This window comes from Pongo pygmaeus, chromosome 13 (genome assembly GCF_028885625.2).
Source record: "Pongo pygmaeus isolate AG05252 chromosome 13, NHGRI_mPonPyg2-v2.0_pri, whole genome shotgun sequence".
In the NCBI taxonomy this organism is placed as follows: domain Eukaryota; kingdom Metazoa; phylum Chordata; class Mammalia; order Primates; family Hominidae; genus Pongo; species Pongo pygmaeus.
In genome coordinates this window covers 106,425,348-106,497,436 of record NC_072386.2, presented here as the reverse complement: position 1 = coordinate 106,497,436, position 72,089 = coordinate 106,425,348, and the positions used below count along the sequence as shown (strand labels likewise).

General features: G+C 37.4%; 1 long non-coding RNA gene across 1 annotated transcript; it reads left to right on the top strand.

Annotated features, from left to right (window-relative positions):
- The first annotated feature begins 22,017 nt into the window (after window positions 1–22,017).
- Window positions 22,018–56,218, top strand: LOC129044739 (uncharacterized). Its single transcript, XR_008504753.1, has 3 exons — window positions 22,018–22,202; window positions 39,709–39,980; window positions 55,900–56,218. It is a non-coding gene; the product is annotated as an uncharacterized LOC129044739 (long non-coding RNA).
- The last annotated feature ends 15,871 nt before the right edge of the window (window positions 56,219–72,089 follow it).

Below are 72,089 nucleotides of genomic sequence, written 5' to 3'. Positions count from 1 at the left end.
ACTTTCATGAATGAAGGGAGGCTGCTTCAAAGCTTAGCCGAATGGTAGAAATTAGGGGACATGAACCATTTTACCCTTAATCCACAGTGCTTTCCCCTAAGTCCTTCTCATCATAGATGCATTGTATTACTAGCAAATGTGAATGTTTTGATGAATTAGGCAAAACACTCCAACTGCCTGTACATTGCAACATCTTCCCTTCAAAGGCCAGGGAATGTAGACTGTACGTTCTTTGTCCAGCTTGTCTGAATGCGTCAACGCTGTCTGGGAGGCACAGAGGTGGATGCTTTCCTAGCAGGGGTGAGGCCCCTCCTGAATGTCCAGCTCCCGTATTTGTAACATTGCCATGTGCTGCCCCTGGGCCAAGGAATGAAGGGGCCTATGGTCCCAGTCTCCTCAGATTACGCAAGCCAAGAAAAATGTGCAAATCGCATGAGAAAAGCAGGCAGTCCCCAAACATCTTTATTTGTTCATTTCTGTGCCTTGATGCTTTGATTGCAGCCCTGCACTTAGAAATTTCAAGATAAGTATCAGCAGCTGGACACCGGGTAAATCAGAGGCACAGATTCCGTGTAAATACTGAAATTTCGAAAGCACAAACTTATGTCCAACAGCTTGGAGCACAGGACCCAGTGGAAAGGGGGGAGTGGTGTTCTGGCTTTGGCAGAGTCAACCTTCTGAGAAACTCATGGACATGTCTGTACATGCCTGAACTTGTCTGACAAAGCCAAGCAGAGATTTCAGGATCGGCCAGATTCAGACACAAGCGGCCTGCTTGCTCGGAACCAAAATGGAACAGTCAGAGGAAGTGCAGGATTAGAAAGGAGAAACAAAAGATTACAGTCTGAAATCTGTTAACAGCAGAGGTTGCATGGTGAATGACCATGCTGGTGACAATAAACTAAGCTGTCATCTGTTGAATGGCTATCACTGACAAGATCCCATATTAGGCTTTTTGTGTCCATTCACATAGTTAATTCTCCTAACAATCCTCAAGTTTTGATGGACTTTACCAGATTTTATAAATTAAAGAAAAAAGAATAAAAAAGGAAAGAAAGAAAGTGAGATGGAATGGTAAAACCACTATCTCAAAGTCAGGAACTAGCCAGTAAGAGGAAACAGGTTAGCAACACATGCTTGTCAGAGCCAAGGACCAATTTGTATCTTAAACTGCCCCCATGATCAATGAACATGAATTTAGACAAATGATAATCCCAGAACCTAAATCTACCTCCCTGCAGTTAGAATAAATAATAACCAATGTGTGCCATTTTACAGTTCTCAAAGGGGTTATGTAATCTACATATACTGGATACAGAAAAGAGAAAAGTGTCCAACTGGGTTTTGCTCCTAGGACAATAACAGTTCATATACTAGTTGTAAATAGTAAACACACCATTTTTTTTTCTTCCTGACAGAAGGGGGATTTTGTCTGAGAAAAAAAAATGAGAGAGAGACAGCAACTTTCTATTCGGAGACTAAATTAATGGGTAGGGCTGATCTCTTGGCATAATATGAGCTGTGAGGAGAGAGTTTGCTGATGAGATCTGTCAAGAACATAACAAGAAGATAGGCTAGAAAAGTCTGGACCACCCTGGGTGTGACAGCAGCCTCATCAGCTCAGCTAAGAGTAGATATATTGGTGAGAAAAATTAGAACAATTGGTAAAGCAAGATAACTAATGCTGTAGTTATGCTGTGAAGCTTATTTTGTTATTTAGGATTGATTCTTTGGTTGCAAGCAACAGAATCCAAGTCAAGGCAGCATAAGCAAAAATATGTGAGATCTAATATAAGCACATAGAGATTTCTATCAGGACAGCAAATACTAAAGATAAGGTAAATATGAAAATGAAAATTCAAGGTGGCTGGCAGAGTACAAAAACATGATCCTGGAGAGCATGACAGAATCCAAATATTGAAGTTCTTTGTAGATTTCATGAAAGCACTTTAATTCCCTTGTAAATGTAGCAAGTGGCCAAGAAATGGGAAGTAATGTCATCAAAATGCAGGAAAATGGGATTATCAGATACAATACCACTTGAGCTGCTGTGTGGGATAGAGAAAGGAAGTATGAAGGGTTGCTGTTGGTTGATTTTTTTGACTATGTATATAGTAGTGCCATTAATTGTGATAAGGAACATCAAAATGCAGATATGGGGTCAGAGGAAAAAGTTTGTGATGCATTTAGTTTTGAACAGATTGGATTTAAGATGCCTGTGAGTCTTTCAAGAGATATCTACAGATACTTAGATAAAAGAGTGTGGAGTTCAGAAGAAGCACATGTGCTGCAATTACAAATGAGAAGTCACCTTCACAAAGATGCTACCAGAAGCCATAGCAGTGGATCAGGATATCCAAGGACTTGATTAAAGGTGAGAGAGCAGGGGAGAGCCTCGAACATAGAACTCTAACAACAACAACAAAAACCAGTTATGGGCCATAAACATTAAGAAGAAAAGCCTTTAAACCTTCCAAGAGTAGCCAGAGAGAGATAATTAGGAGAAGGAACACTTTCTGAAAGCTGGAATAAAGACTTCTGAAAATCTACTTCATAACAGCAAAAAGAACACTAAAAACATTGACAAAATAAACTTTTACAGAGCTGTAAAACTTAATCAAAAGCTTGTCACAATCTGAAGAATGTTTGTTGAAGAAAAATAGCTGAATTTCTGTAAGAATAGCAAAGAGCTTTGTAGCATTTTAACACACGCTATTCCTATTTCTGTTTTCCTGCACAGTAGCAGTGAAAACCAACAGCCTCACAAGCATGGTAATTGTGAAAACCAGCAATCTTACAGCTACTGGATGGGATAGAAAGTGTTTAGAGATCTCCCAAAAGTCCATTCCTAGAGAACTATCACTATTTGACCTGCCTGACAACTCCCTGGAAAGCCCCATTCATGGAGACTGGCTTTATTTTAACTGACTCAGAGCTCATTCACTGGGGAAATGCTGTATCCCCAGGGCGTTTGTGAAAAATGAACAGTGTCCATCATTTAAATTGAAGCTGCCTGAGGTAGTGATACCAGTTGTATCAATTAGGGCAAATAAGAGGCTAGCTAAGACTCTTAAAGGAAAAAGCTGAAAAATGAAACATTTACAGGGGGCTTTAAAAGACTCCAACATATTCAAGGGCATCTAGAAAATGATGTACATGTGCAGGGCTGTGAGAATGCACGGGAAAGACTTGAGAAGATCCCAATATCTTATGCTGGCTGACACTGAGGATCTGCATAAGCAGGAACTGGAAGCTAAGGCAGAGTTGAAAACCGGCAGAGTGTTGAAATGGTGCCCCAACATATCCACTCAGGGCTCCATGGTAAAGTGCGAGAGACCTATGGGTTCAAGTCATTCACGGAAATTTTTATCCAATCATTCCCTGACCACTAAGCTAACTCAGCAGAGACTTCAGTGGCCACACACAACACAGTGCAGACTTTAAATAATAAGTAGAGAAAAGTCACCAAACAAACTTCAAACAGCAGGAACAACAAACAGTAACAATAGAAAACCCTGGGAAGTGAGGAATCTTATTTCCAGAGTTGCCATATTAGATTATGAAAGATGTCCAGTTTTCAACACGAAGCTGTGAAACACACTAAGAAACAGGAAGGTATGGCCCAAACACATAATTATAAACTAAATAATATCGTACATGGATTAAAAGAATTTCCTATGTTAAAGAAATAAAATAAAAACATAGAAAGATTCTTCATTGGGAGTATATTCAGGTAACTTATTATAATTATTAGGTAGTTTAAATTCTGCTGTACCAAAGTTTATTAATTAATTTTTTAAAAATACATAGTCCACGAGGCTTAGAAATGCAAGATGTGTACACTGAAACTACAAGACATTGCTGAAGGAAATTAAAGAAGACCTAAATAAATTGAAATTTAACCACATTTACAGATTGAAAAATGTAATATTGTTAAGATAGCAGTACTTCCCAAATTGAACTATAAATTCAATGCAGTCCCTATCAAAATCCTAGTGCCACTTTCTGCAGAAATTGACAAACTGATTTTAAAACTTATAGGAAAACGTAAGGGACCAAGAAGGACCAAAATGATTTTTAAAAAGGAAAATAAAGTTAAAAATTCACACTTTTTAATTTCATAACTTAAACAAAAGTATGGTATTTAAGAAAATGTTGTACTTGCATAAAGATAGGCTACAAACTAATGCAGCGGAAATGAAAATTCAGAAATAAATCCTTACAATATAGTTGATTGACTTTTGACAAGGTTGCCTAGACAAATCGATATGAAAAGAATAGTCTTTTCAGCAAGTGGTGCTGAAACAACTGGCTATCTACCTGGAAAAAAATGAAGGTGGACCCTTCCTTACACTGTACAGAAAAGCTAACATAAAATGGATCATAGATCTAAATATCAGACATAAAAGTACGAAACTCTTGTAAGTAAATATAGTAGTATATATTCATGACTTTGGGTTAGGCAAAAGTTTCTTAGATATGATACTGGAAGCATAAATGAAGACAGAATAAGTAGGCAAACTTGATAAGATCAAGTTTAAAAAGTTTTGCTTCAAAGGTCACTACCAAGAAAGTGAAAAGGCAACCCAGATAATGAGAGAAAATGTTTGCAAGCCATATATTTCATAAGAGTCTCTGTAAGAGTTTCGTACTTTTATCTCTGTGATCATTCCTTATATATTCTAAATGCTAAATATATAAGGAATGATCACAACTCAACAATAAAGAGAAATAATGCAATTAAAAATGAGCACATATCTGAGTAGACATTCCTCTTCAAACAAAGATATAGAAATGGCCAATAAACCCATGAAAAGATGTTCAAGATAATATGACATGAGGAAAATTCAAAACAGAACTACAGTGAGACACTACTTCGCACTGACTAGGATGGCTAAAATTTTAAAAGATAGTAAAAAGTTTGACAAGGATGAAAATGGTGGAGAAAATGATACCCTCACATATTGCTGGCAGAAATGTTAAATGGTGCACCTCCTTTGGAAATAAACTTGACTGTTCTTCAAAATGTTAAACATAGAGTTACCATGTGACCTAGCAATTCCAGTCCTAGGTATATAACTAAGAAAAATAAAAATGCACTTTCATACAAAAACTTGTACACACATTTCCGTAACAGCATTATTCATAGTAACAAATTAGAAGCAACCCAATTGTTCATCAACAGGTGAATGGATAAACAAAATGTGATATATATATGCAATGGAATATTACTCAGCCATTTAAAAATGACATACTGATACATGCTACAACATGAATAAATCTTGAAAATATTATGCTAAGTGAAGTAAGCCAATCACAAAAGACCACACTTTAAATGACTTCACTTACATAAAATGTCCTGAGTAGTTAAATCCAAAGAGACGGAAAGTAGATTAGTGGTTGCCAGGGAATGGGTGGAAGAAGAGAATTGGGAGTGACTGCTATAGAGTATGGGGTTTCTTTGGAGTGATGTAAATGTTCTGGAATTAGATAGTGGTTAAGACTGCGCAACTCTGTGAATATACTACAAATCACTCAATTCTACATTTCAAAAAAGGTGAATTTTAAGGCATGTGAATTATAGCTTGATAGAGCTGTTATAGGAAAAAAAAGAGGAATCCAGGAGACGTGATGACAGCAGTGTCATATGCTGTGAATAAGCCCATTTGATAAGAAATGAGCAACATTTATTGGATATAGCAACAGTAAGGTCTTTGATAAACTTGGCTAAAGATAGTGGAGAGGTGGGGCAAAACAAGTTTGATTCATTCACCAAATATTTATGAATTACATATTGCACAATGGCATGTGCCATTGGGATGAGATATGAATGAAGGGAAGAAAGCCAGATGATAATGGGTTGATTTGAAAACAGGGGATGAGAAATGAGAGACTAGGAGTATGCACAATTCTTATAGAAGTTAGGTCACAAAGGGCTGAAAACAAAAATGTTAGTAACTGGAAGAGGACACATACTCAGCTTGTTTTGTGGTTTGTTATCTGGGAGAAACTTCAGCATCTTAACATGGGTGAACATATTCTCTGTGTAGTGCTGATGGAAAGGATTCATAGGAGAAAGAAGGATGAGGTTGATGACACACAATGGCATGGGGATAGCTCAAAGGGACAAGTTCTGGAGAAGTTCACCAGAGCACAGATGGAGGGATTGTCCTTAGATAGCAAGGGACACAGCCATATATTGTGATAGAAGGAAGAGAGGAAAATGGATGGAAATGAAGCTTATCTTGAAGACCTGTGGGAGAACACTGAAGAAATTTCCTGTCCTGGATTCTATTACTAATAAAGGGAGGTTTTATCTGTGGAGAGCCAAGAATTGGTAGAGCTTCCAGACCCACTTGGGATCAGTGAAATAGTGGCCAGGGAGGAAGCTTGAGAGGAATGTGTAGGAGAAGCATGAATGATTGCTCTGTGTTGAATAGACAAATCCATAGAGTGTTGAGAGCTCAAGTAAGGTCTGAGACTATCAATTTGTTGTAGCCCCAATTCACAGGGTTGGACTTTTTTTAAATTCTCCCAGTTTTCAGCAGCAGTGTTCAGATTGTAACATTAATAAAGCAAATCAGTGAATATTGAATAGTAGAGGAAGTAAAAATACTTTATTGATAAAGGAATTCTTTAAAGTGGGCACTGGAAGTTCTGGCCAGGGCAATTAGGCAGGAGAAGGAAATAAAGGGTATTCAATTAGGAAAAGAGGAAGTCAAATTGTCCCTGTTTGCAGATGACATGATTGTATATCTAGAAAACCCCACTGTCTCAGCCCAAAATCTCCTTAAGCTGATAAGCAACTTCAGCAAAGTCTCAGGATACAAAATCAACGTACAAAAATCACAAGCATTCTTATACATCAATAACAGACAAACAGAGAGCCAAATCATGAGTGAACTCCCATTCACAATTGCTTCAAAGAGAATAAAATACCTAGGAATCCAACTTACAAGGGATGTGAAGGACCTCTTCAAGGAGAACTACAAACCACTGCTCAAGGAAATAAAAGAGGATACAAACAAATGGAAGAACATTCCATGCTCATGGGTAGGAAGAATCAATATCGTGAAAATGGCCATCCTTCCCAAGGTAATTTACAGATTCAATGCCATCCCCATCAAGCTACCAATGACTTTCTTCACAGAATTGGAAAAAAACTACTTTAAAGTTCATATGGAACCAAAAAAGAGCCCGCATTGCCAAGTCAATCCTAAGCCAAAAGAACAAAGCTGGAGGCATCACACTACCTGACTTCAAACTACTACAAGGCTACAGTAACCAAAACAGCATGGTACTGGTACCAAAACAGAGATATAGATCAATGGAACAGAACAGAGCCATCAGAAATAATGCCACATATCTACAACTATCTGATCTTTGACAAACCTGAGAAAAACAAGAAACGGGGAAAGGATTCCCTATTTAATAAATGGTGCTGGGAAAACTGGCTAGCCATATGTAGAAAGCTGAAACTGGATCCCTTCCTTACACCTTATACAAAAATCAATTCAAGATGGATTAAAGACTTAAACGTTAGACCTAAAACTATAAAAACCCTAGAAGAAAACCTAGGCATTACCATTCAGGACATAGGCATGGGCAAGGACTTCATGTCTAAAACACCAAAAGCAATGGCAACAAAAGCCAAAATTGACAAATGGGATCTCATTAAACTAAAGAGCTTCTGCACAGCAAAAGAAACTACCATCAGAGTGAACAGGCAACCTACAAAATGGGAGAAAATTTTCGCAACCTACTCATCTGACAAAGGGCTAATATCCAGAATCTACAATGAACTCCAACAAATTTACAAGAAGAAAACAAACAACCCCATCAAAAAGTGGGTGATGAACATGAACAGACACTTCTCAAAAGAAGACATTTATGCAGCCAAAAAACACATGAAAACATGCTCACCATCACTGGCCGTCAGAGAAATGCAAATCAAAACCACAATGAGATACCATCTCACACCAGTTAGAATGGCAATCATTAAAAAGTCAGGAAACAACAGGTGCTGGAGAGGATGTGGAGAAATAGGAACACTTTTACACTGTTGGTGGGACTGTAAACTAGTTCAACCCTTGTGGAAGTCAGTGTGGTGATTCCTCAGGGATCTAGAACTAGAAATTCCATTCAACCCAGCCATCCCATTACTGGGTATATACCCAAAGGACTATAAATCATGCTGTTATAAAGACACATGCACATGTATATTTATTGTGGCATTATTCACAATAGCAAAGACTTGGAACCAACCCAAATGTCCAACAATGATAGACTGGATTAAGAAAATGTGGCACATATACACCATGGAATACTATGCAGCCATAAAAAATGATGAGTTCATGTCCTATGTAGAGACATGGATGAAATTGGAAATCATCATTCTCGGTAAACTATCACAAGAACAAAAAACCAAACACCGCATATTCTCACTCATAGGTGGGAATTGAACAATGAGAACACATGGACACAGGAAGGGGAACATCACACTTCGGGGACTGATGTGGGGTGGGGGGAGGGGGGAGGGATAGCATTGGGAGATATACCTAATGCTAGATGACGAGTTGGTGGGTGCAGTTCACCAGCATGGCACATGTACACATATGTAACTTACCTGCACATTGTGCACATGTACCATAAAACTTAAAGTATAATAATAATAATAATTTAAAAAAAAAAGAAAACAACAACAACAAAAAAAATAAAATAAAGTGGGCACCCAGGATCTAAGCTGTGGAAAGAAAGGGAAGTCTAGGCATGACTGGTAGGGAGAAATTAGAGGGGTCAAATGATTGAAGGTATTTTTTCTCTTCTCTCTAATCTGTTTTGGATATCCCTTCCTCCTTTCCATCATCTTTCTTCTTCTATTTCTTCTCCTTTTTAAAGAAGCTGCTCATTTAAGATTACTTTTCTGCCTAGTTGGTATGTTCTTGATGATGAGCTCATCAGTTCTTGGAGAACTGTTGACTGGCAGGTGCCTGTGTGAAGGTTAGGCAGGTTTAGGATGCTAGTTACCCCATGGTTCAGTTTTCACAGAGGGGTTTTTATTTGAATTTCACAGCAATCCTGCCCTCTAAGTGAAGTGAAGAAACAGAATCCACTTCAATGGGCTAGGGGCTATTTGAATAATGTTCCAAGAGGTTTAGGGACAACTCTATGAAGTCCAGTACAGGGTTGAAATTCAGATTTGTTTCACTTTTTTCCATTCCATGCTGACAGATCATTTAATTTACATATGGAAATGCATGCATTTCATTCAGTGAAGGGAGTCCTATTTATTTGGAGGGATGTTATTAATAACAGAGAACCCTTTAAAAATAATAATCCACCACACATTTTAAATATAATTATTACTCCATCAATGTAATCCTTCCTTGGTTTTCTAGATGATCTTTTCAATATATTTATGCTTTGCCCTCCTCCCCTCCCCAAACATTTTCTTTAAATTAGGAACCAAATATGAGCCAAGCACCATCTTAATCATGGTATGAGAAAGAGTCACTATTTACAAGGGACTTAAAATCCATTTGGGAATATAACACATATTTGTATATATGTATGTTGGAGTACATAACATATGTTATGTTGGAAAGAGTTCATTATTTATGTTAACTTTTTAATTAAATTTCATGTGATTACTCAGTTTTCCTAGAACATTTATTTGAACACCTGTTCACCCTAGTAATTTAGAAATCAACTTTTCCTTAACATCATTATATTCATGCAATATTCAGATTAGAAATTTATCCTAGTCTCTGAAAATTTGATGGCAGGAATTGTGTCATTAGGTATGACAAACTTAGTGTTAATACCTAACTAATTCTTGCGGATTTTAACTGAAATGTTGAATCAAAACAAATACTAAATCTCAGCATCAATGCCCATTTGCATCAGCTTCTATATAGCTATTAAATTCTGATGTCCAGACACATACAAAAAATCCTTCACTACTTAATAGCTTTGTGACTTCAGTCAAGTCATGCGGCCTCTGGACATTGATTTTCTTACTTGTTAAATGGGGGTAATACTTTCTGCTCTATTTACCTTACAGGGGTGCTCTGTTTCATAGGTAAAAGCAGAAAGCACTCAAAGAACATGTTGAACACACATACACATGTATGTGTTCACACAGAAACACATTCTTTTGAAAGGCCATTAGATCAAAGAATCATAATATCTTCTCCCATGATATGGGTGAATCTGAAAAAACCAGGATTATCCATTCTGTCATAAATGGCAGGATTTCTTTTTAAAAGGCCGAATGATATTCTATTGTGTATACATACCACATTTTCTTTATCTATTCATTCATACATGGATATTTTGGTAGAAAATATCTTGTCAATTGCAAATAATGCTGTAATGAACATAGGACTGTTGATACTTCAACATATTTATTTTGTTTCTTCTAGATATATACCCAGGAGTAGGATTGCTGGATTGTATGGGAATTTTAGTTTTAATGTTTTGAGGAACGTACATACTGTTTTCCATAATGGTTATACCAATTTACCTTCCCACCAACAATGTGCAGAGGACCTCTCTTCTAGATATTGTCACCAACACTTAGGTTTTTTGTTTTTTTTTTAAATAATAGCATTCTAACAGGTATGAAGTAATATCTCATTGTAGTTTCAATTTGCATTTCTCTGATGATTAGTGATGTATACAATTCTTTTATATTCCTGTTGACCATTTGTATGTCCTCTTTGGTAAGTGTCTAGTCAGGTCCTTTGCCCATTTTTAAATTGGGTTATTTGTTTTCTTCCTATTGAGTTATTTGGGTTCCTTATGCATTTTGGATATTAACACCTTACATGATGTACAGTTTGGAAATACTTTCTCTCATTCCATAGGCTGTATTTTCACTCTATTGATTATTTCCTTTGCTGTGCAGAAGCTTTTTAGTTTCTTGCAATACCATTTGTCTGTTTTGCTTTTGTTGCCTGTTTTTTGGGGTGTTATCATTGCCCTGGCTAATATGAAAACAATTTTTCCTATGTTTTTCTGCAGTGATTTTTACAGTTTCAAATCTTATGTTTAAGTCTAATCCCTTTTGTGTTAATTTTTGTATATGATGTGAGATAAAAATCTAATTTCTTTCAACATGTGGATATCCAGTTTTCCCATTACTATTTAATAGAGAGACTATAATTTCATTGTTGTGTGTTTTTTAACCTAAAAATATCAAATTCAGAGAAGCAAAGAGTAGAATGGTGGTTGCCAGGAGCTGTGTGGGGGTGGGGAAAATGGGAAGATGTTGATCAAAGAGTACAAACTTCCAGTTACTCAGGATGAAATATGTTCTAGAGATCTAGTGTACAGTATGGTGACTATAGTTAAAATACTGTATTGAATACTGGAAATTTGCTGAGAGTAGATCTTAAATGTTCTCAACACACACACAAGGTAACTATGTGAGTTGATGGATATTTTAATTAGTTTGATGATTGTATTAGTCCGTTCTCACACTGCTAATAAAGACATACCTAAGACGGGTAATTTATAAAGAAAAGAGGTTTAATTGACTCATAGCTCAGCATGGCTGGGAGGCATCAGGAAATGTACAATCATGGCAGAAGGGGAAGCAGACATGTCCTTCTTCACATGGCAGCAGGAAAGAGAAGTGCAGAGTGAAGAGTGAAGTGCAGAGTGAAGAATGAAGTGCAGAGTGAAGCGCAGCAGCAAGAAGTGCCAAGCAAAAAGGGGAAAAGTCCCTTATAAAACGATTAGATCTCGTGAAAACTCACTATTATGAGAATAGCATGAGGGTAACTTCCTCCACGATTAAATTACCTCCTCCCCACTGGGTTCTACCCATGACATATGGGGAATTATGGGAACTACAATTCAAGATGAGATTTGGGTGGGAGCACAGCCAAATCATATGAATGATGTTAATCATTTCACAATATATGAGTATATCAAAACAATGTTGAACACCTAACATACATATTACTTGTATTTGTCTATGATACTCCAATAAAGCTGGAGAAGAAAAAATACACCATGAGATGCTGATCATGCTGGCTCTCATTAATTGGTCATTTAAGAAATAAACAAATGTTCTTGAATGTTGTTATTAAGAGATCACCTTTAAATTTTCACTATATCAACATTTAAATCAGGGTTTCTCAACTCCATACTACTGAAATTTGGGGCCAGATTATTCTTTGCTGAGGAGTGAAAAGAGACTGCCCTGTGCATTGCAGGATGTTGAGCAGCATCCCTGGCCTCTACCTGCTAAGTGCCAGTAGCACTCCCCTTTCCTACAGTGTAAAAACATGCCCCCTAGACATTGCCAAATATCCCTAGGGGGTGTTTGTGTAAAATTGCCCCCAGTTGAGAACCCCTGCTTTAAATAATATGAACCAAGGCTTTCATGCAGTATTTTGCAAAACCCACTGAAATACATTATATATTAAATTCCCATAACACTAAGGCTTTGAGAAAGTGGATGATTTGCCTGAGGTTACACAGAAGGGAATTCAGGGAAACCAGGATTGAAGTTCAGTCTTCTGGTGTCTCAAATCCATGCTAATTCCCCTCCTCATCCTGCCTCCTGCCTCCATGTACTATGTAATCTCAGGCAGGGAATATATATATAATATATATTATATATTATATATTATATATATTATATATAATTATATAATTATAATTAATTATAAATAATATATATCATATATATATAGAGAGAGAGACAGAGAGAGAGAGAGAAAATGAGTGAGAGAAAGAGAGAATGAGTGAGAGTGAGAGAGAGAGTAGTGAGTTTACCACACCACTCGTAAGGCAATTCTGGAGACTAATAAGTCCAAATACATTGACATGGCAATATATTGCATGACTTGTATGGATTGATAAGCAATTTCTTTAATATATATTCTAATTTAGAGTTAAAACACACATATGTTTTACTCTCACAATAAACTTAAAATCTCCAAAAAACAAGTATCAATATTTCCAGTTTAAAGACAAGCAAACCGAGGCTCATTTGAGTAAGCTGTCTGAGGATGCACAGCTATGTAATGGTACGGTTGGGATTTGAACTGACCTCTGTTTAATTGTAATCTGTCTTTCTCCTCTCACCTCTTTCCCCTTCTCTCCATGGCTGATGCCTAGAAATTTCCATTATCTTAGGGCAATAAGCAGGTGTTACAGCTCCTTAAATTTTTCTGAGGATAAAATTGAGTCATTCATAGGTGTTCTGCTTAATTCAATTCACATTCAATTCAATTAATATTTATTGAGAGTCTTCAGAGGACTTGAAACTGTACAGTATTTTTAATGAGGTAGAGTTTGCGAATTTCAATCTCTTTGTTATAAGAAACTTTGAGGATTATTTTTCCCCTTGCTTTTGAGAGATTCTTACCACCTCAGTGAACATCAAAGTGCATTCAAGGGCGAAAAGCCTTCTTTTCTGTTATCTAAACTACTTATGGTATTTTACAGAGGGGCTATTGATGAAGCATTAATTCATCCGGCTTCACTGTCTTTGGGAAGCAAATGTCCAATAAGGAAAAGTACTAATAATATTAGTGACTTCAACACAAGTTGTAATCCCCTCTGTGTGTTTGCCGCTTTTATATTTTGAATTGTCAAGAACCTTTGGAGCACAAAGGAAACAATGGTACGGGGTTTTAATTTTCATGATTTCCAACTTAAATTTCTCTCATCTATTCCTTTGTTTATTACTTTACTTATTCATCAAATGCAATGAAGGCAGGGACAGGGGACACGGTGATAAAAAAGAGACAGTCCTTCCTGTAATGGAGCAGACAAGTGGGTGAAGCACACAAAGGGATGTAAATATGGATGCAGGAGAGATGGTATGACAAAGGCCTGTGTGGTACGAAGTGGAAGCACATGGAAAGGGCATCTAACCTGGATATGGAGCACACAGGGATGCCCTCCATGAACACCAATTCACAGCTGAAGGATAAGAAAGAATTATCAGAGGTGGGTGGAATTGGGACCAGCATATGCTCAATTAAAGAGTCAAGAAAAAATTATGACACTTAATGGAGGCAGGAGAAACTTATTGTGAGTGGAGAATAAAGTGTAAAACACACACACAGAGAAAGAGATAGAGAGACTAGCAATAAGTAAGGCTGAAGGGGTACACAAATTGGAATGTGAAAGCCTTGTTTTACATGTTAAAGGGGCCATGTCTAATAGAGCCATTGAAGAGTTAAAGTAAGGGTCAGACCTATGGCCGATGTTGGTTTTGGGAAAGATCCCATATGCTACATGATGGAAGGTGAATCGGCAAGAGACAGGCCCAGAGTGTCCAGTTCAGATGAGAGGTGAAAATGCCTTGAACCAGGGTGATGTCGAGGAAGTGGAGATAAGGGGCAGACGTAAGTGGGATGAAAGTGGTAATGCCCTGGACCAGAGAAATGTCAGTATGATGGCGATAAGAAGGCAGATAGAAAAGGAAAAGAGCCAATTTTCAGGCAAGGAAACAGGAGAAAAATCGTCCTGTCATACACGGATCTTGTAGAAGGGATGCCATAGTAGACGTTTTGGAGACAGACAAATATTCCGTCCCAGCTTGGTGACCTTGGGCAAGTTACTACAATACTGTGTGCCTCAGTTTCCTCATGTATAAAATTATGACAATAATAGAACTACCTCATAATATTACAATAACTTAATGGGACAATATATAAAGCACTTAGCCCAGTACCTGGCACATAGAATCTATTCAATAAAGAGTAGTTATCATCATCATAGTATTTTTTTGTTCTCTTACATTAATGTGGCCTCTGATATGAGGGGTGGGAATGAGAGTGAGTGTCATTTATTTCTATTTTGCATTTACTGGGGAGAGGGGTTGGCTGGATTCCCTGATGTCTTAGCACTGAGCTCTTAGGATACTGAACTAAATAGTTCCTCTCTTTTGAATCCAGTTTTTGCTCCCTTCATCCCATCGTTTTCCCCCTATCCCACTGAAACATATGGAACTGCAAACCTCACCCCAAGTGGGACTTCTTCTGTCTGTTTTGGAAAGCCTTTGCTTGTAGACAAATGGAGCTAAAATTTGGTGTTGCCCCATTATGGTTTATGTAGGCAAGACCAGGGACAGATCTTGTTACCTTTGAAACTGGTTTCAGTTTTGGCTAAAGACAAAGTGCAGACAGTACTCAGGAGGATGGGAGTGGTGGCATGTCTTCAGGAAGGTGCATGAATCTCTTTGGGTGACGCCTTGGGGGAAAATGAAATTCTGCAGAGGTAGGGTGGGCCCTGGGAGTCAGGGATCTTCCTCACCCTGCCTCCTGGTCCCAACAAGGAACCTTAAACCTGCATTTCTGATTTCTGTCTTTACAATACCCTGAGCTATAGAAGAGAATGGAGCAGAGCATGTCAGCCCAGGGAAGATCTTAATAGACCATGCCATTCAATAGCCTTCCTCTATTTTCAGATGCAGAACCAGAGGCCTAAAAAAGGGTTGGAGCTTATTCATATCAATTTCATGATAAAAATAAAATAAAATAAAACAAATTGCTTCCTCACTGAATAAAAACAGTAGTACCTGCTATGTGCTAACCTTCATAGCAGTTCATCTGACTCTTTCTTGTATTGTATTTCTTTTCTACCTCTTTGTATAAACATGTATACATTTTTCTTTTTCTCATCTCTAGCCTGATAAATTCCGAGAAGTGAGGTTGACTCCGTTTTCTTTTTATTTTAATTTTTTTTACCTCTACATTGTACACAGTCTGATATACAGAACCTTGTACCAGACAGATATTAATAATTAGTTATTAACTGTTAATAATGGGAAGCAGGTGCATCAATTAGAATGACACATAAAATTTACATTAGAAGGAAGAGAATCTGAAAGTATGCCTCCAAATAGCACCAGGAGCATTGTATTAATCACTTGATCTACAACTTGTTGGGATTTTAGGGAGCTTCTCAAGTTCTGAATTTGTATAACCAAGTTACACAAATGAGTTGAGTGGATAGAAAGCCAAATGTTGACTTTATTACTGAAAGAGCTGTACAAAATGTGCAGTGGATTTCTTCTGGAATTAGTCAGACGTGCCCACTTGGTCACAGCAATCATGGATGTCCCCAGGTCTCTCTGGCATGGCAGGGCCTTTACTGCCTGGTTCATTGCATGGCAGAGGGCACACCCAGGCAAAGGTTCTGTGAAGACAGAAAGATTCCAAGGAAGAAAGGGATGATGCTTAGCTATGAATATAGCTCCTTGTTCCAATAAGTTATGTGAGAGGTGGAGAGGACCTAGAAGTGTTTGTTTATAGGCATCTTCCACATGAAAACACAGCCCCCCACCCTTGCTGGCAATAGTACTCTCAATTACCATAGGAAACAGTGCAATTAATTTTCCCTTATTACAAAGAAGAAAACAAAAACAAAAACCCAAGACTCATCCAGTAAAGGACTTGCTCTAGGTCATAGGGCTGGTAAAGAGCAGGGCCTTGATTTGAAGCTGGGCTGTCCTCAGGTCTAAACAATCTGCTATATTTTATCACTTCCTCTTCCTCTAAGGTGGTCATTCCAATTCCCTGTGTCAGTTAAAAGAAAATTCTTTAAAAGGATGCTGATTTATTAAGTCCCCACCTTTATTCATAGGGTCATGTTGCTGGCATTTAAATGAAGATTGATGAGGGTGGAGTATTTGGCAGAGCTCTGCTGTTTGAAGTGCAGGGGGGATTTTCTTTGTAGCCAAAGAGAGACAGAGAATATAAATTGCGAGAGCTAAGGGAAAATGATTCAAGACAGCAATGGCTGGTGTTGCTCCCCTGGAGAGAAAGTGCCGTTATTTTGTGTTGCTGAACCGGATGGGCTGGGTGAAGACTCCTCCACTCAGTCTTCTCTCATTGGCCATTGACTCATCTTAAAAGTAAAACTGGGCCGGGCACGTTGGCTCACACCTGTAATCCCAGCACTTTGGGAAGCTGAGGCCAGCAGATCACAAAGTCAAGATATCAAGACCATCCTGGCCAACATGCTGAAACCCATCTCTACTAAAAATACAAAAATTAGTTGGGTGCAGTGGCGCATGCCTGTAGTACCAAATTCTGGGGAAGCTAAGGCAGGAGAATTGCTTGAACTCGGGAGGCAGAGGTTGCAGTGAGCAGAAACTGTGCCACTCCACTCCAGCCTGGCAACAGGGTGAGACTCTGTCTCAAAAAAAAAAAAAAAAAAAAAAAAGTAAAACTAGGACTTTGTTCAGAAAGAAAACTAGAAAGTAGTATCTTTTTTTTTTTTTGATAGCATAGGGGTCAGGAGTTACGACTAAATCATCTGCTTGACATTTTCCATACTTTTCTGAACATATCCTCTGTCCATAAGAAGGCTGGAACATAAGAACCTATGTTCTGTGTTCATGTCAACCAACATTATATCTGACAGGGCAGAATGCAATAAAATGGCAGCTGGAAGGGGCTCAGCATATGGTACCCGCTGTCAAAAAACTCATGGGATCCTAGAGCTTCCAACCTCTCAGAGCCTCTTTTTCCTTATCAGTAAAATCAGTAGATTTCTGCCTCAACCACTCTCATTAAAAACAATATTTACAAGGCTTGGCGTGGTGGCTCTAGCCTGTAATCCCAGCACTTTGGGAGGCCGAGGCAGGTGGATCTTAAGGTCAGGAGGTCCAGGAGGAGATCAGCCTGACCAACGTGGTGAAACCCCATCTCTACTAAAGAAAAAAAAATTAGCCAGACGTGGTGGCATGCACCTGTAATCTCAGCTACTCGGGAGGCTGAGGCAGGATAATCGCTTGAACCTGGGAGGCAGAGGTTGCAGTGAGCCAAGATCACACCACTGCACTCCAGCCTGGGTGACAGGGTGAGACTCCTTCTCAAAAAACAAACAAACAAACAAAAAAAACCATGTTTACAAAACAGTAGGTTAAATGTTACAGCAGAGCAGCATCAAAAGCACAGGCCCTGAAGGTGAGTAGATTTGGTTTTAAATCTTGGCCATACTACTTACTGGTGGTTTAAGCTTGAGCGGTCATTTAGTCTCATGGAACCTCAGATTTTCCATATGGAAAACATGGATAACACTTGCTCTCTCTCTTCTTCTGGTAGTGCATAAGAACAATGTAAATAAGATACTTTGCACAGTGTTTGACACATAATAAATGCTCGCTAAATGGTAGCTTATTTCATCATTATGGTATTATTAAACAATATTATCATTTGGTCCCTAGTAAATATGCATTTATGGGGTAGCGTTAAACAGAGAGACTTTATGAGTAGCAGCCTCATAAAGATCATTTTTAAAAGCTTTTAAGAGATAGTGAAGAGGGTATGCGCCATTATATTGCACATTTTTCCTTCAATTAGGACCTAGGAACAAAACTGATTTCCAGCTTCAAAACAGGCAAATAACTGTTTCTTCTTGGGAAGTAGTATTTTAATCATGTAACTAATTGCATTTCCCTCTTTGTTTTCTGTGCTAGGAAGCTCATATTTAAAGTTGAACTATAAATTAATACTTATCTAAATACCCCTTAATTCAAGGGATCATAATACCAAAGGTATACCAAGTCCCAAAATTATTTATTTTGTATATTTAACATGAAAGATCATTCCCCCAAGTCTCAAACTCTTATTCCTTGACAACTACTTTTCTGAAAATTGTTTCCCTTTCTTCTCGTCTGGCTTCTTGCACTCTGGATGCCTCATATTTTTAATGTTTTTTTACCTGCCTCATCACATTTAATTACCACACAAATGCTGTAAAACATGATACTATTATCTTCACTCTATAGCAAAGACACCTGAGGCTTAGAACAATTAGAACTAACTGATATACTAGTCTTTCACCTTCTCATCTCACTATACCCTTTCCCTGAATGATATATTTATGTGATTTAAACAATATCACTGAACTACACCGATTTTGTACCTCTAGCATTGAACTCCCTTTTGAGCACCAAGTATTATTTCCAAACAACTACTAGATATCCTATAGACACTGTAAAATCAACATGTTGAGAACCAAACTTAATATCACTCATCTGAAAAACACTTTTTTCTGTAGACTTGTTCTTGCCTACCATAATTAAATAATTTATACAATAAAAATTTTGAGCACTCATGTTTCTGGCACCATGCTATGTGTTTTATGTGCATTATCTCATTTAATCCTCACAGTAATTCTATACAGTGAGTTTACTATTATTTCTAGGCAAGAAGTATGTCATTTGCCCAAGGCTACCATCAAGCACCTGTTGTAGCCACTCTGATTCCAGAGACAAGACCTTAAACCAATACCATTTCCCCAGGTCATCTGAGCTAGAAAATCTATCTTTATGCCCTCCTTCCTTCCCAGTCTAGCCAACTAGTCAACCAGACCCGGTAATTCATAAACCAGTGATTCTAAAACTTAGCTACACATTAGAATTACCTGTGGGGCCTTACAAGCTATTGATACTCTGCCCCATGCCCAAAATTTCTGATGTAATTGGTTTGGGCTGTGTGCGAGGTCCCAGAGTTGTTTAAAGCTCCCTAGGTCATTCAATGGACATCCAAATTTGAGAATAACTGATTAATTCTCTAAGCATGGATATCTGAGTCATCATTCTCACTTCTTCTGACTTAGCACTTCTATTAGTCCATTTTCACACTGCTATAAAGAACTGCTGAGACTGGGTAATTTATAAAGGAAAGAGGTCTAATTGACTCACGGTTCTGCATGGCTGAGAAGGCCTCAGGAAACTTACAGTCATAGTGGAAGGCAAAGGGAAAGCAAGGCACCTTCCTCACAAGGTGGCAGGAAGGAGAATGAATGCAGGAAGAACTATCAAACACTTATAAAACCATCAGATCTCATGATAACTCACTCATTATCATGAAAACAGCATGGGGGAAACTGCCCCCGCAATTCAATTACCTCCACCTGGTCTCTCCCTTGATGTGTGGGGATTATGGGGACTACAATTAAAGATGAGATTTGAGTGGGGACACAAAGCCTAATCATATCAACTCTGTTTTCACCATTTTCTCCCAGATGTCACAAGGCCCCTAACCCAGCATCCTGTCTCCCTTTTTATCCCTTGCCATCCATCTTCCCTGATGGCTGTCAGAGTGACCTCAATGAAGCACAGATCTGACCAACCCACAACCTAGATTAAACGTGGCAATGGCTTCCTACCACCCTTAAGGCACCTTCATCTCCTTATTTTTACCTGCTAAGCTCTTTTCCTTGAGTAGATCTCATACTTTTGCTACAGCCTCTGCCTGAAGACCACTTTCTGCATTTAGCAATGGTTTAATCCATTCTGTAGGCTTATGTTTAGATGCCATCTGTCTTTGAGATATTCTTTGTATAACTACATCCCTAAGGAAATCAATTGCTCCCTCCTCTGTGCTCTTAAAGCACAAAGCTGTTAAAATACTGACAATTTTACACTAACTAGGCTGTGATAGATTATAAGCTCACTGAGAGCAGGCAATGTTTCATTCATTTTTCCATCCTATGGGTACAGCACACAGTATAATAGAATTGCTATAAGGAACTAATAATAACAGTTATTGAATAAGCAAAGAAATACATTAATAAACACTTAGTTGTTGTTTTCAAATGTAACTCTCTTTGATTTTTTTTTCTCTTTAATTCAAGTAGGGTAGTTTCATCTCTAAAAGAGATTTCTAAAATGGTACCCCATGGTTGGCAACCAGAGAGATAAAGGTCTGGCTCCTGGCCTCTTATATAAATTGTTGCACTGATTTTGAGAAAGTGAGCTAGCCTTTTGACACAACAGTTTTCTAATCTGTAAAATGGACACAATCATTTTATGTACTTATTTCACAGAGTCATTAAGAGGGTTTAATGAGGTAATAGCTGTAAGACACTTAGGATAGTATCTGGCACACAGTAAGTACTCAAAAATTATTTTTATTTTCTTCTCCACAAAGCTTTCCTTGCTTATGCCAAGCCTCAGTGATGCCTCTCTTTTTCTTTCTTATTTGGATTTATTTACTCAATCAATATTAATTGAAGGTTCCATACTCATGACATATGCTTCTCTAAAGTGCTGTGAGATATATGTCTCACAATTATTCACTGTCAATTAATATTTATTATTTATGTATTATTAGATTAGTTACATATATGTCAGTGGAGAGGACCAGTGTTGCCCTTAGGAGCTTACTTTCTAGTGTGGGAAATGAGATAAAATACACAAAATAAATAAGGTATATAGAATACATGATGGAGGTAAGTGCTATGGAGAAAAATAAAACAAGAGAGGGAAACAGAAAATAAATGTTGGGATAGGATTTTAATTTTAAGAAAAGGGGTCAGGTACGTCTTTGCTGAGAAAGTCTCATCTGAGTGAAGACATGAAGGAGATGTGGAAATCAGCTGTGTAGGTTTCTGGGGGACAGAATTTCAGACAGAGGGGACAGCAGGCAGGCTAGTGTGGCCAGAGCAGAGTGGCAGGGATGGGGGTGGGGTATAAGTGGTGAGCTCAGGGAGGGAACAGGGAGTATGGTCCTGTCAGTTGTTTTAAGGTCTTTGGGTTTTACTCTGAATAAAACGAGAGGCCTTTGGAGAGCTGTCATTTCCGGAACCACAAGTCTAACAGGTTTATTAGGATCACACTGGTGACTGAGTTAAGACCAGACTGTATGGGGCAAATACAAAGGAAGAGCCTCCAAGAAGTAATCTGGGTGAAAGAAGACTGAGAGTTGCAGCAGGCTGGTCACAGGGCAGATGATGAGAAATCACTGGATCCAGGATGTATTTGGGGGTTAACACAAACCAGTTTGCCATCAGATTGGGTGTGGGGTGTAATCAAAAGAGGCTTTTTGTTCTGAGCAACGGGAAAGATGAAGTTGCCATGAACTGAGATTGGAGAGTCCATCAGAGGAGTAGGTTTAATGGAGAAAAATTGGGACTTTAATTTTGAAAATGATAAGTTTGAGACACCCAAGAAGAGATATGCTGTTGTATATATCAAGCTGAAGTTTAAATAGGTGGTACAGAATAGAGGAAATTAGAGCTATTGGTATGCAGGTGGGATTTGAAGCATGAGACGGAATGAGGGCACCAAGAGAGTGAATGTATATAAAGCAAAGAGGGTGTCCGAGGGCTGAGTTCTGAGATACTTCAATAGCAGAAGATGATGCTGAGAAGCAGAAGCCAGCTAAAGAGAATGAGAAAGTGCTGGTGGTGAAGCACCAGGAAAACCAACAGATCATGTAAGATGTCTCAGATGCCAAGTGAAGAAAGTGTTTCAAGGACAAGGAGGCAGTCAGCTGTATTATATGTTGCTAATCAGTGAACCAAGATGAGAATTGATGTTTGACTTTTGTGTTTAGCAATGTGGGTGTCAATCATTATTATAATAATTAGGTTTATATATAATAACCTTGATAACAACAATTTTGGTGGAGAGTGGAGGTGAAAGTGTCATTTAAGAGTGATGAAGAGAAAATGAGTAGAAAGCTTATTCATCAGCTATGGGTTTTACACAAGTTACAGAACCTCAAATCCTCCCTCCCTCTGTTCCTCCCTCCTTCCATTTCTCCCTCTCCCACTCCCTTCCCTTCCCTTCCCTTCCCTTCCCTTCCCTTCCATCCTCTTCCCTTCCATCCCCTTCCTTCTTTCCTCCTTTCCCCAATCTGTAAAGCGGAATGATAATATCTTTTTTATGTATGTAAATCATGACAATATAAGATATGTCATCAATAAAAGATAGCCTCTTCCTGCTCTTTTAGGATCCTATATCTTGTGTTCTCAGTAGCTGTGATAGGATTTGCACAAGTAGGTGTCCATTAAATGTCCATGGATGGAGACGAATTAGGTCCTTAATTCTGCTTCTGACCCAGGTGTCTGGTTATTTGTCTGGTGCAAACAACAAAGAGTTCCTGTTAAAGGTGATAGTTGAATGTTGGAGGCCACTACCAGCTTTTCAGGAAAGAAGACTTTTGGCTCAGAATTTCATGGAGCTTCTGACTGTAAATAAAAATTGCATTGACTTCTGCTTGGAAGTGGGGATGGGAGGTCTGAGAGTAAGTGCACTCTGTCCAGGGCAGCCTCCTGCGGAAATGATTTCCAGAGCAGAGTGCCAAAGTGCTTTCGTAAATGACTCTGGCTCACCCCTTTCTCTATCTTCTGCCCTGTGTATACAACATTTATAAAAATAAACATTTGCTGGAGGCATTTGGGAGGAAGCCAAGGTGAAGCACCCAGCAAAAGAAACAGATACACCAGACAACTCAGAACTCCCAAGAAGAATATAAGTTTTCAGAGGAGGAAACAGGGGGACTAGCGGATGTTTGGGAGGATGGTGATAGGAGAGGAATGTATGAGTTTTAGAGTTTCCATTCTGTCCACTCTTGGCTTCTCCTTTCATGCACCATATTGTTATGAGTGAATGAGAGTGAATGAACTTCTCCATTGGACTGCATGATCCTTGAGGGAAGGGACCCTCAAATGAGTACTCATCTTTGGATTTGGGTTATTGATCCAAATATGATACATTTATCAAGTACCTACTTCATGCCGGGAACTCTGCTCCTACAACCACATTCATCATGCGTTAGATGCTCCATAGTTAAATAAGCATTCCTTCACCCTTAAGAGTTAGTACTACATTTGCTCTACTGGGCGTAGTGAACATGTCATCTCCTCATAAAAGCCAGATCTAAACTCCCACCACAGGCAGAATAAGGCTTTTCCTCTTGTAAACTTCATGGCTTTTCAGATTTCCCTCACTGAAAGCTCTGTAATAGAAGCTCACTGAGTGTGAAGCTTGGCTTTGCTTACCTGTACACCCCACTGCCTAGAACAGTGCCTGGCATACAGTAGTTGCTATGGTCTGAATGTTTGTGACCCCCTAAACTGCAAAATTCATATGTTAGAATCCAACATGATATAATAGCATTAGGAGGTGAGGCCTTTTGGGAAGTTATTAAGTCCTTAGGGCTCTGCCCTCATGAATGGGATTAGTGCCCTTATAAAAAAGGTTCAAGAAAGGTATCTTGCCTCTTCCACCATGTGAAGATACAGAAAGTGCCATCTAAGAGGAACAGGCCCTCACCAGACACCGAATCTGCTAGTGCCTTGACCTTGGACTTCCCAGCCTCCAGAAATATAAGCAGCAAAATCTGTTGATTATTAATTATCCAGTTTAAGCTATTAATATTTTGTCATAGCAGCCTGAAAAGATGAAGTCTGTAGGTATTCCATTAATATGAACAAATGATTAGTACCCAATTCCTCATTATTTTTTTTCAAATATTATGATAGTATATTTATTCAAATGATTTCCATGATTCCACAAGTTTATATGGCAATTACACAGTTTCTGAATTTAGTATATAAAAATGACGCTAGAAAAATGGGTATCTACCATTTTTAAACATCTCTTTGAAATGTTAAAATCTCATTATTTTAAAGTCAAATATTTTGAGTCTGTCTCTATTGCTAGGCTGTGAACACTTTGATGGGAGAGGTGGTGCTATTTTCTTCTTAATTTTTCCATTTCACGGCATAGAGAAGTGACTTAGTAAATGGTAATGGGATAAATGTATAACCAAACCTTCATTGTTTTTTATGAGTTTCTTTTAAATTATTCTTTGCTCTATAAATCTAACATGTAATTTTATTACATAAAATGTGTATTACAAAAGAGATACAGTCAAAGGCTCTTGCAGAGATAAGGGTACTACAGGGAGTGGTGGAAGGATGTGGTATGTGTGGTATGACCCAGACTGATGCCACTAATGAGAACGTCAGAGGATGGGCCATGAAAGCTAAAGAATGAATTTCAGTACATTTTGTAGTCAAGTGATAAGTAGTCCTGAATTTGGCAAGGGGTGAAGAAAGAGGTGAGAATAGGGAGATGTTTATTCAGACAAAGAAAACAGCATCTATTATAGCATATAAGTGACAAAGTGAAAGGAAAATAATAGAAGTTCAGGAAAATGATAGTAGTTCAAAATGGCCAAAAGGTAGATTGCAGGTGGGCAGGGGCATCCAGTGGAGAGAAGGCACAGAAGTGAGGAAGTCAGGGACCATGTCAAACAAAGCCCTGTTATTCATGAGCAGGTTAGCCTTTGCCAGCTTTCTTTCCTCAATGCTGAATCACCTATTTTCTGCCCTGATCTTCATAAACACATAGGGGCATTAGTTAGATAGGTAATCTACTAGAAAGACTAATGAGCTGATATCAAGAGAAACTAAGTCAGTTGAAAATATCTGGAAATATCCGGTTGGTAGAACTGGACCTAAATTCAAAATCTCCACACTTTGTTTTTTTGTTTTTTTTTTAAGACAGAATTTTACTCTTGTTGCCCAGGCTGGAGTGCAATGGCACGATCTTGGCTCACTGGAACCTCCATCTACCGGGATCAAGCAATTCTCCCGCCTCAGTCTCCCAAGTAGCTGGGAATACAGGTGCTTGCCACCAGGCCTGGCTAATTTTTTGTGTTTAGTAGAGACGGGGTTTCACTATTGTGATCAGGCTGGTCTTGAACTCCTGACCTCGGGTGATCCACCCACCTCGGCCTCCCAAAGAGCTGGGATTACAGGCACGAGCCACTGCACCTGGCCAATCTCCACACTCTTAAATCGAAATGGCAGCAGTAGGAATGGAAACTAGATAACATCTTTTATGCCAATTCTAATTAACTGGTAGTGGATGTCTGTAGTCTGTTTTCAGTCTGTGATCCAACTGTGCTCTAAAGAAATGAGAACTCAGATTGATTCACCCTGATGCCTTGGGAGGGCGAGGGGGAAGAGCAGGCAGCCCCACCTGTCATGCATCCCGCATGCCCTGCAACAGCATTGTGCAATTCTCAGTTACACCACGCAGACCTCTATTTCTCAGTGAATTCTTTCTAAATGATTATGATTCTTCATTTATCCCCTTTCTTTGTTGGAACACTTCTTCACTATGACGCATACCAGAGATTTTCCTAGAAATCCAGAAAACTGCTAGTGTGGGCCAGTCAGGCTAGTGATTACGAGATTCTCCAAATTCAAAAATGGTTCATTTGAATCAGCCAAACCAAAGAAAACTCTTACCACCAATTCCCTCCCACAGATTTTTCAAGCTAAAGTGAATTAGGGTTATCCAATTACACATATATTAACAGTGATTACTACCTTAAGATGACTGCATTTCATTGCCACAGGAAGTATTTTAGTTATTCAAGACTTAGATGTTGAAAAATGTACGCAAGCTAAGGTGTCAACCCTCCCATAGTACGATATTGGTGATATTGGTACTTTTCTGTAGGTACTCACCATATATTTTCCTGCCATTATCATAGCACATTTCACTTAGCAGCTATTTTGTAAATATTTATTAAATGCATAAAGGAATGAATTAATTGATGCAACAAATAGGTCAAATAGGTAAATGAGTGAAGGCAGAAATTAATTATTCTTATCTAACGCTAATGAAATTTTTTGATGAGAAGAACCACGTATTTTCACCTTTGTGCTGCCTTGGAGGCTAGCATGTTATCTAATATGTAATGGTTTTTTATAAAACAGGTATAGATTTATTGGAATATTATCACTCTTAGTAGATTATATGTCTTTATATACCTTGGACTATAGTCCATGGATATGGACTACATTCCACATGCTTTTTAAAATTCTTCACAGATTCTAGCACAGTATCTGGTGCTTAGTAAGGTTAGACCTAGCAATATATGTTTTATGTCATCTTTGGGATTTGAATTTCTCCACAAGTGGTTCATGAATAACTTGTATCACAATATTAATACTAGAACCCAGCAGAAATCATTCTTAGTTCCAATTCCAAGACAAAGCATGAGAATTTTTAACAAGCTTGTTGGGTGGTTCTGGTGAACAAAAGTTAGAGAATAATCTTCTAAACTAAGAGCTACTTGAGGATAGAACTAGGTTTATGCATCTTTGACTTTCTTGTAATGCAGCATAATTCCCAGCTCACAGTTGGTCTTATTTATTGAATGTAGGAGCTTTCAGAGTAAGTTACCTGCTGGCTGTGATGACTGTTGATGTGGTTTGGATCTGTGTCCACCTCCCCTCCTGCCTCCCATCAAGTCTCCTGTTGTATTGTAATCCCCAATGTTGGAGGTGGGACATGGTGGGAGGTGGTTGGATCTTGGGAGTAGATTTCTTATGAATGGGTTAGCACCATTCCCTTGGTGCTGTTCTCATGGTAATGAGTGAGTTCTTGTGAGTTCTGGTTGTTTAAAAGTATGCATCCCCCCCTTCACTCTCATGCTCCTGCTCCTGCCGTGTAAGGTGCCTGCTCCCTCTTTGCCTGCTGCCATGATTGGAAGCTTCCTGAGGCCCCCCCTAAAGCAGAAGCTGCTATGCTTCCTGTACAGCCTGCAGAATCATGAGCCAATTAAACCTCTTTACCTTATAGATTACCCAGTCTCAGGTATTTTTTTATCACAATGTGAGAATGGACAAATACAACTGTCAAATTGGTGATGTACTACCAAGGTAGTCAAGTTAACAGGTGATCTCAAAAGGGTGAAATTGTGTGTCATAGTTGTTTTTGCCAAAGTGCTTCTTGGAGTTAGGAGAAAGTGCCTCAAATTTTGTGAAACTAGGCATTCCCAACACTGCGCATGGTCTGGGACCTTATCTAAGGAATATGCTACTAGTATTGTTGAGTTCACTAATCTCTGAACTCCACAATACCACCTACTATATTGACATTGATCAGGCTCCCTGTAAACAGACTCCAAGGCTGAGATTTGTGTGTCAGAAGTTCATCAAGGGGTGCTTTTGGGAGATACACCTGTGGGAGTGTGAAGGCACTAGGGCTGGGCAAAGGGAGGAGTTGGGTCTCATGCAGTCACAACAGAGGCTTCCATCAGTCCCACTGGAATCACTGGAGCTGGGATGGCCTTCAGAGTTGTTCCACATGAGGCAAGGGGGCCATGTTTTTGTACCCCACATTGAAGAGTACTGGATATGGGCTGGCCCTGGGAAGAGGTGTGACCTAGGGTAAGGAGGCTCCCTGAAGTAGAGGGCAGTTGGTAGCTGGAGAGCTGATAGTGAACAGCAATCCCAACATCAGGGAAAAGGAGCCCCTTAGTCCTGAAGAAAGGTATCTGCATGGCACACCACTGCATCCAACATGTAAATTATCTACAATAACCATTTCTGAAGAATTTACAGTTTGAAGATAGTACACTATGTTGCAGTAAACCATAGGATTTGGAGTCAGGAATAATGAATCTAAATCATACTGCTTCTTTTTATTAGCTGTGTAACCTCCATAAGTCACTTAAATTTTCAGAATCTCAGGCTTTTATTTGTAATAGTGGTGTTTGCCAATGCCTGGCTCCTAGAAGATGATATATACAAGCACCTCTGCCTCCTCACCGTTTCCCCTTAAAGGTTATTTAGCATTGTCTTAACATTCATTCATCTGTCAGACATGCCTTTTTTGATTTGACTAATTATATATTTGTAAAACTAAAATGACTTGGGCGTAGGTACAGTTGTATCCTTTGAGCATGTTTACTAAATTGGTACCTTTTGAAAAAAATAACTTAATTTCATTTTATTTTATTTTATTTTATTTTATTTTGAGACAGGGTCTCACTCTGTAGTCCAGGCTGAAGTGTAGTGGCATGATCTTGGCTCACTACAACCTCCGCCTTCCGGGTTCAAGTAATTCTCCTGTCTCAGCCACCCGAATAGCTGGAATTACAGGTGTGTGCCACCAGATCTGGCTAATTTTTGTATTTTTCTGTAGAGACAGGGTTTTGCTATGTTGGCAGGCTGGTCTTGAACTCCTGATCTCCAAGTGATAGGCCCACCTTGGCCTCCCAAACTGCTAGGATTACAGACATGAACCATTGCACCCAGCAGAAAAAAATAACTTTAAAAGGAAGTATATCGACAGGCTTTACATCATGATGTGATAAAAAAGTAATTAAAGGAAACAATATGAAAAAAATTAACCACTTATTTAAAAAATACATGAGTGCCTATATCCTATGCTAGCCCTATTCTGTGTGCTTGGGATTTATCAGTGAACAAAGTAGATGGAAATCCTCTCTTTTTCAGAGCATACCTTCTAAAAGAGAACTAAAAACAAATTTAAATAAATACACAAGTTTGTTAGAAAGTAGTAAGTATGGGGAAAACAAGGCTTTAGGGAGGATGCAAATTGCAGTTTGAAATAGGGTGATCAGAGTGAGCCTCATAGAAAAAAATTGCATTTGAATGAGCATTGTAGGTGTTATGGGAGTCAGCTTTGAAGAAGAGTATTCCAAGTAGAGATCACAGCTGGTGCAAGGATCCTGAGGCAGGAGGATGCCTGTCATATTTGAGGAATAGCAGGGAGACAGGTAGAGAAGGTAATCAAAGTGTGATGCTTTGACTATCCTAGCCTCTCCACCAACACACAATTCAGGGCCTACCCTCCCAAAGCCATTCCTAAGCTCCTCCCTAAGCCCCTGCTCTGCTGGAGTAGTCCACACTATGTTACCTTCGTTGATCTTCACTTTCTAACTCCACACATGGAGCAGGAAACTACATACACCATGGAGTATTATTATTCCAGATTTCCTCTTTTTCTGTAGAAACCACAATAGTGGATTCAGTCTGGAAAACATCACCAGGATAGAATAAAAAACATACACACAAAAAAATCTAAGTTACATAAAAGCCTGGAACTGACGTTCCCAAATTCTGTTTCAAACACAAGCCTGGAATTGATATCCCAAATGAGCTTCCACAAGATGACTCAAGTCATCTTGCTTCAGTATGTGCGTGATAGCCACTAAGAGAAACTGATCTTGTATGTTTCCACAACTTGAATGTTTCATCCTGGAGTGGAATTTATAAAATGGAAATAAAAAAATAATGATTTGTGGTATAAGTAACAATGCTGCCTCTCAGACGTATTCTGCCCCTGTGATCTGAATTCCATTTGGATCGAATATTTTCATAGATGTACACACATAGGGTGGTTCCCATTGCTTAAATTCATACTCATAACTCAGCCTTAGTATCCCAAAAGGATCTAGTGATGGATCTCACAATCTTGTAGAGAAAACTTCAAGATTTTAATTGAAGTCCTTGACCTCCAAATCTTCTGTGATTTTATTCCTGAGTATTTGTGAAGAAGGAAAATTCTGGATCCTTTTCCCTATGTTCAGTAGAAGCTACATAATTTCAGTCCTTGAAAGCCAGAAAACCTACATATTTTCTGGTCATGATTTGGTGCATTTAATAGTGTGCAGCTCCTTCTGAAAGACCTAAATGTTGTTATAATATTTCTGATGAATTATCCAAAACACATTTTTGCTCTTTCTGATTTTTCCCCAGTGTCTCTAGAAACCATTTTGACAATGCTACCAAATAACTGTACTTTTTGACAAGATGTTAAAATTCATCAAACTCTTTATCTGTAAGAAAGAATCCTGTAACTGGAACAGAATGACAAAGATTTGATACCTGGCACTTCCATGTATTAACTTTGTGATCTGAAGCCAAACTTAGGCATTCTGCACTACAGTGTCCAAGTCTGACTAAGCTACTCACAAGAAACTATGCAACTATACTGTGGATTAAGCTTTGATGGATAACTATAAAGTGATATTCAAGTGAAAGAGGCATTAAGGTCTGCTGCTCGTGGTCATGGAGGTCTCCTTGTCCCTGACGTAAAATTCTAGGACACAGAGCAGTTGCTTAAATTTTTCTAATCCTTTAAAAAAATCAAAAGCACTCGCATGTGTATTTTCTTATTCTACTCATATTATGTCTGTTTCCTTTGGGAGTTAACCCCTCTGAGTCCCAAATCTGTATCTTACAGCTCTTGAAGCATCATCCTGTTTCTCACTAGGAGAATCAGTTTATGTTAATAATTAAGAACTCAGACTCCAGGGCCAGAAAGATTGCAAATTCTTTCACTCACTAGCTGCCGTGGGTAAATTTCTTCACTTCTCTAAGGCCAAGTTTTACAAAGTAAACATAATAATGGTAATTACTATATAGGATGTTGATTGTATTTAATGAAATAATGCATATAATTATTTTAGCATAGTGCCTGCTACATAGCAAGTGATTAAAATTGATTATTATTGTTGTTGTTGCTGTTATTAATATTATTATCTAACCATAAATGTTATATAACTCTGCTTTTTAAGTTAGGCATTGCAATTTTGTCTGCCAAGAAAAATGACTCTGGGTCATTAAGGTTAAAATGTTTAAAATGAATATAATGTTATTAATATACTTTTCTCACAGATCATCATTTCTTTAAAAAAGAAAGCCATTCTGATGCATTATTCTGATCTCTGTGTTAAAAGGGGTTTGGGGTGGAGGATGGTGGGGAACTGAACCATCAGTTTTAACTGAGAATCCATTGTAATTAAGGCGCTGGGCTAAGAATAGAATTGAGATATTTGGACTCTAATCAATATGTACTTAAAAGAGAGAGGCCTTTCAAGTGGAAGGGAAAAGGGTATTTGACCAGCAATTCTTCTGCTACCATGTACACTGCTCCCTCCAATTTCTCTAACAAAACACACATGTAGAAACTTCGATGTCCAGGTTGCTTTTACTAGCTATTCCCAGTTTGTCCAGCTCCAGCTCTCATTACAACCTGATGCCTTTTTCCCTGAGAGATTATAAAAAAAAAAAACTTGAAGTTTATGCAGGTACTTTTTTGCAATACAGATCCTGATGAAATTTATGATCTTGCAGACTTCTGTTTCAATCTTAGCTCTGACATTTACACTGGCTGTGTGACCTTGAGAAGATTCTGAGCATCTCTTGACATATTTTCCTCCAATCCAATGTGATGATTAAATGAGATAACTGAATCTGTCGTTTCTTGAGTACCTATCATTCTTCTTGTCCTAGGCAACGTGAGAGATACCAAAAAATCTTTACATAGAGTCCAACTTTAGGAGAGATGAGATATGTATGTAAATCACACTGCACTATTATGCACACGATGATGACTTATTAAATGATAGCTGTTTTATTATTGTTATTATTATTAGCAGTAATAGTATGATCATGATTATCTGCTATTAAAGAGCTTTGGGCAAGAGAAGACACATAGGTTTTCTAGGCAATGGGAGCAACCAGAGCAAACGTGTTTGGGCTGGAACCCAAGATGTTATTGGGACACCGAATGCATGTGTAAAGCTGACAACACTTAATAACTGCAAAACTCAGGAAGTAAATGTTGAGTCTTAACCCTACCGCCACTCCCCAATACACACAGGTAAGTGCAAAACCAAAAGTAGAAGGTGAAGATTTTGCTTCACCTCAAGGCAGCTCATTTTCCTGCATCCTTATAGCTAGGACTATGCCTTAATCTTTTCTCCTGAGCAAGGGGACTATGGGAGAGAAGTTCAAACTTCGAGCCTTTCTGAGGTGAGAGGGTCTAAAGAGAGCATCTCTCATTGCCCCTTGGAAGTTTTCACAGGTTTCTTTTTCTCTAGATGTGGCAGCTGATGGGGTATAGGATACAGCCTTGCTGTCCGATATAAAACAAAGGAGTACAGTGAACTAGGATGCCAGAATATCAAAATGGAGCTTGGCGTGTTTGCTCAGTTCCTTCTTTGTTTTATATTTGGGGAAACTGAAGCTCAGGGAGGGGAAAACTTGGGTAAAATCATGTAGCCAGAAGGTAGTAAAAACTACAGTCGATAGGAACCCAGGATGTGTGGCTCAAAATTGAGCACTGTTTTTTTTTGTTTTTTTTTTTTGTTTTTTTTTTTTGCCATATAACACAGTTGTTTGACTCCACAGAGCATATTACAAAAGAGTATAACTGCAAAGCAAAATGCCTTAGATACCTGAGGCCTCTCATTTTAGAGATGGGAATACTGAGTGAGGCCTGCAGAGAAAAATGGACTTGTCCAAGGTAATAGTGAATAAATTGTTGCATTTCAATTAGAATGTAAATCTATGTACTGAAACAATATACTTTCTAGTGCCCACTCTCACACTGTTGCAAAAAGGTCATGGGCTGGAGAATTTTGGGAGCAGTCTCCACTCCTTGAGGTTTTCTGCATATAGACCAGGAGTCAGCCTTTGAAAGCCTTAAGCTTGTGGTTGGCCATGCTCCAGATAGGCTGCATGCACCTCCCAAGTGGCAATTCCCATGAAATATCTCACAAAAACATGGTGGAAAGGAATGAGATCTTTTATTAAATCTGTTTTAGGCTTGTTGCCTGCTGGACTATCTTGGTCAGTTCAACTTCTTCCTCAATTTCTTGGCTCTTAAACATAAAGTACAGGTGCTGATCTTGGGAGTCCAGAGGACTCCAGAATGCTGACCTCAGGGTGAATGATCCTGCGGGTGCTCTTTGTACATAGAGCACCTATTGGCTGAGTGTTGCTGGCCAGAGCTACTTACAGAGATAAGCCATTCAGCTCCTTGGCCAGGTACTAGTGAAAGAACCACAACAAACAAGGGCATCTGGAAACATGTAATCAGAATTGGCACACTTGCAGGGGAAATGCAGTGCAGTATATTAAATTATTTCTGCAACCACAGCTCTGTATTTAAAAGCGAAAAATAATCACACATAATGTTTCATATTTCAATTTTAAAAGAGAGAGGCTTGGTTTTTAATGTCAAACACAGAGTTCAGGGCAAGACACACAGTTGGATTTGTAATTTATTTTCATGTGCTTATTTATTTATTTATGGCTAACCAAGTTCCACAAAAAATTTGAAGCAAAGGATTTGTAGATTTTTTTCTTTTCCAAGTTTGTTTAGGCCAATAGTTGTCATTGAGTGGCTTATCATTGCACTAGAAATTTGGGGGACAGATAAAAGAAGACACGTCATTCTTGGCCTCAAGGTCTCAATTACAGGAAACAAAGATAGAATTATGATGATGATGACGATGTACACAATGTTATGGTTTATCAAAGTATTATCACATGTGGTAACCTAATGATCTTCTTAGGTGATACTGCAAGCAAATATAATTTCCTCTAGCTTACACAAAGTACTAAATTGATATGATGTAAAGAAAGGAAGAATGGTCTACTCAGATTCACTTGGCTGATAATTGGTAGAATCAAACCTGGATTCCCAGAATTTTAAAATTGAAAATAAAATCCTTGATTGACCAATTAGGGCACTGAGACAGAAAAGATGAAGAAAGGCTGAAATTGTTTAGAAAGGCTTTATGAAAGACATGATATATGAATAAGCAAGAAAGACAACTAAGAGTTTGTTTTGGTGGAATTGAGAAAGAAAACAGCAATGCAACGAATGACTTCTCTTCCCTTCACAGAGGAAACTGACCAAGTTTAAGCACATTCCATATCTACTTGGTGTTAAATACTTCCTGAAGCTCATCCACTTGCCTTGTTTGCTAACCAGAATAGCACCACAGGTGGTTCAAACTATCCTGACGGTTACAAAGCCCAGCTTTCACCTTTTCCTGGGTGAGGGACTAGTTTTGGTCATGGCCTCCATCAGGACCACTGCAGTTAGAGCCCGAGAAGCTCCAGTCTTGATGGGATCCATGGAGCCTCTGACCGCATACACAGGCTGGGTGGTAAAATCCTTTTCACATTCACCTGGATGATACTTGGTAGAGTCAAACCAGGAATCTACCCACCAGGAAGACTTTTGTCAATGGAAAACAGGAACAGAGAAGGACATTGATAGATATATTTATTTTTCGATTTTTCTATCCTAACTTTGTCAGGCTGTTTGAGATGCAGCAGCCTTAAAGGACCAAACAACCAACTGTGTTTTCTTGAGAAGCTATAGCCACCTTATAATGGCTTTCCCTTAAAATATTATGCTCGCTTATTTCTAGAACATCAAACTCTCCTTGTTTTTCTTGTTCTTTCTGCTCACACCTTAGTCTCCTTTGGAATTCTTAATATTGAAATGCCCAGGTCTTCGTCTTTGGACACTTTCTTATCTAGGGTTAATATTTTTGAGTGAAAAAGCATTCTTATTGCAGATAAATATAAAACATTTTATTTTTTAGCCCTGATCTGTTTCTTGGACTTTCAGATTTGTTTATTAAATGAACTGCCTGCTCAGTATTTCTTTGTGTATGTCTAATCAGCATCCCAAACTTAACATGACTACAACCCAACCTTTTATCTTCCACATATACAGCAAATAAACAAACTTGCTCTCTAGTAGTTTTCCCCACCTCATGAAGTGCCCGTTCTAACCTGCAGTCGCTAGAGTAACCTTTGACCTCTTTTATTCAACATCCCCCTACCATCTCCAATCCGTTAATGAATACAGAATCAATCCACTTATCCCCCTTCCACAGCAAGATGCCATTGTGTTTTGCTAGATTAGTGCAGGAGGCTCCTAACTAATAATGTCTTTGCTGCTGCCCCATTCCCCTAGTTTCAAGGCAGAAGACTGAGCAGCTTTTTTAGAACATAAATCAGATAACAGCTCTCCTTAGCTTAAAACTCTCTTAAATTTTGCAACTTGCTCAGACTGGAAGTCTGTCCTTAAAATGGCCTACAAATCCCTCTCCAATGTGCCTCCCCATGATGTCAATAACCTTTTCCTTTCTGTCTCCACATCAACTATCATAGACTCTTTGTCCCTCCTCCAACATGCTACGCTTGCTCTCTCCTTGGGCCTCTGCACTCGCCATTCCTCTGACTAGAGATAAGGTACCATAAATATGTGACTGGATCACTTCGTCACCTCTTCAGGTCATTGTTCCAAAGACATCTTCTCAAGAAAGCCCCTTCTGACCACCTTATATAATATTCCCACGGAACTGTTGTCTCCTTTTTCTGCTTTATTATTTATTTATTTATATTGATACATATTTGATGTACATATTTTGGGAGTACATGTAATAATTTCATACCTTCATATAATAGTAATCAGGGTAATTAGGATGGCCAACATCTTAAATATTTAGCTTTTCATTATGCTAGAAACATTCAACTTATTCTCTTCTAGCTATTTTGAAATGTACTATCAAATTAATGTTAACTATAGTCATCTTAGTTAATTTTTTTGTATATGATTTCTCCCATTAAACATGTGACTCGTTTCACTTATTTATTTGAGGTATTGTCTATATCTATCCTCCCATTATAAGCACCATGAGTCTTGTGCCCTCCTCTAGCCTCCTATCCTCAGCCCCTGAGACAGTATCTGGCACATAGAAGATGCCCAATAGATATTTGTTGAATGAGTGAGCACTCTGTCTCTTTGCCCTGAGTGCTCTATGATTGTTTTTCCTTTGGGATCAGTGTTTCCGATTGCTGAGGTGATGAGAAGGGTGTGGCAAAATGCCTTTGTGGTCATCGCTTGCTACTCAGAGCCTCAACAGAATCTGCATTCCCCCCCACGTGCAGGAAAACACAGCACATCCTCTGCAGCATATATGACTCTGGCCCTTAACAGAGAGCAAAAGCATTAACATGAACATAGTCCAGGCTTACAAAAGGCTGTCTCTGATCTATCAGTCCTTTCCCTCAAGCAACTTCCAGGCTCATAGGGCAGGTAAAGCTTTCCCAAGCAGGTGGTATAGTGTGCTGATGGCAATGAGTTACAGAGTGACATTTGCACATGCAAAAGGGAAGGAACAGTATTGGAAAAAGGCTTTAAGTTTTTATTTGAGCCAAATCTTAACATGGTATTTCAATAAGCAAAAATAAAATGAAAAGGGGACATTAAAAAAAAAGATATTTACCATGGGACCATGGGACTTCAGAGAAATGGATTCTGGAAGCTGTGGCTGAGTATCTGAATTTATTCAGGTTCTGAAGGGCAGCATTATGAGTGGACCCCAAGATCAACAAAGGCCTCACAGAGCCAGGCATTTGGTGACAGTTTGTGAGAATGTAACAATGCAAAATTTAGCCTGTATTGGCTGTCATTATCCTAGAAGTCTCTTTCAGACAATTTAAAGGACTCATGACAACTCTTAAGAAAAAAAAATACATATATCAAAATGTGTATTTGAGGGAAGTTAAACGTTCTGTTTGGCTTCTGTACCAGAGCTGGTTAGTGAAGAATGAATAAAGCAAGTGTTATTATTATTATCACAATGATAATTCATGTGGTTGCTTGTGTGGAGCAAAGAAATTCTTGTGTAAATGGCCTTTAATAGTAGTTGATGAACATCTGGACTCTCATGTATCAGGTCAGCTTGCAGAGAATTTTACTTTTAATTTCCTGGCTTTTGCGTTCATCCTTTCACTTTTTAAAAGTTGGGAAAGTAAATGCAATTTTAACAGGACAAGAAATTTACACTATAAAATGTATTTTGTGGTTCTGTTAGTGAATTGAAGCTTGAGCATAGGCAGCTTATATGCCAATTCATTAAAATATATCTGCCCTCAAATAACAGACAAAAGGATCTAGGACTAGAAGATAATAATTTTGAACCCCTGCCTTGCTAATTGTTAGCTGTACGAACTTAGTTAGACACTCCTCCAAACCTTGATTTCCCTCTTTGTGAAACAGAGAAAATATTAAGGCTATTTCTAGGAAGATCCAATGAGATAAGATCTAATAATATGAAGTGCTTTGCAAATTATAAATCTCAATTTGTCTAGAAAATTTGTGTTCTTATTGCAGTTATTGCTTATATATCAGTTCTTCTGTCCCTTCCTCAGTGTCCTCATTAAGAGATGCTGACAAAAATCAGTTGCATTTGTATATACTACCAAACTACTTGAAAAAAATTAACAAAATATTGTTATTTACCAATAGCATCAAAAAATAAAATAAAAGACTTTGGAAAAATTTTAACCAAGGAAATGAAAGATGTGTTCAGTGAATACTATAAGATATTGATGAAAGAATTTGAAAAAGATACAACTAAATGGAAAGATGTTTTATGTGCATGGACTGGAATAAGTAATATTGTTAAAATATCCATACTACCCAAAGCGAGCTGCAGATTCAATGCAATCCATATAAAACTTTTAATGGCTTTTTTTTAATGAAAATAGATAAAACAGTCCTAAACTTCACCTGAAACCACAAAAGACCCTGAACAGACCAAACAATCTTGAGCAAGAACAAAGCTGGAGGAATCATACATTGTGATTTCAAACTATATTACAAACCTATAGTAATTTCAAAAATATGGCATTGGCAGTAAAACAACAGACATATGGACCAATGGTACAGAATACAGGACCCAGAAATAACCCCATGCCTATAAGGTCATATCTTTGACAAAAACTCCAATAATACACAATGATGAAAGTACAGTCTTTAAATAAATGGTGTTGGGAAACTGGATATCCACAAGTAAAAGAATAGAACTGAACTCTTAACTTACATCACAGGCAAAACTTAGCTAGAAATGAATTAAAGACTGTAAGACCTGAAATTGTAAAATGTCTACACAAAGACATAAGGGAAAAGCTCTTTGACTTAGGGAAAAATCTCTTTGGTCTTGGCAATGATTTTTAAAAATATGACACAAAAATCACAGACACCAAAAACAAACAAATGGGACTATATTAATCTAAAAAGTTTCTGCACAGCAAATAAAACAGTCAACAAAATGAAAAGACAACCCACAGAATGGGAGAAAATATTTGCAAACTATACATTTGATAAGGAATTAATATCAAAAATATATTCAAAATTCATACAATTTAGCAAAACTCTAAGAAGAAAACAAAACAAAATAACAACATACAAGCCAATTAAAAATAGGTAAAAGATTTGCATAGATATTTCTCACAAATAGACATATGAGTGACCAATGGGTATGTTAAAAAGTGCTCAACAGCACTAATCACCAGGGAATTGCAAATAAAAATCACATTGGGATATTACCTCACACCTGCTAGGATGGCTATTATTGAAAAGACAGGAGATAGCAAGTGTTGGTGGGGGTATGAAGAAAAGGGAACCCTTACACTATTAGTAAGAGTGTAATTGGCATGGCCATTAAGGTGAACAGTTTGGAGGTTCTTCAAAAAATGAATAGTAGAACCACTAAAAAATGCTCCATAAATCCCACTTATGGCTATTAATTCCATTGCAAAGGAAATGCACTTAAGATGCCAAAGAAATATCTGCACACCCACATTAATTGCAGTATTATTTACAATAGCCAAGATATGGAAACACCCAAAGTGTCTGTCAATGGATGAACGGATTAAAGAAGTGTGGCATATATACACAATGAAATATATTCAGCCAGAAAAAAAGAAGGAAACCCTGCCTTGCGACAGCAGGGATGAACGTGAAGAATATTAGGCTAAGTGAAATAAACCAGACACGGAAGGACAAATTCTGCATGGTCTCACTTACATGTGGAATGTAAAAATGTCAAACTCACAGAAGCAGAGTAGAAAGGTGATTGCCAGAGGGTAGGAGGTGGGAGAAATAGGGAGATGTTCAAAATGTACACACTTTCAGCTATAAGATGAATAACTTCTGGGGATCTCAAACATAGCATAATAATGTTGGTGACTGTAGTTAACAAGGCTGTATTGTACACTTGAATTGTGCTAAGGCAGTAGATCTTATGTATCCTCACCACACGCACACATGAAAGAAGGTGACATATGTATAAATTAGCTTGATGTTCATGATCACTTCACAATGTACACATTTATCAAATTATCACATTGTGCACCTTAAATATATACTGAGCAATATTTATTGATTGTACTTCAACAAAAAATAAGACAAAATTATATTTAAAAAAAACAGACAAAAAACAAAGATATGCTGAATTTAATTAGTCTCTGGTTTTATTTCTCCTACTCCTCTTCCCAAAGGCTCAGTGTTAGTGGATTCACAAGCAACCTGTACTCCTCAAAGAAAGATGATAAGATAAAGGAGATTTCTAGAACCAGTGACTGGGGCTCTTCCTTCAGTGAAAAAAGTGGGTGTATGCAGACTCATCCATCCATGAATCTAGATTGCAGGGATGTGACCTATGTAATGAACTTGCTACTTATTGCTCATCATCATCTTCTTCAATGACAAAAAAGAAAATAGTAACAACGAATACGTCTCTTGGGCAAAATAAATAACGGGATTGTTACAGGTAAGTCTTTTAAAAATCTTTTATTGTAAAGTATTTCATAGATAGATAAAAGATTGGTACCCATAATATATGAAGAACCTTAAAAATCAATAAAAATGTCAATTTAAATGAGCCAAGGTTATATACAGCCAATTAACAGAAGAGAAAACATAATGGCTTATAATGGCCTAAAAATATAAAAATATGATTTACCTCATCAGTAATAAGGGAGAAGTAAAAATGAACAATCCAAAACAGAAACAAACGTAACAACAGTGACAGACCACTTTACATCTAACAGCTTGATAAAAATTAAAAATCTAATGTGTTCTATTGATAATTCAATAAATTCCAATTGTCTTTAGTCCTGTATATTTTAGCCACTTTAATGAACTTCTGTGGGTTTTTTTGTGTGTGTTGAAAGAGGTCAAGGAACATTATAATTTTATTGATATAAAGTATTCCATTTACTTATGAAGTCTTGTGCATTGCTTTGTAAATTTTTCACTCAATGACCAGCTTAATGCACAGTTAAATTAAAAAAAAACTTTGCTGTTTCAGTCAATCTTTGTTTACCAAAGATTCCCTCTTTTTCCTTCTTGGCTCTGAGGTGTACTTATTCCATGTATCAGAAGAAACTAAACATTTCCTTAATAAACATTGATTTTGTTCACATCATTTTAACCATCCAGGATTTAAGCCACTTCAAAGGGCTTTTTTTTCTGCACTAAATGGGACATTGGACTCAGCAACCTTTTAGCTTCTTTCCAACTTTGAGATCATATAATTACATAGATTCCAAATGCATTTTTAGTATTTTAAACATATTATTCAAAGAAAAGTCAAAGGATTGGTAGAGAGGATTGTCAGGGTGGGCTGGGCGTATGTGGGACACAGTGAGGGGTGGAGTTGGGGAGATCAAGTGGTACCAATTGTGGGTTGGAATTCTGTAAGCAGCCATGGGTCACAGATGAATCTTACAGAGGGCTTAAAGAGTAGCATGTGCACAAAGTTACAGTCACACAGCATTCACTCTGGAAGGGTTGATGACATCTCTGTCTCTACATCATGCCCGCAGCCTCTGGAGGTGGGTCCTTGTAACCATCCTCAGACTCATCTGTAGTGTTTTTTTCCACAGTTCCCTGGGAATCTTCCCCCAAAGGGCTCTCCCATCCTGTCCCAAGCTGAAACCTTCCCCCCAAGTTCTGTCTCCCTGATGTTAGAATGGGTACCACCTGCAAGCCATACCATGGGACTATTGCCTCCTGCTTAGAAGAGGCTTCTGGGAAACACATTTGCCTTCCTGCACATCTGGGGGATTATGTCAGGGCCTTGGGAGGAAAGATAAAGCTCTTTGAAAATGAGATTATATTTGCAGTTGTTTATCTGGCTTCCCAGAGAGTGAAGAGAGATGGGATGGGTACTGAGGAGAGGAAAGATTTGCTCAGAGCCAAGAACCCTGGCCTGAGAGTCAGAAGGATTATTTAATCTTAATGAAAAAATGGGTTTAACGAAAGTGGCCAATTAATAGAGGCCTTTTTAATGGAAATATTTATTGAGCTCTTACTACATGCCAGGAACAGTTCTAGGCTCTGAAAATACATCAATGAAACGAGATAAGACAGGTTGCCCATTCTTACAAGTTTAGAATCTAGTGGAAAGTAGGGAATGTGAGATAATTTTCATATTAAAATTAGGATAATTCTATTAAAGAATTCTATTATGTATTAAGATAATTCTATTAAAATTAAGATAATTTACTTAAACAGCTCATTACTATTTCTGGGACATTGTAAAAGCTCAATACGTGGTAGTTATTTTTAAACGCTCAGTGGTAGCTAAATCTAGAAGGTAGAACACTGTGGGTCTTGCAGTATCCTTATCATCATCAGCACTTAATAACTATTATATTTATTGAATGGCTGAATAAATGACTCTGCCAATTGACTAGATGTGAGACTTGGAGAAAGTCACTTTCTCTCTTTGGGATGCAGATTTCTCTTATGTACAATACAGAAAGGAGAACACTGCTGATCCATGGCTCCCAATAGCAATCCCAATTCACAATGACCCCATCCTCAGTCCAGAGAATTCATCCTGGGTCCCTCAGTCTCACTTAAAGGGCCTTACAGGAAAAACCTCCACTTACCATTTCACACTAGTCTTCGACAAGACCTCTAAGCTCAAGATGAACCAATCTAATCACCATCCTCTAAATTCTCCATGTGTTTCTCACCCCTAGGCCTCTGCTCACAGTACTTCCTCTGAGAGCTTTCTGTTCTCTTCTCCATCCAGCTGACTTTTTCTTGTTATTGATGTTTCAACATCAACTGTCTTCTCCAGAGAATCACCCTTGCCATCTCTTCATTCTCACCTTGCATATTTAGGCTCCCCTCTGCTATGCTGGCAAAGCTCCCGGGGCTTAACTTTAACTCGGCATGGGTACATTTAATTGTGATTCTCTGTTTTAGTGTATTTTTTTTTTTGAGATCAGAGATAGTTTTATTTATTTATTTATTTTTGTATCCTGAAAGACTCATGGTGCCTTTCACATAACAGATGCTCCATAATCTTTTTTAAGACAGGGTCTCTCTCTGTCACTCAGGCTGGAGTGCGGTGACATGAACGCAGCTCACAGGGCCTGGGCAAGTTACCCACGCTGATCTTGAAATCCTGGGCTCAAGCAATCCTTCTGCCTTGGCTTCTCAAACTGCTTGAATTACAGGTGTGAACCACTGCACCCAACCAATAAATGTTTCTTGAATTGAACTGAATTGTCCTCCATATGCCACTGGGACAAAAATTGCCAGCCATCATTTTATAATGAGTTCATATTAATGTTGACAATATTTTTTTTACAAAGTGTGTATTCTTGGAAGGTATTTATCTACTATAACCTGCCTTCCTACATTGCCCAGCTGAAGAAACAAATAGAACCAATTTCAAAGTCTGGATGTCAAAAATAATATATAATTCCATGTTAAGCTGAAATAAGATTATAGAGCAGTATCAATGCACTAAAGTAGAAAGTCAATTATACTTGATATAAGTTGGTCTTAAACCTAGTTCTGTCACTTTATTTATCTCCCTTCAATCTCTTCGGGGCAATGCAATTACTAGTAGAAAGAGTACTTGTTTTGGCATGAGACAAATCTGGATTCAGTTGATATACATATATCTTTTTCTAACTCTATGAACTGTGAAACGTAGCATATTCTTGAAGTGCAGTTCTTTCATCTGTATCATGGTCTAACTAGATATAATATGTAGGGTGTTCTTAATATTTTATAAAATGATTTAAGTAAATAATTTAACATAGAATCTACCCTATGTGAAATACACAATGCACATTGGTTTTTCCATTTAGAAAATTAGGATGTTGGGGACAGAATGCCTCTGCGGATGTAGTTATGTCTATGAAAATGGTATGCCTAGTTATTGGCCATAGTTGATATTCAATATATGTCTGTTAAAATAATGAAAATGGTGACATTATAATAACTCTTTTGTTGAAAACCAGCACTACTTCCTGAAACGTATTTGAGTCAGTTAGAAGCTAGTTTTCTGATGAAGAAGAAAGTAATAAAAACAAGTAAGAAGACATAAAAAGAAGATGAAGAAAAGGGAGGAGGAGCAGGAAAAGGAGGAGAAGGATGAGGGAGATGAAGAGAAGGAAGAAGAAAAAGGTGAAAAAAGAGGAGGAGGAGAGGAAGGAGGGGAAGGAGGAGAAGATAAATTGTTACAGAAAGATGAGAAAAAATGTGATACGTGTATTATTAAGAAAAAGGAAATACCATCAGTTTGAAATAATTTTTAGAGTTTTCAGCCCAGAACAGTCCTGGTAGACTTTGTCTCTACCAAAGGATACCATAAGAGCTATTGGGATGAAGTTGCTTTCATCCTTATTTTACAAAGGTCTGCCAACATCTCTTAGGACCAAGTGCTCTATACTTGTGAATTTCTCCAAATTCCAAGATAGCTACAGCCTATGTTTTAGTGACCCAAGGCAGCAAAATTGCAAGGGTCTAAACTGGATTTCTTGATTTAGGATCAAAAGTCTGATCTTTTAAATAGCTTGTAGAGGTTAAAAATGGTCAAGCCTTGACATCAGGGAATTACCCTTTTAAAAAATTATTATTTCTTTAGAAAGCACCACATGTCTGGATTTTTCCATCTCATTATTGGCATGACCATTTTTGCAGGCTTAGTAATGATACTCTTTTTAAACTTTAGTCATAGTAATGAGGCCCTTTTAGGAGAGAACCAAAGGCTCCATATTTAGTCTTTCAACTAATGAGCTTGGGTAAAATGTTGAATTTGATATGTACTAGAGAAACAGTTAATAATGCAGCAAAAACTAGCTTTGAGAGGCAGTCAAGCTTGCCTGTGTATTGGTCTTATAATCAGGAGGTATGCATGTAAACAAGTTAGGCCTTTGCCTTTTCTTGACTATTTGGTTTAATAATTTCATCAGCCTTTTTCTTTGCTTGATATCTTTTTAATTCACTTTACATTTTTATATGTTATGACATTAAAAAGGAAAATGTCAAAATGAAATATAGATGCCTTTAGGCACTTTTTCTTTTCTTTTTTCCTTGTCTCTGATTGTAAGAAAAGAGCTTCAATGTGGTAATATACAAAATAAATAAAGTTCTAAAAACAGTATAAAACACCTATATACCACCAACTGGAAATGTATGTGTGAGTGTGCATGTACACACTCACACACACACACACTCTCTCACACACACACACAAATATGATCTATATGTCTCTTTCTAGTTTTTAGTGTGAACTTTTTATTTTTCATCTTTATATACTACCTGCATAATTTTATATTCAACTGTTTTGTTGTTTGTGTTGTTTTTGTTTTTGTTTTTGTTTTCAACCTTAGATGAAGCATATAATTGAGTCAATCTTACTCTATTTCATGGTAATTATCCTGATTCTTTCAAGGCCTCATACTTGTTTTATTTTACTTTGTATTTTATCTTCTATTTATTTTCTCTCCCTCCACTTTTCCCCTTTGTTCCTCAAAACATCCAGACTAGCATATTTGATGTTTCTTAGATATGCAGTCAAGCTTAACACATATTTTGTTGTTTTATGTAAATATACATTTTTTATTTTCACAAATAAAATTATACATTTGTTATTTTATTTCTTAATTTATTCAATAAATACTATGTTTTTAACATTTAACCTTATTCCTCCAAGTGCATCTAGTTTTTGTCTTCTGACTATAATTCCGCTTTGTATTGATCACTCTCTTCTTTATAATTTACCCAACCTTTAGGTAATAGACATTTAGATTAATCTACTTTCTTACTGCCACACACATCTTATGAATAAATATGTCATGCATGTCTCTTGATAGATTTGTGCATGGCTTTCTCTGGAGTAGATACCCAAGAGTAGGATTCCTACATCCATGGCCATATACACATGCAATTTCACTTAGTATTACCAAGATTTGCCCTTGAAATTGGCCACACCAGTTCAGGCTCCCACCTGTAGGGCAGGGAGTGGGTTCCCATTTTCACTCCTGTATTAGTCCATTTTCATACCGCTATAAAGAACTGCCTGAGACTAGGTAATTTATAAAGGAAAGAGGTTTAACTGACTCACAGTTCAACATGGCTGGGGAGGTCTCAGGAAACTTGTAATCGTGGTGGAAAGCGAAGGGGAAGCAAGACGACTTCCTCACAGGTGGCAGGAAAGAGAGCTGTGGAGGGAAGTGGAAAGAGCTCCTTATAAAACCATCAGATTGTGTGAGAACTCATTATCATGAGAAGAGCATGAAGGAAACTGCCCCCCATTCAATTACCTTCACTTTGTCTCTCCCTTGACCTGTGGGCATCATGGGGATTCCAATTCAAGATGAGATATGGGTCAGGACCCAAAGCCTAACCATATCAACTCACTCACCCCATATACAATGAGGCACAATTGTTAAGTATGAGCTAAATATAAAAGAGTATATGTTATCTCTGCCTGCAATATTCTTCCCCCAGACATTCACATGGGTCACTCCCTCTCCTTCAAGTCTTTATCCAAATGTCAATTTATAAATGAAGACTTCACTGTAGCCCTTTAAAAAATTGCAACCCTAAACTTTTTATTTTCTTTTTGAAATTTCAACTCCGACACTTTATATTCCCTTTCCCTACTTTTTATTATCTAATAGCACTATGCAATCTCTTACATGTTAATATTTGTCACTGTTTTATATGTCCTTAAAAAATGTATATTCTTTGTTGGGTCTGTATGTATCTATTAGATAGTACCTACTAATCATATTTTTGTAATTTTTAAAAATACTTTTGCTTATTTTGAAACTCTACTTGATCTGTTAGAGGAACATGTAAAAATCTCACCCTGTAAGTTATTGCCACATTTATTTCTCTCTGATATTCTTATAGTGTTGTTTTATTAATTCTGTGTCTATTTCCTTAGGTGCATATATGTTTATGAATATTGTTTCTTTTTTGATCTATTGTTCTATTACATATGTTGTTATTTTACTATTTTTCTCACTTTACTTAAAATTATATTAATATGTTATAAAAATTGCTATCTCAGACATCTGTGGTACATATCTTCCTCATATATATGTTTCTATTTTTTTGTGTAAACCGTATCCTGTGTTTTTAATTTTTCTCTTAAAGATAACAAATTAGTGGATTTTGGCATTAAAAAGTACAATTTAAGAATCTGAGTCTTGAACAGTAAATCTAAACCATGAACATTTAATGTATCATGATTATATTTGTACTTATTTCTGTAACTTTATTTCATAGTTGTATTTGCCATGGTTATTTCCCTTTTCATTTTCCTTCCTGCCTCCAATTAATGGAGTAAATTTTATTGTGCAGTTTAGAAAAATTATATTGAATTATTTCTGATGATAAGAGAAAATTCATTAAGAATTTTATATTGTTTTATCATTTTCTCATCAATTTTTGAGACTTTTAATGTGTATGTCTTCCATGATCAACAAAAACACTTTAGCTCATTCTCTTCTTACTTGTCCTCTTCTCCTTCACCCTCTCATAGTATCATACTGAGTTTTAATTTGAATTCCTATACATTTCTCTTTTCTCACTTTTTTTTTATTGTGTGAGAGAACATTGATTAAGACAGTAACTTTTCTTAAGGTAATTAATTAACTTTGTTAGCAAGATCTTCTATAATTCTCCTGAATTTAATAGTCTACTTGTAATATTTTTTATAAAAATGTCAGCAAAAATGGTATTTTTGTACTAAAACTTATGGGACTTTTTAAGCCTAAGACTATGATTACTTGGCTTTTTCATTTAGAGTTGATATACACATACTTTTTTTTTTTTAGCACTTTGGAAATATTTCTCTACTATCCTCTTGCATCTAGTGCTTCATACACAATGTTGGTTTCTACCTGATTTCCTCTTCCTCTATAGATCAGGTCTTTTTTTCTCTAGAATTGGGTAAAATTTTCTCCTTTACTGAAGTTTTTAATTTTACTGTACAGTCTTTTTTTGTTTACTTCTTTGTTTCTTGTTTGTTTTGATTTCTTTATTCACATGATTTAGCACTCTGGGAACTTCCTATCTGCAATTTTGCTTCTTTTTATTTTAGGACAGTCTCAATTGTTATTTCTTCAAGTATGCTTTTTATGCATCCTCCACTAACTTCTTTCCAATATTCCTATTATATAAAAATTGGCAACTCTGTTTTACTCCTTTACATTCCTTAAGTTAAAAGAACATTAATCAATATGTTTCTTTCCAATATCTTCCACATACATTAATTAGTCTGAATTTCCACTTGATTCTTTAACTCTTCATTGATTCCATGCTTTCATTTATTTGCCATAAGAACTTTATTTTAGCTGTTTTATTTTGCTAACCTGTTATCTCCATGATTTTTTAAATATTTCGTTTTCTTGCTTTGTATTTCTAATAGACTATCTTATTACTCTGAAGATGACTTTTTATGTTTACATCTATTTTCCTAAGCATATCTAGGCTTCATAAAGGCAAGGACCATGTCTTACTTATCAACTTTTATATCTCAGTTCTTGAAAAATATGACATTCTTAAAAATATTTGCCCAATTACTAAATGTGCTAAATTAGTGAAAGAAAAGATACATTTTATTCATTGTATATTTTTTGAAATGGTTTACTGAATGCTTAGCATTTTTTAAAGCACACTTATTGATTAGCAGAAGACTTTTTTTGAGGCTATTCTTTTAAAACTGTGGCTCTTCTGATATGTTAGCTTTGGACTTCCAGCCATTAGAACTATAAAAGAATACAATTCTGTTGTTTTAAACTACCAAGTTTGTGTTACTTTGTTACTACAGTCACAGGACTCTAATACACACAGTGAAAAGTTTTGGGATCCCTTTATACAATGATCTCCCTTTCACATTTTAGAGATTTATAATATACATTAATATATTAAAAGATCTATTAAGTCAGTGAATTTACTTAGGTCAATATTTTCAAAACTTATTTGAGACTGGGATTCATTCCTTCTCTACTCTCTTCATAACACTGATAGCCTGTGTGACTATGATTTACAAAGTACACTTCGAAGAATATTGAATTAAATATTCCTAATCCTAAAATTAGGTCAAAAATAGTTACAAAATCATAGCATACTTTCTTTCATTCTTAAAACAATTGATGCACTGTTATTTACGCTTTAAATAGCAATCCTGTGGAATTCATATTTTCTTTTTTCTCCCTTTCTCCCTTTCTCTCTTTCCCTCTTTCTGTTTCTCTCTCTTTCTTCTTTTTTTTTTTTTTTTCTACTTTTGTTGCCCAGGCTGGAGTGCAATTGCATGATCTCGGCTCACTGCAACCTCTGTCTCCTGAATTTAAGTGATTCTCCTGTCTCAGCCTCCCAAGTAGCTGGGATTACAGGCGCCAGCCACTATGCCAGGCTAATTTTTGTATTTTTAGTAGAGACGGGGTTTCACCATGTTGGCCAGGCTGGGCTCAAACTCCTGACCTCAGGTGACCTCCCACCTTGGCCTCCCAAAGTGCTGGGATTATGGGCATGAGCCACCATACCCAGCCCAGAATTCACACTTTGAACAGCAAAATGGACTTTGCAAGATATTATACATAGATAGGGGCCAAAGATAGTAATAATCTGAATTTTTTGCATTAATTCCATTATTGCCATTTTATATTTCACAGACATTGATAACATTTTGTATAACAGAAAAGCCAGCATGTTTTTATGTACTACTCCAGCAAATAAATACTGTCATTCACCTAATGATATCACACTATTACTTTAATAAACAGATGACTGAAAATTGTACTCTATTTCCATATCTAGAATACATTAGGAAAGGGCAAGTATTTAAGTAAGGATAAGAAATTCCAATTCCTTATCCTATTGGACTTAGTATATTGCACTTTGGAAAGAAGGCATATTTTAAAGATAGAAATGTAAAGGATGAAATCCAGCAGAGTACTGTCAAAGTCTGTCTTTTATTAATTTATTCAACATTTTTTACAAATATTTGTTGAAGTGCTCTTCTATATACAAAACATTGTGATGGGTGCTCTTTTCATAAATGATAGTAGAAATTAATTTAAGGAAACATTGTCCAGTTAAAACCAAACATTGATGCTTGAGAAAACTGAGGTTCAGGGATGCAAAAAAAAAACTTGCCAAGTCACACAGAGTTAATAGAACAACAAACGTGAACCGTAATAATATTAATTTGGATACTTTAATGACAATGCAGCTATAATCAATTTATGTAAAAAAATGAAATCAGATCTCAATACTTTTCTTTTATTTTTCCCCAATAAATGTATTGACCCTTTTATTATTGCCCAGTAAACAGTTTATTTTAGTGAACAGTCCATGTATACATGAAAATAATGTGTTTCCCGCCGAGTGGAGTGTTCCATAAATTCCAATTAGAACAAGTTCATATGAGAGTTGTCTCACCTACAGTCTCACTGATTTTCTATGCATTATATTAATTATTAAAAGCAGAATGTTAAAATTTTCAACAAATATGTATATATCTCCATTTATTTCTATTAGTTCTTATTCATTTTGAAACTCTTATTATGTTCATGCACATTTAGGATTATTCAGTCTTCCCAGTGAATTGACTTTACCATCTTTATTATTAAGAAATGTCTCTATTTTTCTCTGGAAATATTCATTTTTATGATGTTTATTTTGACTGATATTAACCTAGCACTCCTAGCATTCCAGTTTTCTTATAATCAATGACTGCTTTATAAATATTTTTTATTCTTATACTTGTAGCCTGTATGTGTCTTTTAACTTAAAACACATTGCCTGCAATAATTGGTTTACATACTTTTTAATTCTTCATATGTTATAAATCCAACCACAGATTGTTATTGCTTTTTGCACTGAACAGCCAATTATCTTTACAGGAATTATGGAATGAGAAAACACATATTTTAAAGTTTCATTTCTAGTGTGGTTCATTTGTATAGATTGTTTCCCACCTAGCATCACTTTCCTTTAGCCTGAAAAACTTCCTTTAACTTCCTTCTTATATATTATTTTAACATGTTTGCTGGTGACAAATTGTTTTAGTGTTTGACTGTCTTTTTCATTCATAAGGAATATTTTTTATTTAAAATATTTTATTGTTGGATGCAGAATTCCATGTTACTTTAGAACTTTGAAGATGTTGTTCTTTTATCTTCCAGATACTGTTTGGCCTGTTTCTAATGAAAAGTTACTGGTAATTGTTATCACTATTCCTGATGACTGCTTTTAAGATTTTCTCTTTGTCTTGAGTTTTCATCAGTGTGAACACGATGTGCTTAAATGTAGTTTTCTTTGTGTTAGTCTTTCTTAGTTTTATTGAGATTCTTGAATACATGGGTTTATTCATTTTTTTATTAAACTGGGGAATTTTTAGCCAGTATTTAGAGAAATATATTCTCTTCTTGATCTCTTTCTTCCCTCTTTCTAAAACTCCAATTACACATATATTAGACTGCTTGCTATTATCCCTCAGATCATTGAAGATATATTCATAATTTAAAGTCATTTTAATCTCTGCTTTTTAATTAGAATGATTATCGATATAACTTCTATGACTATGCATTCAAGGCTGCTTATCATGTTTTCTGCAGCATCCAGTCTGCTGTTAAATACATTCAGTTAATAGCCTTTATTTCAGATATTGGATTTATTACTCCATAATTTATTTTGTTTTTTTAACGTAATTTTTACTTCTACATTGAGATCCCTATCTGTTTTCTAGTTATGTTCACATTTTCCTTTAAGTCCTTGTATATATTTATAGTAATTGATTTAAAGTCTTTGTGTGGTAATTCCATTAGTTGTATTATTTGTCAGCATTTTTTGTTGACTAATCTTTCTGCTAATTGTCAGTCAAAATTTTCTGCTTCTTTCCGTCTAGTAATTTTGAATTATGTACATGAACGTGTGGATACTTCATTACTGAATGTCTGGATTTTATTGCCTTTACTTAAATAGTTGACGTTTGTTTTGCCAGGAAGTTAATTTCTTCTGAGACTTTTATGTAAGTCTATTTCTTCATCTGAGGCTTCTTTGTAAGTGTTTTTAGGTTCATGTAGATTAGCCTATACTCTGTGAATTGATTAGTCCTATTCCTAAGGTGAAAGCTGTTTAGAATTTCATCTGAGATGGATAATATCTCTCCATTCTGGCTTGCTTTGTACAAACTTAAGAATCTCATAGCTCATAGATGTTTAGCTAATATCCCCCTAGTAGTTGTCTTCTTATTACTTTATTTTATTTCTTGCCAAGACTTGCAGGCTATATAGTAGGTTCAACTAAGTATTCAGCCAAATACTCAAAGGGAGATCCACATTTCTGTTATGGAGATTTCCACATTTCCATACAACTCTTTCTCTAGAGCTTGGACCAGCAGTTTGGAACTATAAGTTCTATTCCTTCAGCTCCATATTGGAATACTTCCTGCCCTGTGGGCCAAAATGTATTCCCTGGTTGTAAGCCTGTTGATTTGAGGATTCACTACCTTTGTTTCCCATTTCTTAGTGATCGTCATTATGCTTTACCTGTTGCTCAATATCTGAAAACAGTTGTTTACTATACAAGTGATGTTTCAGTTTTTTAATGGCAGGAGACCTAGTTAAGATGAGTGTCCTCGGTTTGTTTGTTTTTTTTTTTGTAGTTAGATACTCCATCTGCTTAATAGTATTGTCTTTGGATTAGTAGAGAACCCAGGAATGTTTCCTAAGTTCATTGTCAACAATTTAGCCATTCCTCTGCAAACATATATCAATGTGTCATTGTGGTCTGGCACATGTGTTTTAGATTAAAATGTGCTAGATCATACTAAGTGATTGTTACTGGTTGAATAAATAAATTAATTATATGGTCTATGTTGCTAAACATACTCTCTATTACAGCAGTATCCTCTATTATCTTATACATGTAGATTTTTATATAGCAAAAAAAAATCCTACACACAATTTGAGATCAGTGTGTATATTGATCTGATGGCTATGAAGATGACTAAAGATGCAGCCACTGTATTTAAGGGATTTAGATTAAAATTAAAAACATAAGATCCAAATGTATGGAAATTTGAAGTACTAAGACATCACTTTCACTTTGAATTTGAATTCATTAAGTCACCTAAGTACATGCCATTGTATATGGTATTATACTATTATTATTTTGAATGTGGTTGACTGATGAATTTGGAAGAAGCTGGAGATGGCTGCCAAATCTTTCTGAAGGAAGAAGCACCTTGCACTTTGTATACTAGCAAAATGTCATTAGTTATAGTTTTTTGAGGATATCACAGTGTTTCATCTGTCTATCACTTTCAATATTCTGTTCTCACTGACTAGAATATGACCTTCTGTAGTCTTTTTTTAACAAACTCCTACTCACACTTATAAACAATGTTTCTTTTATATCTTCTCCAAAAAAATAACTTTGATGTTATAAAAATAAATGTATTCTTCTGTGTATATCTGAACTTTGCACAAGGTTGAATAGAGCACTTATCAACATATATTTGAAATATTTTTATAAATTAATACTTTTACTGAAGTACTGAGGTCAAGGATTATTAATTTTTTGCTACCACCACAACTTTTGCTAATACCTAGTGTGAGTCATTGCATGGAAAATGTAAATGAAAAAGAATAGAATAGATTGGAAATGGATAAACTAGAAGAGAATAGGGTAGAATAGAATCAGGGAGTCTAGGATAGAATAGAATATAATGTAATACAATAGAATAACTTAAAAAATTGGTTAGACACCATGGAGGCATTTTAACTTTTGAAAATTGCCAAAATATCAAGTATTCAAATAATAATTGCTATCTGGTCATCACTTGTGAAGATCTCCACTGCGTGACTGATGCAGTAGCAATGATTCTACTCTTTGAAAGTGATAGAATGAAGCCTATTAAAACCAAGAAAAGTGCTAATAAAGTAAAAAAATAAATAAATAAACTTTTAAAAGCCTCCTCTAGCCTGTGCCTGTCATAGCTCAGTGTGTAAAGCTCAACCCAGTATTTCCAGGTGACTAAAGGCAGGTTCATCTCTTTCAAGCACTTCCTAAAAATTTTCGAGTGAGAGTTTTTTGCCATAGAATGGATCCTTAGAAACCCAGTGGCAGGTTAGCATAGGGAAGAAGGTAGAAATTTCAGAATTGCTTCAAATACCAGCAAATAGTGAGAGGTAATGGAGTCTGTGAGGACTCTAATACTTTAGTTCTATTGGCTGGTGTATCTGTACTCCATTCATTTCCTTATTTACTTATTCATTAGTTTGCTTCTTTATTTAAAGTAAATATAAACAAATATTTACTGATTGCCTACTATTGGCCATATAAACCTCCTTTCTTACCCTCTGTTTAGGCATAGGCAATAAGAATTAAGAAGTAAAGAAGACAAAAGAGAGCTATAATCATGGAGCTAAAAATAAGGACATGGACAATGCTAAGAACAGGCTTTATCATAGAGTACAATAGGCGCTATAATGGATAAATGCAGAGTGTACTTTGAAGTCATATAGCAGGGCCCCCTAAGTTAATATGGACAGTTAGGGCAGACTTGCTTCCTAGAGAAAGTGACATCTACATTGAGATCTGAATGTTGAGTGGGAAATAATGAGGGGAGGAGAAATAAAAGAGAGTATAGCTTCTTAGAAGGGGTAAAAAATGAAGCACAGTGTTCCTAGAGGGTAGACTAGGGGTAGGTTGGTGAAGAATGAGGCCAGATTGGTGAACAGGTACAGACACAAAAAGCTTTGTGAGTTGGATTAAATTGTTTAGAAAGTATCCTTTTTCATTTTTGTTGTAAGAAGAGTGACTATGTGTTACTGGAATAATTGTAATCTATCTATACTGTATGCCTGTACATCTATATGTATATTATCTATTTGTATGTCATATGTATTATGACATCATAATACATACAATATGTATATGTATACATGAAATGAATGCGAATGCATGCAGACGCATTATGCCAGGTGTACACAGTTATGGTTTGACTCTTAATTCCTATCCATGGAGTGTACTCATCAGTACATCTTTGTTGATGTAAATTCTTCTGCAGTGGGTTACCTGACACTTTCCTAAGCTCTTCAGACCACCCTACCTCTACTTGTTAATTAAAAATATCAATCTAAGATGGAAATCTGGTCATGCTGTCTCATTTGCTTAAAACACCCCACTGCCCTTAATAAATTGCATTAAAATAAAATTTAAGCTCTTTAGAAGTGTTTACCAAGACCCTTCATAATCTGAGATTCCCAAATTTGCCAACCAATCCTCACCATCATTGTTCTCCCACACAAATCCAATATTCCAATAAAAATAAATTTCCTCCAGTTGCTTGATGTGGCACAAGCGTTTCTAAGTTTGTATATGCTCTTCCTCAGTCTCTACCATTCTTTTTCCTTCTTTACCTGTCTAATTTCTATTTTTCCTTGAAAACCCAGTGCAAGCATCACTTTTTCCTTCTTCCTAGGATGCTACGGGTGTTTCCCCTTCTCTGATTACCAAAAGCACCAGTTGTACACATAGTCCCAGCTTCATTACTTGATGACCATAACTTTGGTTTGATACTTAACCTCCACAATCCTATTTCCTTTTACCTCTTTAAGATAACGACACATCTACCTCTTGGGGTCACTATAAGAATGATAGATTCCATTCAATATATGTTGACTGGTGTTATTATTTTAAATTATTGTAGTCATTGTTACATGCATCATTATTCTATTAACTGATCGGTTTTTCTAATCAGCCTGAAGGGCAGGTTCATGTGTTTGTTTTGTTATTTCTTTAGTGTCTCAAGGACCAGATATAGGATGGGAGTTCAGTGAATCTCTACTGTGTAATGGAAGAAAAAAGGTCTCTATAGGAGCCAAATGTCCAGCTTCACAATTGGCCTGTTGTGGGATATTAGGCAGATCATTTCCCTCCCTGGGCCTCTGTAATTTTATCTGAGACATAGAATGAAGGAATTAGAAGGTGACTAAGGTCTCTTCTAATTACATAATGTTATTGAACTTATCAAACTATAGGATGAAATGCTTTGATGATTTTTATGTTATTCCTCAAAGAGTCCACTCTAACTCCAGGGTCTGGTGCAACCCAAGTCCAGGCTGTCAGAAGTTCACTGCCAAATCTGAAAACTGGTTTGTACTGGGTGGGATGAATATTACTTACACTGATACCTCTAATAATTTTGGTCCTGACTGCTTACCAGTGCAGCAATTGGACACTCATTGTTCCTGCTGTTTCAGCAAAGATGTGAGAGGCACATTTATGATGTAGTGTGTCAAAATCACAGATGGAGAAGCTGTCATCTGTAATTTTCACACGTCAAGTGACTACAAGTTGAGCTGACAGAATGAATCAGGCCTTCTTTCTCTTATTTTGTGTACCATCTCTAGCAACCTGATTTTTGAAAAGAAAAAAGGAACTTCCTTGAACTAAAGCAGTTAAGACCTCGACATTTGCTCACAGAAGAAGTCGTTGAGTCGTTTCTAGTTGTTAAGGGGCAAAAGATGCAGTTGTCCTCTATGGAAAATTCCAAGAACTTGTGTCTAATTTGAGTCATGCAAACCTGAGTTCTGCGTGACTGAGCTCTGTCACTCAGTGGTTGGGAAATTTGTGATCATCTCTACGCCTTGCTTTCTGCATCTGTAAAGTGGAAATGATAATATCTACCTTGTGTGATTCCTGGAAGAATTAAATACATTATATTCAAAATCTTTTGGTCAATTGTAAATTACCAGCAAGCATAAGTTATTGTTAACTGAGAGAATCAAACTTTGATTAACATATTTAGCATCTTTAAAATCCACATAATTTCAGTTTTTACTCATGGGAGAGGATTATATTGAAAATAATGTAAATTTTGTTTAAACATTTTGTATCTTATATGGTTTGGGGTACATTTTTTGTGAATGAAAATTTTCACTGTCCTGGACTGAAGAGAAGCAGAGGAAATTGAGTTGCTTCTAATTTTGCCCCACTATGTTTTCTAGAACGCAGGAAGGAGATTTGTGCTGATTAAACACACATACATACATATATGCACACACACACAAAATTCCATTCTTCAACTTTACGTAATTGTCCTATTTCTCCCAAACATAAAGTGAAGAAATTCAAGGAAAGCTAATGCACCTTGGTTGTAAAATAGGCACATCAACCCATATGGCTGTTGTGAGGCATAACTGAACTAGAATTATGTGTCAGGGGCTTTACAGATGGTTACACACTATACACAAAGGTGAATGTTTTGGAGGCAGCCATAAAGTGTAAAAATTTACCAAGGGCTTTGAAGTCAAAAGCCCTGAGATCAAATTCAGCCTCTGCCCCTTTGCCTGGTTTTTCCTGCATGGTATATGACCTATCTCTTGCAATCTGAAAGTTTCAGTCTCCTTAGGTATAAATGATGGTATTCTCACCTGCCTCACAGGGCAATGATGAAGAGGAAGTAAAATGATGGATTTGACTTTGCTCTGTAACCAGTAGCATGGTCTACAAATGTGTGGCCAAGATGTGGGTTCTACACTAATTACAGGAAAAACAAAGGGATCTCTGAATTAGCTGGGGAATTATTCCTCCCTCCACCTATGCCTTGAACAGCCAAGAGCAGTGCTCAGTCAGCAAAGACACAAAGGTTGAGGCCATTAAGCTGCATTCACACCCAGAGCCTGATGATCTCACAAGTGCAATCAGCAACAAAAAAAGAGACAAACATTTACTGCAAAGATGAGTTTCTTTGCAAAGGAAATCTAGCACTTTGGTCCATTCTGGGTTGGGTGCAAACACCATTCTCTCGCTGAGTCTCAGCTGTGTCAATATTCAAAAAAGAAAGGGATTAACGAGACAAAATGTCTACTCTGAGCACTGGGCTATCCCTGAATTAAAAAAAGAAAGGGGGGAAACAAAAGAAAGAATATAACCAGCCTTGCTCTCCACTGGGAATTTATTTTCCTTTAATATTCATGTGGGTAACATTCATTGCCAATAACTGTAGACATGCATTTTAATGGCATACTGTATTAGGAATAAAATGAGAACACCCAGAAACTTGACAACACAAATGAGTACTAAGATCCTTTTGTCTGCTATCTGTGCTAATTTCTGTCCCATCCGTGGAAAAACACCTTAAAACTTTTCCGTTTTGTTTCTGTTTCTGTGTTTACCTGCCACTTGATAGCTTTGTTTTGTAGAAGAGCTTCTCAAAAACACAGGCCATGTCTTCTACATCTCCTTATTGTTTTTGCTTAGCAAAGAGATGGACACAAATAAATTGCATGGGGGAATTACATGGGGATTTTGCAGTTCTGGCCACCACTGTTCAAAAAGGACATTGGACAACTGGAGCAGATGGAAAGGGGCCTAGAAACAATGTTATATGAGAAACTAGTGAAAGAACAAAAAGAGCTCTAAGCTAGAATACTGGAACACTCAGAGCTGATGTGAGGATGGCAGGACAGCATGAGAACTGTCAGTTAAATTTCCTTGTGCCTTGGGAGACTAAATCCAGAGCTCAGTTACACAAAGGAAGGATTTTGCTAAAACTAAACCAAAAGAAGACACACAAATAGCCAACAAGTACATAAAAAATGTGCAACATCACTGATTATCAGAGAAATGCAATCAAAACCACAATGAGTTACCATCTCACCCCGGTTAGAATGGCTGTTATTAAAAAAAGACAAAATAAAATGCTAGCATGGATGCAGAGAAAGGGGGACTCTTATACATTATAGATGGAAATGTAAATTAGTACAGCCATTATAAAAAACTATATGGAGGTTCCTCAAAAAATTAAAAATAGAACTACTATATGACCCAGCAATCGCACTACTGGGTATTTATACAAAGTAAAGAAAACCAGTATATCGAAGTGATATCTGTACTCCCATTTCACTGCAGCACCATTCACAGTAGCAAAGATAAGGAAACAACCCAAGTGTCCATCAACAGATGAATGAATAAAGAAAATGTGTTAAATACACACAATGAAATATGGCTCAGCCATAAAAAGAATGAAATCACATCATTTGCAGCGACATGGATGAAACGGGAGGACATTATGTTAAGTGAAATAAGCCAAGCAGAGAAAGACAAATATGGCATCTTCTTACTCACATGTGGGAGCCAAAGAAATTGATCTCGTGGAGGTAGATAGTAGAATAATAGTTACCAGAGACTGGGAAGAGTAGAGTAAGATGAAGAGATGTTGGTCAGTGGGTACAGACATACAGGTAGATAGAAGAAATACATTCCAGGGTTTGATAGCACAGTTGAGTGACTATAGTTAACAACAATGTATTATATATTTCAAATGGGTAGAAAAGAAGATTTAAAATGTTCCCAGAACAAATGAATAATAAATGGTAGAGGTGATGGATATCCTAAATACCCTGCTTCAGTGATTACACATTGTGTGAATGTATCACAAGCACTCCATAAACAGGTACGATTAGAATGTATCACTTTAAAAAATACCCACACTTGTAATGATTTAATTTTATTCCCCTCCTCAACATTGGTGGTTTTACTTGCTGTGGAGATTTTTACCCGTGGGAATTTTCAAATTTGGGATCAGAAAATCTATCTATTCTTGAATATCACTCTAACAAATTCAGTGTCCCAAGTGAGGTCACTTGGCTTATTTGAGCATTAAAATACAAAACAAAACTAAGTTTCATCTGGGCACATGATTTGTTTTTTTTTTTTTTTTAACTTTTCCTACTGAGAATCATTGACTCTTCCTCTGATGGGAGAGCATTTTTCTAAAACAGCATTATGGCATTTCTTTTTCCCTGAAGTCCCATCCTCAGAGCTTTCCAAAAAACATTCCACATTCAGTCATTAGGGACTCCTCATTGCACAGCCAATGTTTTGCTATAAAGGAATCTGAACAGAAGCAGAAGCAGTAGGAGAGGCGATTCAATTGCTAAGAAACTTCATGACAGGAGGGTATTAGATGATCTAGAAAATTAGGATGTTTGGCTTTGAAAAACACAGGGAAACTGAGGCCCAAAGAAAAGTAACTTTTTTTAAGGCACCTCAGAGAGTGACAAACCTGGAATGAGAAGGAACCCTTGTGTATCAGTATTGCAGCAGAGCGATGTCAGGAAGCTCATCCAGAGGTCTGGATGCTACCAATGGACTTCAGAGACCACTTGACTTCTCCTAGAGTCAGAAACTAAGCTGGACCCTGATTTCTGTGGAGGAGCCGGAGAGTGAGAGTTAAAGTAAGGGTCAAGGCAGCCCAAACATGCCTGTTCCATCTCCATCATCTTGAAAAGTCAATGTGTGAGTTCACAGTGGACATATAAGAGCAGGGCAGGGTCCTCAATGTCCCTTTGTCATCCCCTGAGTACCAAAAATAGGGCCAGGGTCCCAGTAAGGGCACAACCCAGCCCCCAAATTCGTTAGCTTCTTGTTAATTGAGTGAGTGAGAGATAAGGAGGAAAGTAATTTGTGCTCCCATTAACTTCTAATTTAGAGCTGAAAAATCTAAATCTATACAAGTTAGGAAACATAAACCAATCCTCCAAAAACAAAAACAAACAGACAAAAATCTCCAGGATCTTCTATATGGCAAGCAAAATAGGCACAATCCCTGCCCTCATGGTGGATATATCTGAATTTCTTATACTGATAATTCTTTAAAATACACATTGACATATTTCATACTTTGTTAAATTGAGGGGCAAGTTCCATTACCTGGGTGCTTAATAATGGGTAATGCATTTCTCTTTCTGATTAGTTCTTGGGTGATTTATATTCTATACTACAACTCGCTCAGGCAGGTTATGCCTTGTTCCTGGCCTCAATATCATCATCTGTAAAATGAACAGATTGTGATAAATAGCCTCTTAACTCCCAGGTGTGGAATGAATACCACAGCCTCACCTGGGAACAGGGAAGCAAGTTTGTGGCATTTCACTTTAATCTGCGATGCCACCTTGTGGTTATCAACACGGACCGCACCAAGGACAGGGAAGAGGCTGTGCAACACAGCGACCCACATCAGAAGATGCCCGTTTATTCTTCCCTCCCCTGAGGCTGGATGCACTAAATGGGAAACAGGAGTTTCCTTTCAAGTCCACATCCCATAACCCTTGGAAGCCTCATCCTGCATAGAATCACCAAGAGTGAACTCTAGTAACACAGTTTGGGGCTTCCTGGAGTCTTGCAAAATGTGTCCGCCCCCATCACTTCACACTCACATGTCTCTCCTTAAGTCTGCTAGATGATGACAGATGGGACCAGGCTGGGGCAAGACACTGGAGACAGAGATGGAACGAAGACAAGCCAACTTTCCAGACCAAACTCCTCTCACTCAAGCCATGGGAAAAGTAAGTCATTTCCAGGGTCCAGGAGGTCTGAAGATTTTCAAGCTTCTGATTCCCCTTACTTTCTTCATATAACTACATCTTTTCTCATGAATACATTACAAAAAGTGGTTGTCATATCTTGGTGTGGCTGTGTACCAGGTCCCTGACCTCAGGTACATACCAGTCAGCCCTAAAACTGTGATGCCCTAGTTCCAAACACCACACTGCCAATTAGAACATACTGCATGTGAAGCTCTCAATATGGTGAACTCAAGTGTGTTTGCACTCTGGTGGCAGAGACACTAGGCTTGCTGGGGGAGAGAGAGCCAATTTGAAATTAGCTGGTTCTTAAAAAATCAGGAACTCTAAGAATGCATTACTTTGAAATAGGAAGCAACAAGGCACAACAAAACAACAATGACAAAGCATCAGCTCAGAAATCCTCATGCTGTACTTGGCACTGGGCTAAACAAATTTAACATGTGTTGTTTTATTTAACCCCCTACAACATTATGAAGTCACTACTTTTATTATTTTAAATTTCATAGTGGAAAAAGCCAAGGCTTGCTAAGGCAAATGTAACTTGGCCCCAGTCTCCCAGCTAGGAAGTGGTGTCACTATTATTTTGAATCTCTTTCTTTCCAACTTCAGGTTTCATGTTCTTCCAACACCCAGAAGAGCATGAAGCAGGAAATTCAAAGACTTCTCTTCTAGTTCTTACCCACTTGTCATGAGACATTGTACCTGTACTCAACATCTTCAGCCTCTGGTTTCCTTAGATCTAGAATGGAGATGATACAAAATCAGACTAAAGGCAAAATGCCAGATCACATCATACTGTGAAGTTCCTCCTAAATCTAGGACTGAAATTTGTAATATATCAATTGACATTGAAGTCAAAGTTTGCAAACCAGCAGCCTATAAGGGAATTCAGTTAATCAATTTGATTCCTTTACTCTGAAATCTGTTACAAATTGGAAGTTTAAAGATTTTGGATGGACACGACTCTCCATTTCACCTGGTTCCTATTTCTCTGTGCTATCCTATGCAGCTCAGTTGTTTGCTTGACCTCACTGGTGGACATGTGATTACATGATTCTTGGTTTATGTCAAATCCAAGGTTTTGTGTGTTGGTAATCAGAGTGCAGGCCATTATAGAAGCTAACTTGACTGCTAGCCTTCCTCTAGATTATTTCATTAAGCCATTGCTGTCCCAAACTCTGTTGTTTTCTCTGGGCAGCTTATGAGCAACTCAGACTAATGTTGTACTACCACAGGAAATATTATGACCTAAATTTCAGGAGACCTGAATTCTACTTCAAGTTGTGTATGGTTCTGGGTAAGCTCATGAATCTCTCTGAGCTTCAACTTTCCCATCTATGGGGGGCTTAGAGTAAACATTGAAAACTTCTGTGTCCCGGCTGGGCACGGTGGCTCACGCCTGTAATCCCAGCACTTTGGGAGGCTAAGGTGGGCGGATCACGAGGTAAGGAGATTAAGACTGTCGTGGCCAACATGGTGAAACCCCGTCTCTACTAAAAATACAAAAATTAGCTGGGTGTTGTGGTGTATACCTGTGGTCCCAGCTATTTGGGAGGCTGAGGCAGAAGAATCACTTGAACTCAGAAAGCAGAGCTTGCAGTGAGCTGAGATCCAGCCACTGCACTCCAGCCTGGCGACAGAGCGAGACTCTGTTTCAAAAAAAAAAAAAAAAAGAGAGAGAGAGAGAAAACTTCTGTGACCCTGTAAAACTGAACCTTCCATTCTGATTGGCTAAGCAGTAGCTTATTAATTTAGATGCATGTAAGTGTTGTATCTTTAAATACCTTGGTCTCACACATAGGCTTTAATTGACTTGGGCATTTGTAGTTTTTAAAAGCTCCCCAAGTGATTCTAATATGCAGCCCAAATTGAGAACCACTGTGCTAAAGTATGAGCTCTGAAACAAAGTACCTTTTTCATAAAGGACACGGAGACATTTTTAAAAATTAAAAACAAGCCGATTAGAAAAAAACTGATATAAGTGATATGTTAAAAATCCTAGGATTCTTAACCCAAACCCAGGTTCTTTTCTGTTATACTGACCATGGGATACTATTTAAAGAACCCAATCCATCCTTTCTTAGAATACTTAAAATATCTCATAAACTCAACAAACTAAACAATGCATAGCTTGTAAAAAAAAAAAAAAAAAAAAGCAATACTGTGGCTTCTCCTGAGTTCCCCAATTCCTAGCAAAGGTATACAGGATATTCTCAGGTGAGTCTAATCCTTTAGGCCTTATGACCTTATTTTCAGAGTGCTAAATGGTTCTCAAAGTGAGGAGAGAAGCTAGAACTAGCTAGGAAGGGTGAAGAAAAAAAGCTTTCTGTATTCCAACAGTTAGCTGATGCTCATATACAAACTAAAAAATTTAAGCAGCACTTTTAAGATTTTCCAATCATTTAAAAAGCCCAGATTATCACCGTCCAAGGAAAGAAGAATGGCTCGGAAGTCAGTTTCTGCCGACACCTGCAGCTTTCAGCAACTCTGGTCCCTGCTTCAGGCTCCAAATCCATCTGTCAAGTCACAGCAGCCCATTTGCAAATGCTATCTGGCTTCACAAGGACTCTTTTATTCATCACATTTATTAAGTAATAGAAAGTGAGTTATAGTCATTAGAGAATATAAAAATTACTTTCATTCAGGTGTCCAAATGAGTCTCTTTGGCTACAATATGAAAAAAGAGCTCTGGCTGACTTCTCTCTGTGCCCAACAATTGTGCCAGGAAGTAGAAACTGGTCAGGCAGCACTTTCTAGAAGATTAGCTCAGCACTTAAGCTAATTAAGCTTCACTCCTTCAGACTGGTTTGCTGAGTGTCCAGTATGTGCCTGGCCCTGTGCTAGGACAGTGTGACTTTGGACCAGGTGCTTAGTGAGTCAAGCCTCTTTTTCTTCATCTTTGTGATGGACATAATAATGTCTACATCACAATCTTGCAAATGACATAAGACATATTCAGGCTCTGTCAAATGTAAAGCAACATGTTTGAAGTTTATTTTTCATATTATTTCCCTTTTTCCCTCAAATCAAATTCAAGATTGTGTCATTTCTGTGTAATGGACAGTTGGCTATCTTATGCAACTGGAAGTTCTTGACTCACTTGCCACATGGCTCAAATAATTACCCCCTCCCTTCTCGGTGCTATTTTGATTGACATTTTGTTATATATATGGCCCTTACAGAGGCAGTTAATCCTCGTTTTTTGACCCACATCCTCAGGATTTTGATCTTCTTTCAGTTAATCTCTTTATGTTAATTATTTTTTTTCTCTTTATGTTAATTCTTAATGCAACATCAATGAAACTTACAGTTATAAATCTTTTGGGAAAAGCGGTTTGCACTTCCAATGAATTACAGATCTGAGATATGGGTGAATCTTTAAAGTACTGGTTCAATATCCTACCTGATCTTGAAAGAACTTGGGGGTTTTAGCTGAAGAACAGAGCATCTGCTGTTCCAGAGAGGCTGCTGGAGCTATTTGCACATATTTCAAGTTATGACATGGAAGAGAAATCAGACCTACTCTCTGAGATTAAATAATAGAAAACGTAGTTGGCAGACTTCAATAATTTGAACTATACCACATTGATATAGGCTGTCTGGGAATTCGTTGAGTCCTCTGACTCTGCAAATATGCAAGTAAAAGTTGTATTAAATAATGTTGAACATGCTATATGCTGAGCTAAATTGATTCAGTTGTAACTCATAGCATTCAAAATATAGGTGTGCTGGATATCTTGGACTCGTCTCTCCAGATACACTTTCTAATCTTCTGCACCCTTCCCTGTGGCCCAGGTGTCTGATCTCCATGCCCCTCCTTGCCTTCTGGCTTCTGGTTAGACTCATCCTGAAGATTAGAGGGAGGACGGGGGAAGGAGCATGAGGTCAGGGGACTTAACCCATTGGCTCCTTGCCTCCAGGATTGCCAAGGGCTGGCTGTGTTCTTTGGGTGATTCTCACAGCCCCTTCCAGGAAGCTTTTTACCTGCTGCATGTGTGACTCTGGGGTTCCCACAGAACATCTTCCTCTCACCCCGTCATCACAGGCACCCTGCTCATACCAGACCTAGCAGGCTGCCCTCAAACCTTGAGTTTCCCTATGCCCAGCCCTCGCCATTGTCAATACTTCCTTTATTATATTCTCCTCAAATTACACATCGTTCTTTCTGATGAGAATCTGACTGATAAAAGTGGGATAAACAAAGTGAGAACATAAAATTTAAGAAATAAAGAAGAACTCAGGATGTTTCCTTTTTCCTTTTAATAATTCTCTAAACCCCATAGAATACAGATGAGACGTGGAGGGGTGAAGTTCCACAGGAAGTTGGTAAGGCCAAAATAAGAACTTACATGTATTGACTTCAGATCACATACCTCAAACCTCTGTCCTGTTGCTTCTCTGAATGCTAAAAAAGAGTTGATTGAAAATTAATCCATTTCCAACCTGGCAAACACTATTAGTAGGGTCATCAAGGTTAACATCCTCAGTGATAAATCATGTTGCTAATATGTACCCTTGATATACTGTGATGAGAATTACACTTCATCTCTGAGATTTTCCCTCCATAAACTCATAACCCATAACCCCAGTTTCACTATGATGAAAACATCAAAGAAACCCAGACTAAGGCACATTCTATAAAATGCCTGACTTGTATTCCTCAATACTGTCAAGAGCATAAAAAAGTCTGAGAAACTGTCACAGTACAAAGTAATCTAAAGAGATTTGTCAACTAAATGTAATGTGGTATCCTGGATGAAATTCTGGAACACGAACAAGACATTAAGGAAAACTAATGAAATCCAAATAAAATTTGGGACCACAGCTGCTGCTGACATGAACCCATTGCTGAAGCAAAGAAGTGCTAGATGAAGCCTGAGGATCCTCAGCTCCCACTAGGAATGAGAGAGGCTGAGCAGCGATGTAGGGGTGGTGGGGTAGGAAGCCTGGAAGAGGCTGGAGAGAAACGTGGGGGAAAGCAGATTCTCACATGAAGTGGATGGGAAACATGACTAGATTGCAGCTCCGACTTGGACTGACTGAGCAGTGTTGGAAGGCTCACATTGTGAACTTTAGCTCCAGATGGACTGCAAGAACAAATCAACAATCCTGAGAGGACCCACAGACCCTATAAAGGAAGCGGACTGCTCCTGCAGGACCTGGGAGACACCCCAAATACTCAGCTGCAGCAAGACCCACCCAAAGAGAGCTTGAGCTCCAACACACCTAGCACTGCCCCTACTGGATAAGTCCTTCCCTACCCACCGTAGTAGCAGAAGACAAAGGACATATAATCTTGGGAGTTCTAGGGCCCCGCCCACCACTGGATCCTTTCATACTACCACAGCTGATGCTCTCTGGAAAGTGCCACCTCCCAGCAGGAGGCCAACTAGCACAAAAATAGATAATTAAACCACCAAAGCTAAAAACTCTCACGGAGTCCATTGCACAACCACCCTCCCCAACCCCGCCACCTCCACCCCAATAGGAGCTGATATCCATAGCTGAGAGACCCACAGACTGCTCACATCACAGGACTCTGTGCAGACAACCCACATTACCAGCCCAGAGTGGGGCAAACTTGCTGGGTGGCTACACCCAGAAGAAAAACAACTATCACTGTAGTTTGGCTCAAAGAAAGCCACATCCATAGGAAAAGGGGGAGTGTACTACAGCAAGGAACACCCCATGGGACAAAAGAATCTGAACAACAGCCTTCAGCCCAAGACCTTCCCTCTGACAGAGCTTACCAAAATGAGAAGGAACCAGAAAACCAACTCTGGTAATACAAAAAGAAAAAAACAAGGTTCTTTAACACCCCCCAAAAATCACACTAGTTCACCAGCAATGGATCTAAACTAAGAAGAAATCCCTGATTTACTTGAAAAAAAAAATTCAGGAGGTTAGTCATTAAGCTAAAGAGGGAACACCAGAGAAAGGCAAAGCCCAATGCAAGGAAATGCAAAAAATGATACAAGAAGTGAAGAGAGAAATATTCAAGGAAATAGATAGCTCAAAGAAAAAACAATCAATCAAAAATTCAGGAAACTTTGGACACACCTATAGAAATGCAAAATGCTCTGGAACGTCTCAGCAATAGAATTGAGCAAATAGAAGAAAGAAATTCAGAGCTTGAAGACAAGGTCTTTGAATTAATCCAATCCAACAGAGACAAATGAAAAAGAATTTTAAAAAATGAACAAAGCCTCCAAGAAGTTGGGGATTATGTTAAACAACCAAACCTAAGAATAATTGGTGTTCCTGAGGAAGAAGAGAATTCTAAAAGCTTGGAAAACACATTTGGAGGAATAATCAAGGAAAGCTCCCCCGGCCTAGACATTCAAATATAGAAGCACAAAGAACATCTGCAAAATTCATTGGAAAAAGATCATCACCTAGGCACACTGTCATTAGGTTATCCAAAGTTAAGACAAAGGGAAAAATCTTAAGAGCTGTGAGAGACAGAAGCACCAGGTTACCTATAAAGGAAAATTTATCAGATTAACAGCAGAATTCTCAGCCGTAACCCTACAAGCTAGAAGAGAGGGGAGCCCTATCTTCAGGCTCCTCAAACAAAACCATTATCAGCCAAGAATGTTGTATCCAGCGAAACTAAGCATCGTATATGAAGGAAAGATACAGCATTTTTCAGACAAACAAATGCTGAGAGAGAATTCACCAATATCAAGCCACCACTACAAGAACTGCTAAAAGGAGCTCTAAATCTTGAAACAAATCCTGGAAACACATCAGAATAGAACCTCTTTAAGGCATAAATCACACAGGGCCTGTAAAACAAAAATACAAGAAGCAAAACCAAAAGACAAAGTACACGGGCAACAAACAGCATAATGAATGCAATGGTACCTCACATCTCAACACTAACATTGAATGTAAATGGCCTAAATGCTCCACTTAAAATATACGGAACTCCAGAATGGATAAGAGCTCACCAACCAACTATCTGCTGCCTTCAGGAGACTCACCTAACACATAAGGACTCACATAAACTTAAAGTAAATGGGTGGAAAAGGGCATTTCACACACATGGACACCAAAAGCAAGCAGGGGTAGCTATTCTTTCATCAGACAAAACAAACTTTAAACCAACAGCAGTTAAAAGAGACAAAGAGGGACATTACATAATGGTAAAAGGCCTTGTTCAACAGGAAAATATGACAATCCTAAACATATGTGCACCTAACACTGGAGCTCCCAAATTTATAAAACAATTTCTAATAGATCTAAGAAATGAGATAGGTAGCAACACAATAATAGTGGGAGACTTCAATACTCTACTGACAGCACAAGACAGGTCATCAAGACAAAATGTCAACAAAAAAAGACAATGAATTTAAACTATATCTTGGAATAAATGGACTTAGCAGATATATTCAGAACATTTCATCCAACAACTGCAGAATACACATTCTATTCAACAGCACATGGAACTTTCTCCAAGATAAACCATATGATAGGCCATGAAATGAGCCTCAATAATTTTAAGAAAATTAAAATTACATCAAGCATTCTTTCAGACCACAGTGGAATAAAAATGGAAATTAACTCCAGAAGCAACCTTCAAAACCATGCAAATACATGGAAATTAAATAGCCTGCTCCTGAATGAGCATTGGGTCAAAAAGGAAATCAAGATGGAAATTTTAAAAATCTTTGAACTGAATGACAATAATGACACAACCTATCAAAACCTCTGGGATACAGCAAAGGTGGTGCTAAAAGGAAAGTGCATAGCCTTAAACAGCTACATCAAAAAGACTGAAAGAGCACAAACTGACATTATAATGTCACACATCAAGGAACTAGAGAAACTAGAACAAACCAAACCCAACCCCAGCAGAAGGAAGGAAATAACTAAGATCAAGGCAGAACTGAAGGAAATTGAAACAAATGAATAAACAACAAAAAAATAAAAAAAGATAGATGAAACAAGAAGCTGTTTCTTTGAAAAGATAAATAAAATTGATAGACCATTATCAAGATTAACCAAGAAAAGAAGAGAGAAAATCCAAATAGCCTCACTAAGAAAGGAAACAGGGGATATTACAACTGACATCACTGAAATACAAAAGATTATTCAAGGCTACTATGACCACCTTTATGCACGTAAACTAGAAAACCTAGAGGAGACGGATAAATTCCTGGAAAAATATAACCCTCCTAGCTTAAATCGAGAAGAATTAGATACCCTGAACAGACGAATAACAAGCAGTGAGATTGAAATGGTAACTAAAAAATTACCAACAAAAAAAGTCCAGAACCAGATGGATTCACAGCAAAATTCTACCAAACATTCAAAGAAGAATTGGTACCAACTCTTTTGACACTATTCCACAAGATAGAGAGAGAAAGAACCCTCCCTAATTCATCCTATGAAGCCAGCATAGCCCTAATGCCAAAACCAGGGCAGGACATAACCAAAAAAAGAAAACTATGGACTGATATTCTTGATGAACATAGATGCTAAAATCCTTAACAAAATATTAGCTAACCGAATCCAACAAAATATCAAAAAGATAATCCACGATGATCAAGTGGGTTTCATACGAGGGATGCAGGGACAGTTTAACATGTACAAGTCAGTAAAAGTGATACACTACATAAACAGAATTAAAAACAGAAATCACATGACCATCTCAATAGATGCATTAAAAAAATTCAACAAAATCCAGCATCCCTTTATGATTAAAACTCTCAGCAAAATTGGCATACAGAGGACATACCTCAATGTAATAAAAGCTATATACAACAAACCCACAGATGATATAATACTGAATGGGGAAAAGTTGAAAGCATCCCCTCTGCAAACTGGAACAGGACAAAGATGTCCATTCTCATCACTCCTCTTCAACATAGCACTGGAAGTCCTAGCAAGAGCAATCAGACAGGAAAAAGAAATAAAGGGCATCCAAATCAATAAAGAGGAAGTAAAAAAGTCACTGTTTGCTGACAATATGATCATTTACCTTGAAAATCCTAAAGACTCCTCCAGTTTGCTGATAAAAGAATTCAGCAAAGTTTCTGGATACAAGATAAATGAACACAAATCAGTAGCTCTTCTATATACCAACAGCGACCAAGTGGAGAATCAGTTCAAGAACTCAAACCCTTTTACAATAGCTGCAAAAATAAAATAAAATAAAATACTTAGGAATATACCTAACCAAGGAGTCAAAAGACCTCTACAAGGTAAACTACAAAACACTGTTAAAAGAAATCACAGATGACACAAACAAATGGAAATACATCCCATGCTCATGGATGGGTAGAATCAATATTGTGAAAATGACCATACTGACAAAAGCAATCTACAAATTCAATGCAATCTCCATCAAAACACCACTATCATTCTTCACAGAATTAGAAAAAACAATTCTAAAATTCCTATGGAACCAAAAAAGAGCCCATATAGCCAAAGCAAGACTAAACAAAAAGAACAAATCTGAAGACATCACACTACCTGATTTCACACTGTACTATAAGGCCATAGTCACCAAAACAACATGGTACTAGTATAAAAACAGGCACATAGACCAATGGAACAGAATAGAGAATGCAGAAATAAACCCAAATACTTACAGCCAACTGATCTTCAACAAAGCAAACAAAGCAAACAAAAACATAAAGTGGGGAAAGGACACCCTTTTCAACAAATGGTGTTGGAATAATTGGCTAGCCACATATAGGAGAATGAAACTAGATCCTCATCTTTCACCTTATACAAAAAATCAACTTAAATCTAAGACTTGAAACTATAAAAATTCTAGAAGATAACATTGAAGAAACCCTTCTAGACATTGGCTTAAGTTGGCTTAAGCAAGTATTTCATGATCAAGAACCCAAAAGCAAATGCAATAAAAACAAAGATAAATAGTTGGGACCTAATTAAACTAAACAGCTTTTGCAAGGCAAAAGGAACAGTCAGCAGAGTAAACAGACAACCTACAGAGTGGGAGAAAATCTTCACAATCTATTCATCTGACAAAGGACTAATGTCCAGAATCTACAACAAACTCAAACAAATCAGTAAGAATAAAAGCAAACAATCCCATCAAAAAGTGGGTTAAGAACATGAATAGACACATGCACACGTATGTTTATTGCGGCATTATTCACAATAGCAAAGACTTGGAACCAACAGAAATGTCCAACAATGATAGACTGGATTAAGAAAATGTGGCACATATACACCATGGAATACTATGCAGCCATAAAAAATGATGAGTTCATGTCCTTTGTAGGGACATGGATGAAATTGGAAATCATCATTCTTAGTAAACTATCGCAAGAACAAAAAACCAAACACCGCATATTCTCACTCATAGGTGGGAATGGAACAATGAGAACACATGGACACAGGAAGGGGAACATCACACTCTGGGGACTGTTGTGGGGTGGGGGGAGGAGGAAGGGATAGCATTGGGAGATATACCTAATGCTTGATGACGAGTTAGTGGGTGCAGCGCACCAGCATGGCAGATGTATACATATGTAACTAACCTGCACATTGTGCACATGTACCCTAAAACTTAAAGTATAATAATAATAAATAAATAAATAAAAAGAACATGAATAAACAATTCTCAAAAGAAGATATACAAATGGCCAACAAACAAATGGAAAAATGCTCAACATCACTGAAGATCAGGGAAGTGCAAATCAGAACCACAAGGCAATACCACCTTACTCCTGCAAGAATGGCTATAATAAAAAAATAAAAAAACAGTAGATGTTGGTGTGGATGCAGTGATCAGACAACACTTCTACACTACTTGTGGAAATGTAAACTAGTATAGCCACTGTGGAAAACACTGTGGAGATTCCTTAAAGAATTAAAAGTAGAACTACCATTTGATCCAGCAATCCCACTACTGGGTATCTACCCAGAGGAAAAGAAGTCATTATACAAAAAACATACTTGTACACACATGTTTATAGCAGCACAATTCACAATTGCAAAATCATGGAACTAATCCAAATGCCCACCAATCAATGAGTAGATAAAGAAACTGTGGTATATATATATATACACACACAATGGACTACTACTCAGCCATAAGAAGGAGTGAATTAACATTTGCAGCAACCTGGATGAGATTGGAGACTATTATTCTAAGTGAAATAGCTCAGAAATGAAAAACCAAACATCATATGTTCTCAGATATGTTGGAGTTAAGCTAGGAGGATGCAAAGGCACAAGAATGATAC